The sequence below is a fragment of the Melanerpes formicivorus genome, unplaced genomic scaffold (assembly GCF_026170545.1).
Source record: "Melanerpes formicivorus ecotype bairdi unplaced genomic scaffold, bMelFor1.0.p_v2 SCAF_5, whole genome shotgun sequence".
Taxonomy (NCBI): domain Eukaryota; kingdom Metazoa; phylum Chordata; class Aves; order Piciformes; family Picidae; genus Melanerpes; species Melanerpes formicivorus.
In genome coordinates, this window is record NW_027142357.1 from 26,911,283 (window position 1) to 26,983,371 (window position 72,089).

Consider the following 72,089-nt stretch of genomic DNA (forward strand, 5'->3'; position numbering starts at 1 on the left):
GGACACATACTAGTTCTGCCCTGCTGCAGATGTTTGTGCTTTTATACTCTGTAATCCCTGTGATATAATCAAGCTTGAGCTTTGAAATGTAAATCTCTCTTCTTCTTGTTCTAGAAATCTTCTCCTTCATCTACTAGAAGTACTTGTTTTAGTCTCTAGATTAACTATGTCTAAACTACCTCACATTTAGCTCTTTTGAAAGCTGAGTGTTGTTGGTTGGGTTGTTTTCCCTTATGTCCAATGCTTTCTTGGGACTGCAACAGTGGGCATTTCTATTATGGAGAGAATTCACCTTACCTGTCATAGAGTAGGTACTGGTCACCTTCTGGTCTAAATCTTTGTGATTTTATATGTGATACTCTGAAAAAATGCCATTCTGGTCATCTGTCATAGGATATTCCCCTGTTCATTGTTCATCTTCTAGTACAAAAGCAGGGACAAAATTCTTATTTCAGCTGGTTGGTGTTGAGAAGACAGGGCTTGTAAAAGGAAATGATGTAGATATAGCCTTGAACCGTTACAATAATTTCAGGAACAGCTTTAGCACTTAGGTGCCTGGGTGATCATACAATTTGTATGATTTGGGCCCTTCAGCCTTTCTGAGAGGGCAAAACAATGGATTTGATTTCTCTACACATAGTCCCTGAGGTCTGTAGGACTGCCTGTCAGGCATGTGCTTGTGTGTCTCGTGGCCATAGATCAGTGCAGAGACAGTGTCTGGGTACTGCAACAACCTCTCTGTGCTTTGATGCCCTTTGCACTCCGGGCATCCTTTCAGCCTGGCAATGGATGCTTTTACAAAGGTATTCATCGAATGTCAAAGATTCTCCTGGATAATATTAGCATGTTTCTGGTGCTGGAGTATAGCAACCTGTGATTAATGGTGACTCTTTCCACCTCTCTGCTACACAAAATTAGTCAAAAGTGTTTCCTATTATCTCTCTTTGTTCAGGAAGAATGTTGGACTGGGAAACCAGCAGTAGCAACTTTTGCATAGAAGACAGCTGTTTCCATCTTGCCCCAAAATTTACTCCTAGAAAGTTTTCCATGAGTTTTTTGAATTTCTTTTTTTTTCCTCTGAGAGTCAACCTCATGTCAAGATAATGAACTTCATACCTTGGAATCAGGGCTTGCATGTTAATTAGGCCACCCTTACTAGCATGATTTATTGACCTATATATGGTATTAGCAACCCTAAGTTTTCCTCTGTAGAGAGTCAGTGAAAATCACCTTCATCAATCTTCATGGCATTGATAATCTTATTTTTTTTTTCCTCTATTTTAAGTTTTTAGGGCAGATTAATAAATAATCTCCTCTGAAGGTCTGATTGAGCAGTTCTGCAAAGACATTGAGACACCTCAAAAGAAAAAAAAATACTGATTTTTTAGAATTTCAGAGCAGATTACTAAAGATCAGCTTTTAGAGACTGATTAACTATTTCAAGGTGAACTGACTTTCATTGATACAGCTAATCACTGGATGCTATTTAATACACTGTACCTTGGGATGTCCCAGCCATTTACACAGGAAAAACACCAGAATAAGAGTACACAGTCTCAAGCTGCACCAGGGGAGGTTTAGACTGGATGTTAGGAAGAAATTCTTCATAGAAAGAGTGATTGGGCATTGGAATGAGCTTCCCTGGGAGGTGGTGGAGTCACCATCACTGGAGGTGTTTAGGAGGAGACTTGATGGGATGTTTGGTTGCATGGTTAATTGATTAGAGGAATTCGGATGACGGGTTGGATGCGATGATCTTGAAGGTCTCTTCCAACCTGGTTAATTCTATTCTATTCTATTCTATTCTATTCTATTCTATTCTATTCTATTCTATTCTATTCTATTCTATTCTATTCTATTCTATTCTATTCTACAAAAGTCTCCAAGATCAGAATCAAATATCTGATGTTTCAAAATGTGATGGTTTGTTTGCAAAAAGAAGAAGACTGAGAACTTTTGTTCCCTTAGTTTTGTCTTCTGAGTCTCAGAATCTTTTTCAGAACTCTTGACATGGGGGATGAGTAACCCAACCTCTAGTAACATTTATATCTGTGTATATTTGAATGTCTGATATGCCTAGTGAGGTTCTGATATTGGTCTCTGGAGTGTTCTGCAGGCCAGACACTTTCTTGTACTGACTGGGATGATTAGAGGTGTGGGGTTTTTTTTAAGTCTAGTGGAATACAGCCCCATGCCTTTTTCTAAACAGGGGCACAAAATGCAAGATGCAGCCAGAGAGCAAGCAAAAGGAAGTTAGTGTTGCAAAACATAGCCTTCAGTTGTGAAATTCCTTGCAGCAGATTCTGTAGATGCTAGGATGGGTAGAAGACCTAAGTGAACGAATTAATGGAAAACCAATCCTTTGATGGGTACCTTTTTTGATCTGGTACAACTTTGAACAGGATTTCCTGAAGGCTGGAAAAATACTTGGAAAAGCACCATTCAAAGCTTTCCCGGTTCTAACATGTTTCCAAAGATGGTTGGCACTGGGCAACATTGGAAGAAAGATCCTGGATCAGCTAATCTGCTATCCTGCTGTCCTTGGATTATCACAGAGTCACAGAAGATTAGAGGTTGGAAGGGACCTCCAGAGATCATCTAGTCCAACCCCCTGCTAAAGCAGGATCACCTAGGGTAGTCCACACAGGAATGCATCCAGGTGGGTTTTGAGTGTCTCCACAACCTCTCTGGGCAGCCTGTTCCAGTGCTCTATCATCCTCGCTGTAAAGAAGTTTCTCCTCACGTTGACATGAAACCTTCTATGTTCAAGTTTGTACCTGTTGTTTCTTGTCTTATTAGTGTGCACCACCAAAAAGAGCTTGGCCCCCTCCACTTGACACCCACCCCTCAGTTATCTACAGACATTGATCAGATCTCCTCTCAGTCTTCTCAAGATTAAACAGCCCCAGGTCTCTCAGTCTCTAGGGGAGATGCTCAAGCTCCCTAATCATCCTCCTGTCTCTCCTGAACTGGGGAGCCCAAACTGATCACTTGTTCCATACAAGGAAGCAACTCACTTTCTTAGAATTAGGATGAACCACCATAAAATGAGATTATTGAGCACTGTAGACAACAGTGCTTTCCTTGCTAGTCTCTTCCTGTGAGTGAACAGCAAATAAAAAGCATTAAAACACAAAAGCAGCAGAATCATATGAACATGCTTCTTGAGGATGCTTAATCACTTGTGTCCATCTTTTGTCTGCATGTTTTTTTTTAATGGGCTGAATTATTACCACCTTTGGCAGAGAGGTAGAAATCTCAAATACAGTATTTTGTAAAAAGAAAGGACTTGAAGGATTTTAAGAAGAATTTATCTGTATTGTTAGTGCACGACCACAGCATTTGCTAGAGAGTAGAGGTTCTGCATCAGAGTGTGCTGTTGCTACGGCCCAAGCTTCAGAAAAATGCTGTAGAGCTCATACTCAGACATCAGAAAATCCAGCCAAAGACATTGCCAACCAAACAACTAATTTCAATTGTCTTTCACCACAGTGTTTTCTTTGCAGAATCAAACCTATAGTAATTTTCCTGGGAAAAAGAAAGTGCCATCTTTTTCTTTGGGCCTGAAACTATGTAGCAAAAACAGACTCATGGGACCAAGGCCTTCTCTCCTCCTCATGAATTCAAGGATCAGTAAATGCTCTTAGTAATGATCCAAGATTGGTCTCCACATAGCCTCAATGTGACAATGTTTATATAGTCCAGTTCTTTATTTAGCTTTGTAGGAAAGGCTTGCAAGGAACAACCAAGCCCTGAAGTCCATGCATTAGAATACCTGAATCAACAGGAAAAAAGAAAATCTTGTTGCAGCCTGCAGGTAGGAACAGCAAACACAAACGAGGTCAGATCATGAACCCATTGCTGCTTCTCAGTAGGTTGGTCTGTTCAGGGCCCAGCTGAGTGCAGTAAGAGTAGAGTAGAGTAGAGTAGAGTAGAGTAGAGTAGAGTAGAGTAGAGTAGAGTAGAGTAGAGTAGAGTAGAGTAGAATAGAATAGACCAAACCAGGTTGGAAGAGACCTTTAAGATCATCAAGTCCAACCTATCATCCAACACTTTCTAATCAATTAAACCATGGCACCAAGCACACCATTAAGCCTCTTCCTAAACATCTCCAATGATGGTGACTCCACCACCTTCCTGGACAGCACATTCCAATGGCCAATAACTCTTTCTATGAAGAACTTCTTCCTAACATCCAGCCCAAGAAGGAGGAGTGGAAGCAGTCCTGTAATGAACTTGCCATAAGGAGAAAAACTGGCTGCAGCTCTGGCACTCAGCTTGGTGGTATTCCTGATTCCTGGTGTGTTACAAACCCAGACTGGGAGGATGTTCTTACACTAACAGTCCCTCCTGGAATTGGTTCTGCTGCATTAACACTACACTCTGTGCCAGCAGGGCTTAAATGCTACACAAGATTTCCCAAGCAGGAACAGGAACTTGGCAATATATATGTATTTCCTGGATTAAAAAAAAAACCAAATTAACCCATGCTAGCTCTCCCTTATCTCCCTTCACTTTCTAGTCCCACAGTTCCCTTTCTAATAAGACCAAAAGGGCATCTAAAAGTAATAATAATTTTTTTCCTCCTTTACTGAGCTTTCTTATGCAGCATGTTGATAGTCCTGATAACCAACCATGCCTTCGTCTTTATTCATGAGAATGAGTCTGGCCTACAGATCCTTGCAGCTGATAGCAAGCAGGTCACTCCAGAGACATGACTGGGCAAGCACAGCTGATTGGTAGACAAGGGTGGGAACATTTGCAGTAAAAATTCTTCTCAGGGAAGATCTGAAATGCTGAGAAATATCTTCTGCTCAATACCTCTGTATGGGCACAGGTGGACTGACACCGAGATAAATGAGAAACAGGAAGAGAGTGCTTGGCTCTTTCAGCACCAGTATAGATTAGCACCAGGTAGTTATCATAAATTATCACTGAATTTGAGCTGCATGGACTGCATGAAATTAGTTATTGTGCTCAAGTGACTGTTACTAAACACAAAGAAAATGCTGATGACTGCATGGATGAAAGGCATGCCCCAGGGGCAAGTATTGTATGTTTTCACTTGACCTCCAATGAGCATTGCTTATGTGCTGTGGAAGGATAACTGGCTAAACAGTGTACAAACCCAGACTGATTGTTCTTAGGTTCTCATATAACATAAGAGCCAATAACTTGGACTAGAAAATCTATTTGCTTTTCATTCATTTGTGTAGCAAGGAAGGGGCAGAATGAGATAGGTTGGAAAATGTGCACAAAAGCTGTGCAGTTCTTGAATTAGAGATGGAATTGTTTGATTTTGGTGATACATTTCTAGCTTTCTGGCCTTTAAAAAAAGTTTCTAATAAAAATCAAATCCCAGAAAGTGAGCAGCAATTTCTCAGAGGTGGAAAATAACATTGAAGTAGAAATGATTTTTAGAGCTGGCTTTTCTGGGATGTTTAATGATAAGTCAAACCTGCCAGAGCAGAGAAAAGCTGTGCTAATGCACAACAATCAGGGATTTTTCCCCTGACTACCACATCTAATATTATGAGCAAGCCTGCATATTCCCTACAAAGAGCAGATGGGAAATCATCGGCTAATGACTATGTGTACAAGCTTGGGAATCTCTCCTTTGCAAAAAGGCAGATACTCCAAATAAAAGTTTTTATTCGTATATGTTTGTATGAGTGACTATTAAGCAAAGGTCAAATTCATTGGCAGAATCTTTGCAAAGCCTCTCCTATTTACTGTGTAGGAAATTTTCTTTGCTGTAAGAAGAAACATCCCTTCCTTCCCAATTTGGAACTGCTTAAACATGTGAGGTAAGATGGATAGAAATTCTAGTGGTGCAATGGGTCTTCAGGAAGGAGAAATCTCAATCAAGAGGTGTAGGCTTATCTGGGAAAGCCTCACTGGACAGCAGAGAAGGACTCACTGTTGGACTTGGTAGCGCTCATATTCTGTAAACCAACTGGGAGTGATGCTGAGCACCCAGGTGCCTTGCCAGATTGGGGGAAAATGGTTAAAATCCCATTGATCTCTATCACCGAACTCAGCAGGAGTGAGCAGCTAGTAGAGTTTATTGTTGTGAATGAGTTTGAGTGAGGTGCAGAATGAGAAGAAGCAAAGAAAGAAAGGGAGTTGCAAACATGAACTGGAGAAGGTATAGAAGGACTGCTCTGAACACATTATTTTAATGCAGGGCATGAGCCTGGTCCTCATACCTGGGAGAGGTGTCTATGCAGGCTCAGAGTAATTTCTACAAAGGAAATGTCTTGTGCCCAGAGATCAGAACAGATGTGTAGATCTTTGGTTTTAGTCTAAGAACTAGCAGAGAATTACCTCCTGGACCCCTTTAAGGAAGCCTCTTCCCTGTCCTCACTTGTGTATTTGGCTTGCTAGGAAAACAACATCTTTCTAATGGAAAACCTATCCATCAAAAAGATAATATAGAAGAGCCAGTTCCGTGTGCTAACTTTAAACAAAGATGTGAGGATGGCAACCATTATTTTTGCTCTTACCATTAACAGTGGTTTTAACATTTCCTGTCAATATAGGGATATGGCATATGCTAAATTACTAAGTGCTTCTGGTTTATGTGGAGGACATACTGCTGTGTTAAGAAGCTCATTAGCAGTATTTGCTGAACTCATATTTATTCCCAGAATCAATACTTGTAATACACTAATTAAATCATCTGTTTAGGACAGCCCCACACTGTAGCAGAAGGAGTCCATTTCTATTGTGACACATGCAATACAGCATTTAGCTCCCATTATTATTAATGGATACTGCAGGCTTAATTCCTGATGTGAGTCTCTGAACAGGCATGCACGGCCTCATTGTCTGCTGAATGTTTTAAGTGGTGCCTTTTCTAGCACTCGGGGTGCATTAACCCTTCTAACACTTTTGCTTTGGGGTTGTGAGTGGATTTCAGCAGCAGTTCCAAAACCACCAAAGGGATGTTCATTATCTTGGTGGAATTTGGAAGAAGGTCCAGAGGTCTTCTCAAGGAAACCAAAGGGATAAGTTAGCTATAATGGGCCTATGGAACTACACAGAAGAGTGAGATCATCCAGATGTCCCCATGTTCCTTAGAGGGTGAGCAATTTCAAGAGGAAAATAGTGCTTCTAGCTATTAGTTGTCATTATCTAAAGTTAAAATAATAATGATTTTAATGATTCCCTATTCTCAGGACTGTATTGTAGTGTGAAACATTTTATGACTTTAATCTGTTTTAATTGTACTAGGGTACAATTTCCTGTCCTGGAATTTGGCTGCTGAGATCAGCCTTTCCTCAAAGGACCCTCACTGTTGGAAAAAGATGCTGTGGTCTCTGCAAGTCCCAGGTTCCAGTTTCAGCTTTCTCTCCAAGACATGGTTTTCTGCAGCTCTTCTGCCAAATCCTGACCAGCAGGAACAGGTTTAAGTTTTAGAGATTTCATCAGCTCCAATTGCCCCCTTGCTGAAATACCAGAAATGGAGTTGGGTCATCTGCTGTAACTAGCAGAGGTTGGATGTGCATGGAAATAGCCACTGACCTGATGTTTCCTTTCCCCACTGCAATTCTTTGCTTCTTTTTTGCCTTGTCTAAGTGTTGGAGGGAGAATTTCTCCTTATAGTTTTGCATTTCACAGATACAAATTATTGCAGCAGTAGGGAGTGGCCTCTTGCTCCAGGACATGTGGCAGATCCAGGCTCTTATTTCTTATTACAGCAATACATAAGTTCCTCTGCCATGACTAGATTTTATTCTTTGGTGGAACATTGCTGTTGTAAAAGAAAATATAAATAGTTGGCATTTTACTCATCAGTCCCTCTTCTCCACCTCTCTCCTGTATGCTGAGACAGCCTTCTTGAGGCTTCCCTCGCTCTGGCACTTTCTGGAAATGGCTGCTTTCTTGTGAAGGCTCTGTGTGTCTGGTGGATACATTCCTCTGAACTCAGGAGATGCTATATACTGCTCTAGATGGCTGGCCTAGGCAGCAAGCCTGAGCTGTGCAGATGTGGAAGTGGCTGTCCAGATAGAGAAGAGATGGTCCAGACAGAGAGATCCATAGTCACAAAGAGGTATGAGAAATGCTGACTGGCTACACTTAGCACGTGTGTCCTCAGCAGGAGGGGATGGTTATGGAGAAGAGGAGGCTCAGGGGAGACTTTATTGCTGTCTATAACTACCTGAAGGGAGGTTGTAGCCAGGTGGGGACTGGTCTCTTCTCCCAGGCAACCAGCATCAGAACAAGAAGACACAGTCTCAAGCTGTGTAGGGGGAAGTTTAGACTTGAGCTTAGAAAGAAGTTCTTTACAGAAAGAGTGATTGCCCTTTGGAATGGGCTGCCCAGGGAGGTGGTGGGGTCACCATCCCTGGAGGTGTTTAAGAAGAGATTGGATGAGGCACTCGGTGCCATGGTCTAGTTGATTAGATAGGGTTGGGTAATTGGTTGGTCTTGATGATCTTGGAGGTCTCTTCTAACCTGTTTGGTTCTGTGAAATACATTCTGTGGGTTGCACCGCATGCATCAGAGATTTGTGCATGGTGAAACCAGCTGGGGGAGGAGATATGTGGCTTGCAGGGTTTGTGAAATGGTGACTTTCTGCTTAGACGATGTATGGCAGAGGTGAGATTTCTCCAGTGTTATCAGAGGCATGCAGTTTCTTTTCTCCAGGCAGCCCAATTTAAATAACAAGTAATATTAAGAGACTTAGTAGAGGCTGTTCTATTGCAAAATCCACAACTTTTCAATGATAATCCAACAAGGAAAATTCAGAGTTTCGATTTTCATCCTGTCTTTGGGCATACTGCTAGAAAATCTGGAAATACAGAATCTCAGCTGAAAGGGATACTGAGGATCCTGAGGATTTGTTTGTTTTGACTTGTGCAGCGCCTTTGTACAAGGGTGTTTGTGTGTGTGTATGCACACAGTGCTTACTATGTGTGCAAAGCCAAACATAGTCAGCCATAAACCCCACTCTGTGTTAAACCAAAAGCCTACTCTTCCCTGAGGAGTTTGATCCCTACCTTTGAGCAAACTGTGCAGCTGTCTCTAACAAGCCCAGTGAAGGAGCTGTGGGCACCTGGCCATATTCTCTCCTGAGATTACTGGCATTTTCATGCTGTTTCATCCTGAATATCCCTTTTTGCTGTGATGGAGGCATATGTGGCACTGAGTGTATTTTAGGCATTTTTTTACCTTGTTTTCATTAGTTGCTTTTTATAATTCTATCCTATTCTCCCTTCCTTTCTACTTTCAGGTAATTCTTAATATTACAAAAACCCCAACCACTGACCCCACCTGATACAATTTGAGCCAAGACAGGCACATTTTATTAAGGACTGCAAAACACTTAGCAGCACGAGGATTTTCATGTGTAATCAGATGCAGCAATTGGCTTGATTGCAATTGGGTGAGTCTGTTATGCACAAGCACCTGATTAGATTTTAGAAGTGCTGCCAATTCCAGAGGAGCTTCCATCCTCACCAAGTGAAAGGGCCTGGGGGAAATCATGTGCCTTGTCCTTACTGCTGCCACCTGTAGAATGGAGAGATGTGATGGCTAGGGAAATCAGCAAGGACCTGGCCCCTAAAGACACTCTTGTTGGGTGGGAAAAATAGATGAACTCCCAGCTCCTCTGCTTGCCTAATTTAACAGAGGGAAGTGCTTTCCTATTCTTCCTCCAGTTTCCCAGTGGTACCAGAAAATTCACACCAGACATCCCCTCCTAGACTGTAGAGATCTATGTGCTGTGGTTTAGTGGCTCTGCTATCTCAGGAACATCTTGAGGGCGGGGTGAACATTGCAGGATAGGAAGGGAACCTTTTCCTGGTCCTCTCCCTTCATGTAGATGAGTAGAAGGCAGCAGTGCCCATCTGGATGGTGAAGCAAGCAGAAATAGCAACATGGTGGCACCAGACAGCAGTCAAGGGTGGTAATACTGAGTCCCCAGTAACACCTATAGGTTTTACAGGTATGCATCTTCATTGTGAGGGCTGTGCTGTCTGTTCTTAAAATACAGAGAATGTTGTACATCCTCTGCTTGCTCAAACTGACCCTCTTGTTCACCTCGGCAGTTTTTCAGTTCAGATGAGAGGGGTGAGCACTTGAGAGAGTATTATTTTCTTTCCAGTCATGGTGGAGCTGGGTGCTACTGCAGCTACACTATGCAAGTGACCAGCAACAGGGCTGTGGCAAGTTCACTCTGACCAAGACCATTCTGGGGACTCCTGGGACACATGGCCATTGGTGACTGCAGTAATTTCAGCGAGGGACTGGGAGAACTTTTTGAGAAGTGTGGGGGTTTTGTGTTTTGTATTTTTTTTTCCCTCCAGCTATGAGGAAAAGGAAGTTTTTGTTGAATGCTGTTGCTATGGAATATTCCAGTGCTGAAATAACAGACTGATGAATAGTGACACGTTTGATCTAAATAAGTGCTGATGTTCTTGGCATTTTTGAAATGTCAGCGCAAAGCTAAAATCCTCTTACTTGATTCTTCTCCATGAAAAAAAACACCTCCAAACATGATCATCAACTTGAAACAAAGTTTTCCTGTGAAAAATATCACTTGTAATTAAAAGACAAACTCAAATCCTTCTGTTTCTTGAAGGAAGCTGTTTATCAGAAGTATTCTTCACATCAGCCATCACCCCAAATGATGTTTGAGGCAGCACAACTTCAGCATCAGACTTTTTGTTGCCCTGGCAGAGATACTTTAAGAAAACCAGAGTTTTGCAGGTGAAATGCTTTGAAAATCACACACCTTCTGGCTGTTTCAGGTTTCATGTTCAGAAATGCCTTGTAGCTCTGAAAACTCTTGATGATTTCCAGCCACTCAATCCCACACTGGGAACTCATACAAGCCCCTGCCAGAGAAACTGATGAGAATTTTGCCTGAAGAGAGTCTACAGAATTGGACTCTGCTCCATTTTGGTTTTTATCATGTGTTACAAAGCATTTATAGATATATATATGTGTGTGTGTGTATGTATGTATGCATGTATAATTTTTTTCCCACTTTGCTCAGCCTGGGCAATTAATCCCCTGAGTCATTTTGCTTTTATTTCAAATCAGCTCCATTCCCCTGTTCCCTGACTTGCCCTCAATTTTATAGTGCTCAGATACCAGAAGGGAAAAATAGCATTAAACCTCTTCAAGATGTTAAAAATCATATTGTATGGATTTACAGTGCTGCAGGGGCTATCCACTGATTTGATTAATTCACTGATTTCTCTGTATGTATGTGTGTGTTCATATTAAGACTGAAAGATATGTAAATAGTTCACTTCTAGAGAATAAAGCAGAGGAAAATGTGATCTCAGCCCAGGGGACATTTGTGGAGGCCATACCGCTGAGCAGCATGGACAGCCCTGAACTTGGTACAGCAGATGAGCCTCAGGGCAGCCCTAGGTGAGATGTGTTGGCAGAACTGTTTGTGGGGAAATCACTGCCCATATTTAGCACTGAAAGTCTGTCCCAGACAGATGATACATGCATCTTATTCACAAAGTTCAGCAAAAATTAAAGCCTCTGCTGGCTGCAAGCACTTCTTGGATTTAACACCTGGTGACAAGAAGCATGTCAAAGCTTCATACTTTCCCTGCCGAGCTGGCTGAATCTAAGGAGGGCTTTAGCATTCAATGATGGCACAAGATCCCTTTCTTTCTACATCTGGGAGCACTTTCAGCACAATTTGTGGTTTATTATATTTAACCAGTAAGATCTGTGGACTTTTAACCCGAGAAACGTTTGCCAGAAATGTGCACATGTATGTATGTCAGAATGCAAAGATGAATTAGGTGCTCATAACTTTATAAATCAAAAGCATTTCCAACAATTTGAAATTTGCTGATTCTTAAACATTTCCCATGGAGATGAAGAGGCCCTCTGAAATTCTGCATCTGTGAGTTACTTTACAGCACGCACAATCATCTTTTACGTAGCCTCCTTTCACAGATGCATAAGGAATAAATAAGCTGTGAACCTTGGGTGACTGTGACTAGCTTTCAGCTTTCATAGCTGGAGATAAGACTTAAAAGTATGCCATTCCCAGCAGGAAGCAAAAGACAATAAAATATTTCTCAGTCTTTATATATATGTATGTGTATATATATATATACACAAACATATGTATTTCCTTCTCAAAATCCCCTAGGTTTATTGGTTTTGCTTACTCTGTTTGCAATGCTGTTTGAAGTTTGGCCCTTTCAGCCCTTCCTATAGAAAGCAGGACAGCTGTGATTGGAATGACAGCCAACTTTCCATGTCTGAAGAGGTCAAATGATAACATAAATATTGCTATTAATCTTCAGAGCACCTCTTCCCTGGGGGTGCAGCACTGGTTTTATTTCATTTAGTTACATTAGTTATGTATTTAAATAAACAATGCTGTTTGAGGGGATGTCACACCCTGGGCCCAAATGTACAAGCTTTGAACTTGTGCAGAAAACATGGGGGAAAGCAGCTGTAGATCAGCACAGATGAGCAAGGACACAATGAGCTAGCAGTGACAGTGAAAATAGGCAGTTGTCATGGCATATCAGAAGTTTATTAACTCAGAGGAATAGAATAGAATAATAGAATAGAATAAACCAGGTTGGAAGAGACCTTCAAGATCATCGTGTCCAACGAATTATCCTTCCTCTTCTTCTAGGTGAATTTCAGTGTGTGGTGGTTTTAGGCTATGCCTTTAAAATTCAGTTGCAGGGTTTGAGCAGAAAAGTAGAAAAATATAAATAAATCACTATTGGGTGTAAAAAGGAAAACAAAAGATTATTCTAAACAAATTCATCTACATAAAATGAGATGTATCATAACAATTCTTCCCTTTTTCTCTTCCCTTCTGATCTCTGTCTGGTTTTGCTTCACTTGGGAGAGATAACAAGATTTTGGCTGGCCTTGGCTAAGTCTAACTTCTCTGCTCCTTTCTCTTGTCCCTTTTGTACAGGGGGGTAAGGGGGAGGCAGGCAGCGAGAAGCTAGTAGCTTCCTTTTGCTGTTTATTGATTATAAATATCTGTAAATGTTGCCAATTTGTATATTTTGTACATATTCATTGCATTCCATTGAAGAGTGTAGATTTTGCTTGTAAAAACAGCTCCATTTGCTTCTAACTGAGTTGGTCTGGCAAAGTTAATGTTGGGGGAGCAACTTCAGCCCATCACACAGTGTGACACAGAGTAGGCTAAAGAGAGTCCACAGACAGTTCTGCTTTCTTGTGTCCAAAATCCAAGGCTGCTGTGAGACATCCATGATCACATCCTCCATCACTGCTGGGTTTCAAAGACAGGTTATGAGCAGTTTTACCCTTTTACAAGTTGAAGGCCACTGTTCTGGGGGATTTCAGAGAAGATCCCAAGTCAGTTTGATTCAGGTAGCAATTTTAAGGTTGTTATTTCAGTATAACCTGTTACTGGGAAGGATAGACTTCAAAGCCGAAACAATCCCCTGAGGAAGAAATAACCTTTGCACCTCTAAACCACAGGAATTTGTACTCTAAGGTGGTAACTCATGGCCACAGTCTTTCATGCCATGCCAGGAAGCTTGTTAAGTTTGCTGTGTGTCACAAGTGTGGCTTCTGTCAACAACTTTCAGAAACAAGAGCTAAAAGGCAGGTCCACTCCCCATGTGTCACTTCTCTCATGCCAAAATATTTTGCTCTTCACCAGGAAGCACATTTCTTACACCTTTCAAGAAGAAGTCACACTTTATCCACAGAGTGTTGTTGACCTTTTGACAAATAACAAAGGTGAGTCTTGGATGATGGACTTGCAGTACTGCATCAGGGACAAAGCAAATAAACAGTCCTTGGCTCGAGGGAGATGCTGCATTGAACACCCATGCAATACAGTCATTCCCAGTTACCTGAAGCCTTTTTGCAGCCCACTGCCTGCCCAGATTACAAGAAAGTGGACAACTCTTCATTCCTTTGATTTTTAGAGGGCTTTGGCTCAAATTCCATCCTGTCAGCTCAGCATTACAAATATCTTGGTAAAAGCTAGGCTTACAGCCAATTCCTTGCTCAGTCTTAGACATTTCATTGACTGTAGGGGAAAGACAGAATGGTGCAGTATAGATGAAGGGTAGATCTGTGTTTCAGTGTTGGAATTGTAACTAGCAGCTTTAACTGTCTGTAGGAACAAAACTTGCCAAGTTGGTCTGTTTTCAGGTATTGGTACTAGGAGGGAAAAAAGTAAAAGAAAGAAATGGGAGAAGCCTAGGTCACAAATATAGTAGAAGAGAACATGAAGTCAGCATTTCCAGTCTCATTGTTATACAAGTCTTTTCTGTGTCTAACAGATAGCTGCTCCACAGCAGAAGTGACCCATATTACTTCTTCATTGTTTAAACAAAGAAAGTCACCAATTAAAATGTCTTGAGTTTATCCCAGCACTTTGTGCTCTGGAATCCTTATTGATTGGAAGGGAAGGCACAGGGCTGTCTGCTCTGCTGTGAAGCACTACAGTCCTTTCAACTACATCCTACTCACCCAACCTTTGTCAGAAAATGTATCAAATCACAGATATCAGGCACATAGCAGAGACTCAAGAGATCATTAATCCAGCCCTCCCCCCAAGAGGCTCCAGGGAGATTCTTTTTCCTGTGTGGTTCACAAAACCCTTCTGCAAGAGTCATCACACTTTCCTGAGCTATCTGGTTCCTAATTCTCCTGATATCTAATTTAAACTGCCTTTGTTGCAGTATAAGAGTTTACACCTGCTGGTTTTGCTATATCCCTAACGTACATGACGAGATGTCACAGCACAAAATTGGGCAGCTGTCAAACGAATAGCCTCCTGTTCAAAGCAGGGCTCATTACAAAGTCAAAGCTCCCTTCTTTTCCTTGGTGACAACTATTAATTTATGAATACCATCCCTCGATCTTCACTCCTCTAAGCAGTTTGGCATCAAAACTTCGAATCTTTTTTTCACAGATCACATTTGCGAGACTCTCTTTGGTAGTCATTGCTGATTTTAAACATGGATGTATATCTGGTGGACGCTCTCCTACATACATATATGCACTCATACGCAGGCACACAGGTGTGCAGCTAATTTTGATGACCGGGGCACCAGGGTCAGAAAACTTTCCCTGGCAAAATCATTCAATAAAGGGAACTTTATTCTGCATGCCGGGAGTAAGGGACCGTTCTGTGCAATGTGAAGTGTAGTGCAACATCAAGTGGTAGTACGCTATCTGACCCCTAGAAGCATTTACATCCTGTAGTATGACAGATACAGCCATGCTATGGCATATGGCAGAGCTAACACAACCGTTGATATGGCAGCAGAACAATGTGTTTGGTTTTAATCATCTCAGCAGTCCCTGCTGAAGGTAAGGGTCTCTCAAATCTCCTTTCTGAGTGTATTTACCCACTTCACTGGCTGGCATTGCTGTGGCTTTAACCTGCTATCTTCAACATCCCTCTGTTCACTGATAATGTGATTTTGAGGTGGACGGTGAACAGGTGTGCAGGATCACCAACAAAGTTTCAGCTCAGAGCCTGGCTGTGAGCAACAGACTAGCATGACTGTGCAGATCACAGTATCACTTAGGTTGGAAAGGACCTCGAGGATCATCGAGTCTTGATGGACAGGAGAACTGGTCCATTGTAATCTGGCTGAACTCAGCTCTGAACACCCATAGAGCAAAAGAGCAAGGAAGTCAAACTGCAGTGATACTTTATTTATTGGGGAGCCACCTTATCTGTAAGAGCTTCCTTGCCCTAATTTGGCCCATGAGTTATTCTACAATGCAACTTGTTCTAGGAGGTGATATCTTAATATTTGTATATTTGCAGTGTGGAGGAAATCCATATATATAGGACTCCAATGTGTCAAGTGCTGTAGAAACACAAAGCAGGAAATGTAGTGATCATAGACTAAGCTATAATAAAGGATAGTGGAGTGATAACAGACTTAGTACAACAAGAATAAACATTTTGCAAAACAATGAAAGTTCATGGATTCCCAGATTGCATTGGGTTTGAATAGACCCTCAAAGGTCATCTTGGCCAACCCTCCTGCAGTGAGCAGGGTCACCTCTAAGTAGATCAGGCTGTCCAGAGCCACATCAAGTCAGGTCTTGAAGTTACTTAAACTTTTGCATGGTATTTGGGATCTAGTATGGCACAGAAGTGTTGTAAGAAAGACTCAAGGAAAGCTTTCATAAATTAAATTAGTTCTGGTAGCTGCTCTGCAATGAACATATTTGTCACCACTGAAGTTTGGTTTTTAAACAAGCTTAGTCACAGCTGATTGTACAGTGACTATGTCAATAATGTGTGGGTTGGTCTTGTCATGGGTAGAGGTTTTTAATTTTTATTTGACTTCTTATGTTATTAGAAAATGTTGATCAGGACAGTGGTATTCCACCTGGAGCTAGTCCTCAGTCTCTGGCTACTTCTAGGAGATCCCTTAAAATGGAACTCAGAAAAGAAAGTTTATTAACTTCAATCACTGCCTGGGGTTTCACATGCTGTCAGTGAAATACTCTCAGATCCCTACAAACTCAAAGAGGTTGAAAAATTGCTAGCACAGAATGAATAATCAGAAAAGAGTTGAACTTCTTGTTTTCATTTTCTCCAGCAGATGTTCAGTTGTTGATGCATCAGAGCTACCAAATGCTGGAAGAAGCTTTTATGAATGACCTACTGTTCCATATTGCTGTCTCTGGGGGTGCCACCAAGCTGGGCTGGAGGCAATAGCAGCTGGTACGTCTCAGTGGGGTACTCGGAGTAATGACTGTCATTTGCTGGACGGGTGGAAGTCACGGTGGTCTTCTGCTCAGTCACCACCTGGTCCCTGTCACATGCCACAGAGATTGATATAAATCAAACCTTCTCTGCAGTGGGGACCTTGAGAAAACAAATCGATATTTTAAAGCACAAGAAAGGAAGTATAGAGCTGCATCACTAACAGCCTGCCAGTAAGCTGGGGGGTTGTCACACCGCTTGGGTTGAATGTTGAAGGAAGTCATGAACAAGTAGAAACATCCATAACTGAAAGAGTAAAGTTCAAATCAAAGGCCAGGATAGGACAGAGTACACATCTTCCCTTATTAAATACAGTGGTGATGAGCTCTGGGCTGAAGTAAAAACTAGGGGAAGGGATAGGCTCTGTTTATGAAGACAGGCACACTGGATGCCACCTAAGAAAGGAACATGTAGGAAAGAACCATTTACAGGCTTCCAGGAGACAAGAGACCTTTGAGCTCAGAGACTCCTGTCATGTGTCTCATTTTGAACTGGTAAACTTTGACAAGCAGGTGGATCAAGTGATGTCTTCATCCTTTTCTTCTTGTTTACTAAAACTGGCCTCAAAATGTGCCTGCATTGTTAAGTTTAGTCTCTTGGAGCTGGTCTCAGCAGTGGGAGAGCAGAGAGCCAACAGAATATTGGATGTTTGCGCTCCTCGAAGGAATGAGGGCAGATATGTGTTCTTGTGATGAATATTAAGTAGGACATCCAGAAGCTTTGTCTTCAAATTAAAGGTAAAACTGATAAGGAAGCATACACTATGGAGTGAATTTTCCAGGGCTCTCTTTTTTCTGTGTGGTGTCTGCTACCAGAAAACAAAATGCAAAGACTGTCTCATTCCCTCCCTGAAAGATTAGCCAGAATAATCCATGCATCTGCTATGGATTCCTTTACAAACACTAATGAAAGGGACAGATCTAAATGATTCTTAAAAAACCCCCAACAAAATAAAACAGGATAAAAAAGGAATTTCTGTTTTTATCAATCAAGATTATTAAAGTTTGTCAAGGTAAATCACTCATGGAACATTAATTTTTATGCTAGCCAAGGAAAAAGTGGCCTAATCATATCACACGTCCCCCATGACAGGAACTGAGTTGTTTTTCCTGTATTTGGTTTGAGGCTATTCTCTTTGCCTGGATCCTTTTGGTACTGTGTTGCCTGTGTGTGCAATTAAAAGACTTTTTTTTATTAACCAGTTTTTACATTACACTCAGTGGCCCCGTCACACAACTAAATGACCCGTTTAACAAGCATGATAAAATCCTCATTAGGGCCTATTATAGGATAGTGGAATCTTCCTGCTTCACTACAGCACAAGCCTAATCTAATTAACTCCACCACTTAATTCTCTCCCTCCCTTTTCTTGCTGTTTATTGGGCTTTTTGTGGAAAACAGATCCAAGGAACACAATTAAGTTAATTTATCCTGGAAAATCCCCAAACATTAGCAGCTACAAATGTAATTGGAAAGGGCCTCACAGAGTTCAAGCATAGTAGGCAATTACTCCAAAAATAGAGCACTACATATTATCGTGTTACCTCTTATTACACTTTCCCAAGATGAGCAAGGAAGTAACTCTAACCAAGTACATTTAAAGCCAGAATTAAGGGTCATCTTTGTGTTTGAACAGTGTTCATATTTAAGGAAAAACATGTGCCTTCAAGAACAAAGTGTTTTGCTAGGGCGTGTACTACGGAAAAGAACTGAATATTGTATCCTGGAAGTCATTGGTATAAATGTAGAGCACCCCCCCTTTATAAAGTCTTGTGCAATATTTTGTAGCTAAATTCAAAAGTCACCAGAAAACAGAGTTCAGACACAAGAAGTAGCAAGTCTTTCTATTTTCTTCATGATAGGAAGATGTAGAAACAACATTTGTGAAACACGAGGTATACCTTGCTAAGGTCAGTGAATATGGGAGGGACACTCAGGAAGACATCATGCTATTATGCTCTTTCCACAGACTGATACTTTTAGTTTGAAGTACTATTAGTCCATTTTCTAAGGGTAATGAACTCCTACCAGATCCCCAGACATCCCAGCTTAATTACACTACATTTGAGATGGCCAGCTGGTTCTAGAGGTGCTCTGAGTTAAGGGCTGATCTTTGTATTCAGAGCTGAAAATGAAGCAAATTGTTGGGACTCCCAGTTAGATACCCATAAGGTATTGCTGTCTGGATGAAACATTTCTGATGCATCTGTGTTAGCACTAAATAGGTGTAGAAAATGACTAAATTTCTGTAAGAAGTGAAAGTAACCTCCACCCTGTGATTTTGTATCACCTGGAGCATGGCACAAAATGCTTATGGGAGCGGTCAGGAGGTGGGTGGTGGTGTAGAAAGCTACAGGTCTTGTCTAACTCTTCATTTTAAGCAGTTATGTGTGTGTGCACTTGTGTTTGTATGTGAGAATGAAAAAGAAGCCAAATTAACTCAGCAGAAACAGACAAAAGGAAATAAAAGAAGACAAGATGCAGGTCCAGAATGCAGTGAAGGGAAAGCAAGAAAGGAAAACGGGACCTTAGAGACAGGTGCAAATGTTTTCTCAAGACATCCCTTACTCAGAGAAAGTTGATTTGATGTATATTTGCAAATAAACCATGTACAGACCTCGCCTTCCTCCTCGTGGAATGAGCTAGCCAAACACCTTAGCCAAGCCGGGCAGTAGCCAGGAGTGACAAGCAAATAATTGAAGTGTAGGATGAAACGAAGTTCACATCCCATCTTTCTCTGAACTGACAGAGGAGAATTTTTTAACCTTGTATGGATCTGAACTCTTTTGAAGTTTTCAAATCATGGTAAGCTGCCTTTTGGGCACTGTGCTTTCATACCACACTGAGTGCAAGATGGAATTATCTGATTTGCATTATACAGAGAGTTGGACAAGATGACATGATGTTCCCCTGGGGTCTCCAGTATTTGATGCTATTAATCTTTCTTATTAACTTGGACCTGGGTTTTCAGCAACTTGACTCCAGGGAAGTTCAAATCCGATTTCCTTGAATGTGGCAAGCTTTTGAAAAATTTGACATAGTCTGCTGCTGCTGTTCCTTCTGGGAAGCCCAGCTTTGGTCCATGTTCTAAGCACATATTCCTCTAAGAGCAAGAAAACTGAAGGATGCAACCTGGGAACAATCAGACAGACACTGAAACTCTAGCAGAAAGGACCAGAAGCTAAGGCTGAGCTATATGACAGCTTTCTTACCCATGAGCGAGGAAGTTATTGTTTCTGAGCCTAATTCTTGCATGAATCAATGCATTTGGAATAATAATTATTATTTGTGTGGGGAATGAATCCCTTAATTAGTTTTCAATGATCTGAGAGACATGGTGTGTCCACACACAGCTGCTATGACATGTGTGGTTTTGCTCAACAAGAACATCTCAAGCATTTCATTGATTCCTCAGGGGACCTGGTGTCTAAAAAATGCAGTTAACAGTAGGAAGGCTACACTGCATATTGCCTAGCTTTGTGGAATCTTTGATGAGATGGAAAAGGGTTACCCACAAACCATCTCAGCACAGTGAGAGAGGCTTGACAGTCTGATAGAGAAGAAGTAGATATACTGGGGACAAGTACCAGGCACTTTGTACTGCCTGCAGTTAAGCTCTGTCCTCTCCAATGATTTTCCTCCTGGGCACTGAGTTTTCCCAGGTGTGGTACTGTATCACAGCAGGCTCTTTGGGGTCAAAAAAGGACACAACTTATGTGCTCTAGTGTTTGCATTAGCTTTGCTCCCAGCAGTAGGTAGAACTAGGTGACCCATCTCACTGGCATTTCTATGATCCTGTGTCTGTATTGTTTTGCAAAGCAGGCTCCATAGCAATAGAATTTATGTGTCAATTTACTGTTTTTGAAATGGATTTAAATGAGTTGGATGAAAAAAATACTTTGATGTTCAAAACAGCCAATGCATTCCGTAAGATCAGGGGTTTTTGACTTCCAACTTTTTTTGCTTTTCAGATTAAGTAAAACAATGGTATGATTTAATGTTACAGTGAGGTCATTGGAAACACAGTTGTGGCAAACTAATAGAATATGATACCCTGAGTGTCTTTACAGGGTCATACTTGCCATATTTACCTAATTAATGTTTATGTAAATTAGATTCTGAGAAGATAAAAATTGTAGCTGCCTTGAGTGGTTTCCTATGGTGATGTTGGAGGAGCTACTGTTGATCATTTTTCCACTGTACCAGGGCTGTAAATATGAGAAAGCTCACCTGTCATTAGCACTAGTGCTGGTTTCAGCAATAAAAGAAGTTGGGTCATATTTTTGATTGTTTGTTTTTTCCTGTGGTAACTTAGTGTGAGACTACTAAATAAACAGAATAGAGAGAGGGAAAAAAAAGATAGTTGGAAGTTTCTCTCAACAACAAAACTGATCTGCATTTGCAATCACCATGGGATGGGGCATCAAGAAATAAAACCAGCCCAAACCATGTGTGAAAACTAAACTGATGGCAGTTTCATACTTACAATAGCGTGCTGTTTGTTAACAGGTGTGCTCATAATGTGGCTATACCCTGGTTGATGCCAGACCAAAAATTTCCCAGTAATTCCTGCTGGAGTGTCCTATTTGGAGTGAGAATGGAAAATTTCCTGATTTATTATGGGTATGACTGTAGAGGAAGGTCCCAAACAACACTATCTCCACAGCTGGGCTCAGCAGGACTAGGTTTTGCTGAGCAGTTCACTCTCTCTCTGAAGTGCACTGCCTGCTTGATAATTATAACTCAAGTTTTGAGTTGGAGAGGCATGTCTCCAAGGCATGGTGATCCTGGTGCTTGGGAAGGGAAATTTCTTGGCAAAGAATGAAATTACCACACCAAAACAGTAAGAAACCCACAAAATCTATGAGTAAAATAGCTTAACAAGAAAAAAGTTTCTGGCCACCCTAGGCAAATCCATATGCTGCAAGTATTGAGGCTTGTTATTATCAACAACTTCAAAGAATGGAGGCTGTGGATGTCTCCTCCCTGGAAGTGTTCAAGGCCAGGCTGGATGAGGCTTTGAGGAACCTGGTCTAGAGAAAGGTGTCCCTGCACATGGTGGCAGGGGTGAAGGGGGGAGGTTGGAACTAGATGATATTTCAGGTCCCTTCCAACCCAAACCATTCTATGATTCCAAGACAGGACAGGTTATTTGGGCCCCTCAGTTTAAGAAGGATATTGAGACCCTTGAACGTGTATAGAGAAGGACAATGAGGCTGCGGAGAGGTTTCAAGCACAAGCCCTATGAGGAGAGGCTGAGGGAGCTGAGGTTGTTTAGCCTGGAGAAGGGGAGACTCAGAGGAGACCTTACTGCTCTCTACAACTACCTGAAGGGAAGTTGTAGCCAGTTGGGGGTTGGTCTCTTCTCCCAGGCAACCAGGACCAGAACAAGAGAACAGTCTCAAACTGTACCAGGGGAAGTTTAGGCTCAAGGTGAGGAGAAAGTTCTTCACAGAAAGAGTAATTTTTCATTGGAGTGTGCTGTCCAGGGAGGTGTTGGAGTCACCATCCCTGGAGGTGTTCAGGAGGGGATTGGACATGGCACTTGAAGCCATGGCTTAGTTAGTTATGAGGTGTTGGGTGATACATTGGACTTGATGATCTCTGAGGTCTTTTCCAACCTTATTGGTTCTATGATTCTATGACTCTTTGGAAGGAAGTGGTCTATGGACTTTCTGGCGTTTCCTCTGGAGTCAGTTTCAGACTGACCTAGAGCAATTGGTGCAGGAAGCTCATGAAACAACTGAAAAAAACCCCAACCACCAAACACAACAAACGCAGCAGTGAGCTCACTGGCAGCTCTCCTCAATAACAATCTCCCTCCAGATGAGCACAGTCACAAAGCCCTGCAGAGAACTGATGCTTGTTTCCTTGGTAGGATTTCACGCTTTACTCCAAACTTTCCTGTTTGCAGTGGGAATACAGAGGCATTTGGGTTTCAAATACTGCTGGAGAGTAAGGAATTACTACAAGCCAACCTGACATTTGCAGTGTGACATACCTCTGCTAGAAGCATCACATCAGACAACCATGCTGGAGTGAATGCTCTGTTTCCAGGTGGGACTGTCCTTTGGTTTACAGATCTAGATGTTCATGCAGGAAGTAGCATTGCTTTCAGCTGAACAGAGGGCAACACTTGGCACTAATGTTGTCAGGGTATGTGCTCTTCAGGGGGTTGTTTCCAGATTTGTTAATGCTTTTTAATCTTGTGGTCTAGCTGCTTTTAATGAGGAAGATCACCCCCCCCACACCCCCCACCCCCCCCCGTGACTGCCCTGATATTTTCTGTTTTGTGGACCAGATCACTTCATAGTATCATAGTATCATAGTTTCATTCAGGGTTGGAAGGGACCACAAGGATCACCTAGTTCCAACCCCCCTGCCATGGGCAGGGACACCCCACACTAGATCAGCCTGGCCAGAGCCTCATCCAGCCTTGTCTTAAAACAACCCCAGGGACGGGGCCTCGACCACCTCCCTGGACAACCCATTCCAGGGTTTCACCACTCTCATGGTGAAGAACCTCCTCCTCACATCTAACCTGAATCTCCCCACCTCCAGCTTCATTCCATTCCCCCTAGTCCTATCACTACCTGAGATCCTGAGAAGTCCTTCCCCAGCCTTCCTGTAGGCCCCCTTCAGATACTGGAAGGCCACAATTAGGTCACCTGGGAGCCTTCTCTTCTGCAGACCGAACAGCCCCAACTCCTTCAGTCTGTCCCTGCATTGATTCTTGTTTCATCAACAGCTCATTTGGAAAAGCTGTCTACTCTTGATTCTGGGTTTCTCAGTGACAGAAGATCATCACAAGTACAGGCAGTTGTAGCTCTTAATTACCAGAACTGTTTTGTGTTTCCTTCTCATTAGCTCACTGCAGTGACTGTTTTTGAGATTGCTTTTGTATCAACCTAATGGGTTGAAGAGCATGTTAGCCAGGATAAGCAACAAAAGGCAGACAGCAGCTTTTGTCTTGACTGCTTAGAAGACTGACAACTTGTCTCTCAGGTGGGAAGCCTGAGCGAGGGCAATTTAGCTGCATGGATGAAATTAAAGAGCAGAAAACAAATCTATTGAGAATCATGTCTTCCCTTAAAAGCAGGAGCCGATGGTCAAGTCCTAATTTTTGTAAAAGTACTGACAGCCATCTGATTAAAATGAGTGGTGATTTGTCAGCGGAACTGGAGGCTAAATAAATGTGCTCTTGTTCATGCACACTAATTTTTGCAATGCCAACTTCTCTTGGTCTGCAGTTTTCTGAGGGGTTACCTGGGGCTTAGCAGGCTTTGTAGACCATACTGGTTTGGGGAGCTTAGCTAGCACACTTGAGTGAGGGCAGCTGTCTATGGAGGCATTTGAGGTGAAGTATTTCCTTGTAAGGAAAATCAGGGCTAGTCTCTCATAACATTTGCTAAAAATGCAGGGCTTTCTTGGCTCTGCAGACTGTGCATGGCAAGAAATTCCCCCACTGCGGAATCTCTTTGTTCTTTCTGTATTTCATTTTATGAAAAGAAAACTGAAGTAATAAGGAATTCCATTTTAACTCATCACTCCAACTTTGGGCAGACTAATATTGTTGATTTAAGCCCTGAGAGTGTATCTACTCTCATGATGGCTTTTTGGGTTGCTATTTGCTGGCACAGTACTGGGGAATAACTCACATTCTCAGCGCTGAAGGACAGGAAGGAGGGAGTGAACAAGGTTTTGTTTCCACTGGCAGACAGTGGAATTCACAGAAATATGAAGATCTGTCTCCCAGAGCAAGAGTGGTCTCGCTCACTAGAAAAAATGGCCAGTCAACTTCTCTGCTAAAAAAAAAAATCTAGCTTTTAAAAAAATTAAAGCATCATTTTTCTGAGGAAAAATAGTTTTTGATGAAAATGTGCATATTGTGAAGACCGATTTTTTTCTAAGTCAGCAATACCTCTGTGGAACCTCCAGGCAGTTGTACTTCATACCCTTTTTCCTTCTATGAGAAAAGTTCAACTACATCTCCTCCAATATATCCTGGTGGAATAGCAAGAGTTCTAGAAAATTTGCCAAGAAAGGCTCAATATGAGTTTTTGGATGAGTTTTTAATGTCTATAACTAGTTTCTCTGTGTATTAAAAGAGGTGCAATTGCTATGCCCCTGGGGTACTCCATAAAACATGGTTGGCTAAAATTGCATTATTCTCAGCATGGAGGACAAGAACCATCAACACTGGAAGGTCATTCCTTGCATAGACTGTCTTCTGCAGACTTCTTGCTGGCCTGGGACAGGGTGTGGAGGTGTTGAGTCTGTGGCTGCCTGGGGGAGAATCTGGTCTGGACACTTGGGAGAGTGTCACTGGAGAGACTTCTTCTTTGAGGTAGCCCAAAATTGTGGTTACTTCATCTTTTCATACCTCGAGATAACAGTTTCCTGTCCCTTCCAATTTGCTGCCTTACCTGGTAACTGCTTTACTTTGCTGGTGCTCAGGCTCAATCTTTCCTAGGAGCCAGCCTGGGCTGTAAGAAGCCATCCAGGTGACATGAACACTCAGACTGATCAGGAAAATGCCCCTCATTTCATCCTCTACTGCCCTGCAATACAGATGTATCGTTAGTGATCTTGCAAATCAAATTGGATGTCTTTCTCCTGCTCAAGTAATAAGTAGATTTTGTTGTTAACTGGCAGCTGCCACTTTGAATTTCAGTGCTGAAGCTCAAAATGGTTTATATATAGGTTAAGCACGGATTACTCCACTTGCAAATGTGATTTGGAAGAAACTCTTCTCAGAATGTTTTCCTGCATTTCTAGGTATATGTAGGCATTGCCATGAACTAAGAGGAGCAGAAGTGCTGCCAGAAGCAGTGCAAATGAGACCTCTAGCCAGGCAGAAAGTGACCTGGGGGTACTGGTTGATAGTAGGCTGAAAATGAGCCAGCAATGTGCCCAGGTGGCCAAGGGCATCCTGGCCTGCATCAGAAATAGTGTGGCCAGCAGAATCAGGGTAGTCATTCTGACCCTGTACTCAGCACTGGTTAGGCCACACCTTGAGTCCTGTGTCCAGTTCTGGGCCCCTCAGTTTAGGAAAGATGTTGAGTTGCTGGAATGTGTCCAGAGAAGGGCAACAAACCCGGGGATGGGTTTGAAGCACAAGCTCTGTGAGGAGAGGCTGAGGGAGCTGGGGTTGCTTAGCCTGGAGAAAAGGAGACTAGGAGGAGACCTTATTGCTCTCTACAATTACCTGAAGGGAGATTGTGACCAGGTGGGGGTTGGTCTCTTCTCCCAGGCAACCAGCACCAGAACAAGAGGACACAGTCTCAAGCTGTGCCAGGGGAGGTTTAGGCTGGATGTTAGGAAGAGGTTCTTCATAGAAAGAGTGATTGGCCATTGGAATGGGCTGCCCTGGGAGGTGGTGGAGTCACCATCACTGGAGGTGTTTAGCAGGAGACTTGATGAGGCACTTGGTGCCATGGTTTAGTTGATGGTGTTGGGTGATAGGTTGGACTTGATGATCTCACAGGTCTTTTCCAACCTCATTAATTCTATTCTATTCTATTCTATTCTATTCTATTCTATTCTATTCTATTCTATTCTATTCTATTCTATTCACCTTATTTCATAACTGCAAACAGGTTTTAGGTTAAAAAGATGGAAATGTCTTAAATATCTCCCTGCTCCTTGTATTCTTCTGCAATCTCTGTAAAATGTCTTCAGTACAGTGGACCTCTACCAATTTTAACTTGCCCCCAAAAAATAGAGTTGGTGAGGGGCTTGGAACACAAGCCCTATGAGGAGAGACTGAGGGAGCTGGGGCTGCTTAGCCTGGAGAAGAGGAGACTCAGGTGTGACCTTATTGTTCTCTACAGCTACCTTAAGGGAGGTTGTAGACAGGCAGAGGTTGGTCTCTTCTCCCAGGCAACCAGCACCAGAACAAGAGGACACAGTCTCAAGCTGTACCGGGGAGGCTTAGGCTGGAGGTTAGGAGGAAGTTTTATACAGAGAGAGTGATTGCCCGTTGGAATGGGCTGCCCGAGGAGGTGGTAGAGTCACCATCACTGGACGTGTTCAGGAGGTGACTTGATAGGGTACTTCGTTGCATGGTTTAGTTGATTAGGTGGTGTTGGATGATGGGTTGGACATGATGATCTTGAAGGTCTCTTCCAACCTGGTCTGGTCTATTCTATTCTATTCTAATCCAGCTATCATTTCACTCATATTAGTACTAAACAACTTTCTGATAAGACGTTCTTTATATAACATAGAAGTATGGAGAAAAAAATCAAAACAAAGAGGAAAACAACAAAGAGGAAAACAACAAAGAGGAAAACAAAGAGGAAAACAAAGAGGAAAACAAAGAGGAAAACAAAGAGGAAAACAAAGAGGAAAACAAAGAGGAAAACAAAGAGGAAAACAAAGAGGAAAACAAAGAGGAAAACAAAGAGGAAAACAAAGAGGAAAACAAAGAGGAAAACAAAGAGGAAAACAAAGAGGAAAACAAAGAGGAAAACAAAGAGGAAAACAAAGAGGAAAACAAAGAGGAAAACAAAGAGGAAAACAAAGAGGAAAACAAAGAGGAAAACAAAGAGGAAAACAAAGAGGAAAACAAAGAGGAAAACAAAGAGGAAAACAAAGAGGAAAACAAAGAGGAAAACAAAGAGGAAAACAAAGAGGAAAACAAAGAGGAAAACAAAGAGGAAAACAAAGAGGAAAACAAAGAGGAAAACAAAGAGGAAAACAAAGAGGAAAACAAAGAGGAAAACAAAGAGGAAAACAAAGAGGAAAACAAAGAGGAAAACAAAGAGGAAAACAAAGAGGAAAACAAAGAGGAAAACAAAGAGGAAAACAAAGAGGAAAACAAAGAGGAAAACAAAGAGGAAAACAAAGAGGAAAACAAAGAGGAAAACAAAGAGGAAAACAAAGAGGAAAACAAAGAGGAAAACAAAGAGGAAAACAAAGAGGAAAACAAAGAGGAAAACAAAGAGGAAAAGACTGTATGTATGAAACTTTTTACCCTTCCTTATTTTTATTACTCTTGACAAAAGTGCTTTTTAATTCTTAAATCTATAGCTCATAGTGTCAGAGATTTATTAGGCTAGAGCAAATCACTGTTATCATTCACTCAGACGTCTCACACACCACAAGCAAAGCATTGCAGCTACTTTGCCTGTTTTGAATTCCAGATGTGGAATTTGTGAAGAAACACAACCAATTTGAAAAGCTCTTCTGCCCATGGCAGAGCTTTAATTTCACTCCTGGTTTATCAACTGACAATAAACAAAAATGCCTATGTTCAATTTGATAAACTTGGTTTCATATCATATTAGTCAGAAACTTTGAGTTCTGCTTATTAAGGCAATGAAGGGAAGCTAACCTCAGAGATGCAGATGTGAACCTTTGCAAAACCAGACTGTGTGAACAAGTGGTTGTGTAAATTGCAAGAGGCATCTGACAAAACTTCATTAAGTAAGAAAGGGTTTTTTTTTGTGTCTGTGAGTGGGGAAAGAAACTCAGGAGTTTTGATTCAGCCAAACCACATTAGGCTGCAATCCAATATCATCTTCCAGTATTTGATGGCATTGAGCAGAGCAGAGGAAGGGGTGTAATTAAAGAGGGAATCAGGATAATTAAAATGAAGGGAAAGCTCCCTGTTGTTGTACTATGAGAAAGGTTTTGATAGAAAAAGAATTGGGAATAGATTGAGAAACCAGAGAAAGGTGTTTAATTTTCTACTGTTACCTAAAATGTAACAATAACTGTCCCCCACTACATGTAATTATGGTAATTAGCTGCCCTCCCCAACTACGATGTGATTTACAAAGGAACAGTTTCTTCAGAGCTTGCATGTGAAGATCTGGTGGAAGAAAGGCCCAGATTCTATAACAAGAAACATTTGTTGAAATATCTGTAATCCACATCATCCATGAAAACAACTAGAGGTACTTAAAAATCACTTTCAGTGCTTCTCAGCTGGAAGCAGAGAGTCTACAGACATGGAAGGAGGAGCTGGCCACTCCTTATTTTACCTGTAACAAATGTACTTGTTTCTCTTCTTCCTTTCACAGTAGTAGCAAGGTTGTGGTACCCTCCATAATTGCTACATGCATATTTTATCACATTTCAAAGATTGCTGTCCCACAATATCCACATCTCCACCACAATCTTATATCCAGTCATATTTCCCTAACTGGATTATTTACAATCTTCACATTTACAGGTCACAAGACATTGTTTCAGAACATAGATCTGGTGAAAACCAAGTTATTTTAACACTGGATAGGAAGGTTTTCTCACCAACAAAGAGATGTGGAAATACCCCACACAGTTGTTCATCACTTGAATCAAAAGGAAATAGCATATCTGGAATTAGATGTATCTGTCAATGTCCAGACCTGCAGATGAAAAAAGTTATGTAGAAATCAAAGAAGTTATGAGGTTATCCAGAAGATACCTTCATAAGAAGCAATAGCAGAGAGAATAGATGGACTAGACAGGAATAGCATCAAATAACTCACAGGAGTGTAGCCACTTAGTTTCCACCTAGAAACTTATATTAGGGAAAGAAAGAAATTCAATTAATCAAGTGCCTATAGTCTTGACTTAAGAACATGAAGAGATGGAGGAACTATGACTTTCTTTGATTTGTTAGTGTTTCAACAGCCATAAACATGGTTTGAAATGTTCACTTTGCATCTGTTTGGAATTTGCCTGCCCTCAGGTTCCTGGTGCTGGTCCATTTATCTCCCTGATGTTACTGGTATTATGGTACTAAGGACACTGCCCATCCTTTGAATAACTGAGTGTCACTGTGAAGCATTTCCAGTGTAAACCTTTGGATGATGGGCGAGCACACCTGAGTGTTTCTCAACTATTAGTTCTGAATAGAGTCAAAGAAACAGAATGGCAACAGGGAGAATGCAAGAGCAATGGCTATTTTTTGACCACTGTCATTTTGAGACAGTCATATCCTTTGTTGGCTTTTTAATTTATTTAATTTTTTAAAAAATATTTTTTTGAAGAGGAATCTTTGGCTGTATTTAGTCAAATATAAATTAATACTCAGTAATGGATAGATATGGCTGGTTGTTTGGAGCAAGGTGTGTATGGCAAGCAGTGACTGGCAATGTAACTTTTGTTTGAGCTTCTGATGAAAACCACCCAGACAGAGCTGGCCTAGCTGTAATATCACACTAGAGTATCATAGTATCAGTCAGGGTTGGAAGGGACCACAAGGATCATCTTGTTCCAACCCCCCTGCCATGGGCAGGGACACCCCACACTACATCAGGCTGGCCAGAGCCTCATCCAGCCTGGGCTTAAACACCTCCAGGGATGGGGCCTCAACCACCTCCCTGGACAACCCATTCCAGGGCTTCACCACTCTCATGGTGAAGAACTTCCTCCTTACACCCAGTCTGAATCTCCCCACCTCCAACTCCATTCCATTCCCCCTAGTCCTATTACTACCTGAGAACCTGAGTAGAGTTTTCTTCAGTTTGCATCAGAAGAAGATAATACATACTTGACACCATCTGTAAATCAATGCAGAGCTGGCTGTGGGAATTGAAATATACACAGGTGTGATACTTATTAGCAGTAATTATTTACCTTTGTTGGTACAGTTATTTTAACTAATTTGCTAATTACTTGTGTCATGGTAATTAATTGCCTACTGAACTCCTGGAATATGTATGGAGATGCCTTATGCAAAATTCTGGCTGGACAGAGTTTTCACTGGGATATGTTTCTGATACTGTCATCACAGCTTGCCAGCTACATTTCACAAGTCCATCTAGCACTGCAGTGAGTCTCCAGTAAAGTATCTGGATTCATTAAGGTCTCCCCAATTAAAGAAGAGTAACTGCCCCTGTAGATGCTCACTAGTCATTGCAGAAAGACCCTTTTGAGAAGAATTTCCACGCTTTTTGCACTGCATAGCCCAAGAGGAGGAAAAAATTACTGTGTGAAAATAGAGAAGGTCTCTAGGGGTTTTGATTATGGACTGCTTCAGCCTTTTTCTGCTGCCTGAGGCAGCAGATGGGTCCTATTCTGTGATGGGAGTGGAGAGAATAAAGAGTGAAATAACCCAGACAGTTAAAGTATTCTGATTTTAGATATAATTTGTTTTCCATTACCCAGCATGTTTTACATGTAGAAAATGTTTCACTAAAAGGCCCAGAACTTGAAAGGATAATCTTTAGTTTTGCTTTCTCAAGCTGATGTAAGAATCCTACTCATTCTGGGCCATTCCAGACTTGAGCTAACCAAACTGGGCCATGAGTCAGTGTCAGATAAACCGTGAACAAATGATTGCTCATGCATCTTCTGTCACAGCCTGTAAAACATCAACATCAAGAGAAAGAGAGGGACAGAAGTATACTGAGGGGAGAATTCACATCGGAGGCAATCACTGACATTGAGCCTTTATGTAACGCTGTGCCAGAGTCAGAACAGTGGAAAGAAATCTGTGAGTTACATATGACTCACAAACAACATTTTGGGGAAAAAATATTCTAGTGCAGGAAGAAACATTGCCTTTCAGACAGGGTCGGCTATTTCAGGAAAGCAAAACTTCATAGGGTGCATTATAACCATTGGTTGCTTTGAGAGGGAGCACAGCAACCACTGCTGAGAGTAAAGACAATATCAAGCCATAAAAATTAAACTGGCAGGAAAAGTTGTGGAAGCTGCAAGGAGGTCTCCAATCATGCAAGGCAGAGCAGTGGGGTGGCAAATTTTGGGGGGGCTGGGGCAGGGGGATATGGAGACAGGTAAGATGAGCTGTCTGAAAGGAAAATAGAGGGAAAAACTTGCTGTGTTGATAAGTACAAGCAAGCAAATTTAGAGGATGCTCCACAAGGCACACAGATATGAGAGACACTTTTGAGTTGTGTACCAAAGGGAAAAGTGGAATAATTCACACAGTTGGGTGGAGTTGTCTTCAGCTGCCTTGACAGTAGTTTCAGGTATGTGGTTGAGAACTTGGGAAACTATTTTGCATGTATTGGAGTTTGAAGGCTAGAGATGAGGCCAGTACTTCTGACCTTGCTTTCATTAAGCAGCACCTGCTGAGCAAATTCTTGCCTGGATCTTCAAAGTGCACCAATCATATAATTTCTGTTGCTCCCCATGGAGATATTTTGCTGCCTATTTTGAAGGTAGCTCGCTAATCCTGTCCTGAGCTTTCCAGTGATATTTAGATTAGGTTGGTACAGGGCTCTGAATGTCCCAGAAATTATAGAGGGAGCATACAATTGTGTTTGTGTGCCTTTACTAACTAATCTGTGTACCTTCATTCCATGTCCAAAATCAGGTGAAACTACATCTGAGGCTTGATATACCACCTGGAGAATAATTATTCTTCCTTGGGAAAGAAAGGAACATAACATTAGGATAGGATAGGATAGGACCTCAAGGATCATCTAGTACCAATCCTCCTGCCATGGACACCTCACACTAGATCAGGTTGCTCAGAGCCACATCCAACCTGGCTTTATAATCCTCCAGGGACTGGGCTTCTACCACCTCCCTGGGCAACCTGTTCCAGCATCTCACTACCCTCATGGTGAAGAACTTCTTCCTAACATCCAATCTGAATCTACCCATTTTTTTTTTTGTTCCATTCCCCCTAGCCCTATCATTACCTGACACCCTAAAATGTCCCTCTCTGGCTTTCTTGTAGGCCCCCTTCAGATACTGGAAGGCCACAATAAGGTCTCCTCAGAGTCTTCTCTTCTCCAGACTAAATAGTCCCAACTCCCTCAGTCTGTCACCATAGGAGAGGTGCTCCAGCCCTCTACTCATCCTTGTGGGCCTTGTCTGGACACATTCCAGTATGTCCAGATCCTTGTAATAGGGGCTCCAGAACTGGACACGGTATTCCCGGTAGGTTCTCAACAGAGCAGAGTAGAGGGAGAGAATCATCTACCTCCCTCAGGCTATGCTTCTCTTGATGCAGCCCAGGATATGATTGGCTTTCTGGGCTGCAAGTGCACATTGGTGGCTCACGTTGAGCTTCTCATCCACCAGCACCCCCAAGTCCTTTTCTTCAGGGCTGCTTTCAAGCCAGGTAAGTGACTATCTCCAGCCTCTTTCTTCCCTGTGCATTATCTCAGTAGTTCTGAAGTGTTTGCCAAGGAGTGGCTTGCCTTGAGATATTTTTACCTGCTTGTTTGTTCTTTCTGGACACATGCTATTAAATTAAATCACATATTCATTCACACAGACAGCATCCTGCTAACCAGGTCAATACACACTAGTCATAAATTATTACAGAACAGATCCAAATTCATCACTGAGGAATCCATTGATTATCCATACAGCTACTGTCTGTAAGTGAACACTTTGTATGCAAGGTCACTGTAGAATTCAGCTATTTTTAAAAGGCTGTTAATAGCAACATGGAAGCAGGCGTTGATTGAACTGGAAGTGTAATTTTCAATTAAGAGTCTTCACTCAGTCTTCCTTCCATTAGGGTCTAATTAGATTTCAGGAAGACACCAAGTTTCAGAGGCTTCAGCCTTCCAGCCTTTCCATTAGCTGACACCATATGCTTTGCGGTTTCCATTGTGCAGTCCCGATTAATTTGCTAACGTTAATTTTAACTCTGGCTGAGATGCTTCACCGGGGACCTGATTAATGGACTAGTGGTAACCAGCCCATCCCTGTTTCTTTCTGCCATCAGTTATACAGTAATGAGGTTAGTGAACACCAGACTGAGAAGTTTTTTTCTCTACTACTCTGGGAAATGCATGTATTTCATCTGGAGTATGTAAGCAAGGTAACAGTTACTCCAGTTTGTCACTTGAATTAACTTGCTGGGTTACAGATCCTCTATCGCAACATACTCCCTCCTACATCATCTCCTCTCTTTCCCTCCTTCTCTCCCACAATTTTCCAGTTGCTTTGTTTGATACAAAGAGTGAAGGGTTGGTAGAGCACATACAGTGTGAAGCACCTGAAACTGAAGCTTCTAGGACTGTATTTGTTGCTATAAATTGAGCAAGTTCTTGTGAGTACTCCTGACAAATGCTTTTAATTTAGCTTTAATTTAGGTTGATAGTGGTAAGAAATGAATGCTAGTGGTCCAAGAAGCATCATCTGGAGATCCATCTCATGGCAGTGGTGAGAGATGAAAGAGACTTGTGCTCATTGGAAGAGTTTTTGCAACACAGTGGAAATCAGTTTTGAGTGGGGAATCATCTTCTACTGCAAGTACATGAGATATCACAGACTAGATCTTTGAGTGACAGGGTTTTCACAGCTGTGAAACTGTAGGATTGACACTACTGTTAAGCAACTCGATTCAATAAGTGGTCAGGCATGCTGAGAGATGGATAAATTGTGTGACAGGCAGATAGGTGACGGGATGCCCAGTAAACAAGTAATGTTGCCAGCTTGAGTATATTCTATGGGCAGTTCTGTTCTGTACTCCAACTGTACAGCATGTGTAATACTTTTTTTTCGCAGCTCTGCTTGCTATTTGGATTTCAGCCCAAAGTGAACTAGCTTTTCAGTGTAAATCTGAATGATCTGTAGCAATTAATCAAGTTAGGTAATTTCTGGCTTGAAAAAGCCCAACTATATCACTGAAGAATAATCTAATACAGTGATCTGCAGCCTGTGAGTATCTTGTCTATGACCCAAAGGAAGGAGATAGAGATTTCCAAACCAGCTTGATTTTTTTTCCTGCATTTACTACCATGAAACATAACCATAATGCAGAAGATGCAGTCTTCTCCTGTCTGTCCTTTATGAAATTTGTCTTGTGATTTGTAAGAAGTGATTCTCATTTCCCACCCTGCCCCTCTTCCTGAAGACTTCCTGCTCAAGTTGATTGATAAGTGAATGCATTCTCCAGATATGCTTTATTGCCTTTTTTTTTTTTTTTTTTCCTCCTTTCCTTCCTTATTTCTAAAAAGAAGCAGTGAGGGGAAAGAAATGGTCTGTAAATGAGGCACAAAAGCAGAGATTTATTGAATGATGAGAGCAGACTCAAGGGGCCTCCAGGTAAAATCAGTGTAATTAGCATAATGTCATATGACTAAACAGCTCCTGCTCCACCACCACCATTTTTGCACCCATCACAAAGCCAAGGGCAAGACCCTCACCAGCCAAGATACCACACAGAGGAGCTCAGCCCCAGTAAGAAGGCCCAGCCAGCACCTGTGGATGTTATTGAAGGAGTCATCAGTTCTCTTCCTACCTAACCGGGGGGCCACCAGGCCCCCCGGCCTTTGTTGTCACCACCACCACCATCACCCAGTGTGCACCATGGGGACTCACCAGTGATGAGAGGAGGATCCCTCAGCCCAGATGGGCTCAGCTTAGGGCTTCTGCCTTTCCTGGGGGGGATTAAAAAGGGGACTGGGAGGGGAGGGCCAAGTGGCCACACCTGGGGTGGGAGGAGACTCCAACAGAGCCCAGGTGCTCTGGGATTAGAGAGAAAAAAGGGGAAAATGGGGTGGGTGAGGGATTTTAGGGTGTCAGATAATGATAGGACTAGGGGTAATGGAGAAAAAATAGAAATGGGTAGATTCAGATGGGAAGTTAGGAAGAAATTCTTCACCATGAGGGTGGTGAGACACTGGAATAGGTTGCCCAGGGAGGTGGTAGAAGCCTCATTCCTGGGAGTTTTTAAGGCCAGGCTGGATGTGGCTCTGAGCAACCTGATCTAGTATGAGGTGTTCCTGCCCACTGCAGGGCATTTGGAATTAGATGATCCTTGAGGTCCCCTCTAACCCAAACAATTCTATGATTCTAAAACAATTTTGCCATTTATGCTGGAAGTTAGGAAGAAATTCTTCGCAGAAAGAGTAATTGGCCATTGGAATGGGCTGCCCAGGAAGGTGGTGGAGTCACCGTCCTTGGAAATGTTTAAGATAAGACTGAATGAGATGCTTAGTGCCATGGTTTAGTTGATTAGATGGTGTTGGGTGATAGGTTGAACTTGATGATCTTGAAGGTCTTTTCCAACCTGGTTAATTCTGTGATAACTTCTGTGAGAGCTGCAGCAGAGCTCTAGTGGGAAGGAAATCACAGTATCGCTAAGGTTGGAAGAGATCTCGAGGATCATCGAGTCCAACCTGTCACCACAGACCTCATGACTAGACCATGGCACCAAGTGCCACGTCCAATCTCCTCTTGAACACCTCCAGGGATGGTGACTCAACCACCTCCCTGGGCAGCCCATTCCAATGATGAATGACTCACTCGGTGAAGAACGTTCTCCTCACCTCGAGTCTAAACCTCCCCTGGCACAGCTTGAGACTGTGTCCTCTTGTTCTGGTGCTGGTTGCCTGGGAGAAGAGACCAACCCCTTCCTGGCTACAACCGTCTTTCAGGTAGTTGTAGAGGGCAATGAGTTCACCCCTGAGCCTCCTCTTCTCCAGGCTAAACAATCCCAGCTCCCTCAGCCTCTCCTCATAGGGCTTGTGTTCAAGGCCTCTCACCAGCCTTGTTGCCCTTCTCTGGACACGCTCAAGTGTTTTGATGTCCTTCCTAAACTGAGGGGCCCAGAACTGCACACAGGACTCAAGGTGCTGCCAAACCAAAGCAGAGTACAGGGGCACAATGACTTCCCTGCTCCTGCTGGCCACACTATTCCTAATGCAGGCCAGGATGCCATTGGCCCTCTTGGCCACCTGGGCACACTGCTGGCTCATATTCAGGTGGCTGTCGATCAGCACACCCAGGTCCCTCTCTGTTTGGGAGCTCTCCAGCCACTCTGACTCCAGCCTGTAGCTCTGCATGGGATTGTCATGGCCAAAGTGCAGCACCTGGCACTTGGACTTGTTAAATGCCATCCCATTGGATTCTGCCCATCTGTCCAGTCGGTCAAGGTCCCTCTGCAGAGCCTTTCTACCCTCTAATTGACTAACATCTGCTCCTAACTTGGTGTCATCTGCAAACTTGTTGATGACTGACTCAACCCCCTCATCCAGATCATCAATGAAGTTGTTAAAGAGGATGGCGCCCAGCACTGATCCCTGGGGGACACCACTGGTGACTGGCCACCAGCTGGATGTGGCACCATTCACCACCACTCTCTGGGCTTGGCCCTCCAGCCAGTTCCTAACCCAGCACAGAGTGTTGCGGTCCAAGCCTCGAGCTGACAGCTTAGACAGCAGTTTGCTGTGGGGGACGGTGTCAAAGGCCTTGCTGAAGTCCAGGTAGACTACATCCACAGGCCTCCCCACTTCCACCAGATGGGTCACCTGATCATAGAAGGAGATCCGGTTGGAGAGGCAGGACCTGGCCATCCTAAATCCATGTTGGCTGGACCTGAGCCCTTGGCCATCCTTCAGGTGCACCAGGATAATCTGCTCCATCACTTTCCCTGGCACTGAGGTCAGGCTGACTGGCCTGTAGTTTCCGGGTTCCTCCATCCGACCCTTCTTGTGGATGGGGACCACACTGGCCAGTTTCCAGTCATCTGGGACCTCACCGGTGAGCCAGGACTGGAGGAAAATGATGGAGAGCAGCTTGGCCAGCCCATCTGCCAGCTTTCTCAGCAAATGTGTTTCCCTATCTAGTGTTGTTGAAAAAGACCATAAGAGTGAGAATCTAGGCTGTGCATCAAGCCCATCTTTATGACACTCAGATCCTGAAATGTTGCCTCAGATACACCTGGTGGATAAACAAAGACCTTCTGTATTTAGGGGATTCCTTGAGTCACCTTCCCGTTTCTCTGTGTGACTTTGGCTGCCAGGCTTTCCTTTAAAACAAGCCACTGCAATAATGTCTTATTGACTTGGTTTTATAGGAAAAGAAAGAGCTGTAATAACTTTTTATTGACATTGCTCTTCCAGGGAGACATAGAAATAAATCACCAGCCTGCAGGAGTCACAATGCTCTTGTGCTTTCTGAGACTGCAGTCCCTGGCTTTCCCAGCAGGAGCTGCTAAACATTTCTGTCTGTCTACTGTCAAAAATCTCCTTCACCAAACATAGTTGAAATGAGTCATAACAATGGAAAGTTGCTGGGATTATAACTGATAATAGAATAGATCAATAGTGCTTGAGAGCTGAGGCTCTGTCTATTGCACCCAAGAAGTTAAGAAAGGGTTAAGTCAGCACACGGCTACAATGAGGTATCCCATACAGGGAACCTAAATCCAATGTGAAACCTCATCAAGGAATTTTTGCAATGTGAATCCTCTTGGGAATAAAGGAATTGAGGGAGGGAAGAGTAGTTTATATCTTTTAGGTATAAATCAGATCAAGAGAATGATTAACAAGTGAGAGGTTTTGATGCAGTATTTTAAGATCTCTGTCAATATCTCCCCCTCCCTCTTCTCTTCCCCAGCCTTGATTCAAAGGTCTAAAATTAGATAGCTGATTAAGGAGAGCTGCAGGGTGATCTAAATACATCAATCTTGCTTGTAATGAGGAACACAGCTACATTTCTGCAATGATGATGAACCTTGGGGCCAGGGATGGCTGGATACTAAATGTTCTCTGTATTGAACTTCCCAAGCAGCCGTTACTTCTTAGCGTCTATGAATGGCTGAATTTGATTACAGGAGCTCTCTGCCAAAGGAAGGAATGTACTGGGGATTGAGCTGGGCATATTATTTTTTCCCAGGGTAAAAGAGGCTGAGCACCTTTCTGGACACTTTAACTTGTTTGCCAGCAAAATGGGCTGCCTCATGCCCATTTCTCCTACATCCTATCGAGAAATCTGTAGCAAAATACACACTGAAAATCTCACTTTGCCCTAACAAGCTTTTACTTACAGTCTTGTAGGCTTAAAGCCTCATCTTATGGTTCTTTTTAAAGACTAATGGCCCATTTCTTGTGCTAAAGGAAGAGCTTTTACTAGCCAAAAAGGAAAGTATCTTGCATCAAAGCAGAAATCTTACCAGAGGGAGAAAAAGGCCAACCTCCCTACAACACCAGGAGGAAATAAAATTCTCAAAAAGAATTTGAGTTTGGTTTTTTTTTTTTAATAAATAATATTATTGCACACCATAGACAACTAAACCTCTTTTCTGGTCTCTAGGCCAGCTCTGGAAATGCCTTTTCTTTTGTGAGAAGAAACCCCTCCTGACCAAAGCTCCTTTTATGCCACTCTGACACAGTTCTGTTACATCTACCAATCATTTTAGGAAAGGCTTAAAGACTCTTCTGGGATTTATGTCCCTAAAGGATGATTGAAAGGACAAATAAGTGCCAAAATATGAAGTTGCAATCCTTAGAAATATCCACTTCTGCTGCTGCCTTAACATTGCAGACTTTCTTTGTTTAGAGTTTGTAGTTTCTGAGAGGTTTCACACCCCTCTCTCTTTGGACTGAATAACTCATTCTCATCTAAGCAAGAAAACTAACCTACCTTTGCCCACATTCTTGGGGAGAGGGAGGAAGCTGTTCCAAAACATATATATAGTCCCATGATCACACAGACAATGCTTAAGGAGAGAGCTCAGTATAGACTTGGTCTGCTCTTGGAATTAAACCCAAAGGGTTTCTCTTGCCTGCTATATCTCTTGTTTTGTTTCTTGTAGTAAGAAGCAGTTCCAGCAGGCAAAAGCACAAAAAAGGCTTGAGAAGGAGCATTTCACAGCCTTTTCTGGTAGCTGAAGACCCTGTGAGACCGAAAAACCACGTAATAAGGGTAAGGTGTGCCTATGTAGGCTTGTTGCTGCAAATTATTTGCTTGTTTTTTTCCACTGTGCTTGAGACCCACAGTGGAGTAAAGCCAAAGAAGAGCTGCTCCTGACATATTTGACACAGCCGAACATCACAACTTGCCTGCAGACCACAATTGAGGGGATAGGATAGAATAGAACATCCAGGTTGAGAAACATCCCTTCTTTTCCCCTTCCCATCTCTTGGGGGATACCTACAGGCATTGCAAACTGTAGGTTGAAATCCATTTAAATTTCTGTTTTCTCCTAGAAAAAGGGCACTTTCTGAAGACCAGAGCAGTGCTTTCATATTCCAGGTAGTGAGACAACAATCCTACTGTTGACTTGCTTCCAATCACACTTGACTCTCCTGGTCTCATCAGTGTTTCAGGGAGGAAATGGGAAGCTTAAGGGGCTCTGTAAGGAGTAGCATGGGTGGAGAAAAAAACATACTCCAGAAAGAGTGTTTTGGTTTAGTAGCTAGTGGCTTATGTCCTTTTCACTATTCTGTAACCAAAGGAAAGAGAAGTCATAACACACAAACAAAACAAAACAAAACAGAACCCCACAACACAAAACCACAAACAAAAAACAAAACAAAAAAACCAAACCAAAACCAACCAAATGACCACAAAAAGCCCACAAACCACAACAAAAAAAACCCAAACCCAAACAAACAGGATGAAAAACTGGAAAGAAGAAAGTGCACAGGTCTGTCAGTTCAAAGTTAAAGCTTGAGGGAGGAATTTAGTATTCTGCACAGTTGCTTCTTTCTCATTTCTCCCTACTGCAGTTGCTTCTCAACTTGCTAATTCATCCTAATTATAGAATATTTGGATAGTTCAGAGCAAAGTTCTTTGTTGACAGTACTTGAACAAGAGAGAGTATTCAGACTCATGAATAGGTGCTGTGCTGAGAAAGTCTAATTGGCTGGCTATGACTGACAACAATGCAGATCACACAAGAGGCTGGTAGTGTGCCTGGAATTTTCACAGGTTTCCTTGATCTTTTTTTCCTTCTCTGACTCTCCTATCCACCTGCCCTCCCTGCATCTTGCTTTTTCCCCAAGGGGTGAAAAGGAGCTTCAAGTATGCTGAGGGTTTCGGTGGGATGCCCAAAAAACAGTGGAGTGTCTTGTTTCTGAACAAGCCCATATGAAGTTCTGCTTGATCAAAGCAGCAAAATATTAACACTAATATTAACACAATTAGTGTCTTGATGGCTATAGAGATGTAGTCTTAAGTAAGGTGAATTTAATAACTGGATAATTAACCAGTATTCACCTTGGTGCCACAAAGCCCACTAGAGAGCCAAATGGGGGTGTCATGATCAGGTCACTGTGAATACATAACTGAGAAGCAACACAATCTAGTGTCAAGGGAACATGAGGGCTTCCTCATCTCAGTGCATTTTGTGTCCCTTTGCTGTTAAAGTTGTTCTCTGCACAGCACAGATACGTCCTCTTGTCTGGATTTGCCCATTTTCCTTGGAGTCACATGGTCACCCTAAAGAGGAGTGTGAAATACTCTATTTTATGGAGGTTATTATCTCCACGGACAACCAAAGTGAAATCACCACTCTACTTGGAAATAAGCAGTGATGCTTGAATACCAGGCTGTCCTAATGCATCTCTGTCCTGCTGGGAGTGACCTTCCAGAAACTTTTTTTTCTCTGCAAGACATCTCACCCCCAAAGCCATCCCATTTTCTGCTGCCTGTCTATGCAGAGAAGGCAGGAGGTTTTATTTAGGTATCTCTCTGTTTGCATTTAAAGCCAATTACTTTTTTTTGTGTGGGAAGCACAGGGTGGTCTATTACCACATAAGAGAATGCATTTGGATGGCTTTGAATGGTAGAAAACAAGTGACGCAGTTTACTAAAGAGCAGAGAAACTCAGGGATAAGTGATTTAAACCAGAGCTTACTTCTTTATGTATTATCAGGGGAAGTGTGTATCATAGTTTGCAAACTACTTTCCACCTCTTTCCTAGGATGTCTTTTGTTTGCACAAGGTGATAATGTCGCACATTTTTGGGTCATGAGAATCCCCAGAGTCAATCCCAAAGTGGAGTTTGGTATTTGTAGTGTCCAAGTCTGTTGTTTCCTATTTCTGCAATGAGTTATGCAGCTGGAAACCAATTAATTTGGAAAAATGCGATATATTGTGCAGTATAGTGTGTCACTGTCATTATTTTGGTCACACACAATTTAAAGCCGAAGTCTATCAAGTGTCATAAACCCTTCCTTTGGAGCTAGCTGTTTCTGCTGGGGAGTGACTGAAAGCAAAGTCCATTTGCTTATTCCAGTCTGTTGGAGAAAGTGCCAAATCATCCTCTAGAGTGTCCATCAGTTTTCTGCAAAGTTAAATACAAAGGCCACAAAGGCAATGTCACAGCTGCTAGTGCAAAGATCAGTTTGGGTACAATCCCAAGAATCACAAACTATATTCTCAGGACTCATAGCCATGGTCAGAGCAGACAGAGTAACACTTAGTAACTAATTTGGGACTCACCCGGACTAGATTTTCCTACTGTTTGTACCCAAATGACCACTGCCTTGTAGTCATCAGGACATGCCCTTGATAAAAAGTGAACCAGAACAGACAGTAGCCCACTTACTGCTTTGCTACTCAGATAAGATGCTAATATTAATCTCTTTATCACTGTAATTGCAATTTTATTTTAACAAATATGAAACCAGTAGAGTGTAAAGTTCCAAGTCTCGTAGAAAGTCTAAGGAAATTAAGCAGCTTTAGGATCCCATCGAAATCCCAGACTTTCCCCTTGAAATCCCAGCCTGTGAAAGGGTAAAGAACCACAATTAGATTGTCCAGTCTCTTTTGGCACTGCCAAAGAGTAATTATATTTCCAGTGGCTGGAAAAAACATTTCTAGGACGTAACTTCCTCCAGGGGGTACCATCTTCTGTAGTGAAAAATGCAGGAGGAAGCGACAGTGACACATCACCTCGCCCAGATCCATCCTTAGGGCAGTATCAGTTTTATCCAAACCACTCCTGAGAGATTTTAGTCTACTCAGGACATTGCCAGCTTTTTCCTGATGTCTCACTGAACTATTTCTTGCTTGCTTTTAAGCCAATATCTTCTTCTGTCCACAGTGAACGTGCATTTATTTATTTATGACCCAATTTGCAGCTACCTTCAATGTTTATGAAATCTACTATTCTGATTAATTTCTTTTTTCCAATCATTGGACTTAAAACAGTTTTGTTTTTGTTTTTGTTGTTGTTTTTTTAATTATCTCAAATTAAATCAGGTTTTCTAGATATCTGGTGATCCTTGGTTTTGTGTTAATTATTTTTGTTAGTTAGGTTACATATTTCTGAAAGAACAGTTTCAAAACCTGGGTGCAGCACTGCAGCAGGGCAGGGAATGGACATTTCACACATCTGTCCTGCAGCAATCCTGTTAATGCACCCTTGCCTGATGTCTATATTTTGTGTAAGAACACAGCAGGATCCTAGAGCTCCAGAGAGCTCTTTAAAAGGTTGAGGACCAGGAACAGACATAAGATGCAGTATTGTGTTAATATTTAATTCTGCAAGTGTATTTTCCACTATTTTTTCCTTAAATTCCAGAATGAATAAAAGATGGGCATACTTTTTTAGGTCATAGTGCTTATACTCCTCTGGGTGAATCTTTATGTCTAGGTCAAGCCTATTCTTAACTCTAGACCCAGCAATAGTCAGACAATGATCAGTGAGATTTCCAAATGAAATATTTGTTTGAATGCTTTGCTAAACTATGACATTCATGAAAGGGAATACAAGGTGGGGTCTCTAATGTAATTTAGCTGGTGGCATCTCAACAGAAAATTTTGCAGTAGAATTTTTCACGTGTGCACAAGCACACAGCTGTGTATATAAATACAAAGAAGGTTTAAGAGCTCACTACTACATGAAATAAGAACAGTACAGACTATTAAGTAAAGAAACCAAAACCAACCAGAAACAAACGACCACCCAAAACATGAAAATATTATTGTGAGTTTGAAATGGACACTGTCCCTGGAGGTGTTCAAAAAGGGATTGGATGTGGCACTTGAAGCCATGGTTTAGTAGTCATGAGGTGTTGGGTGACAGGTTGGACTTGATGGTCTCTGAGGTCTTTTCCGACCTTATTGATTCTATGATTACCTTATGAAAGACTTTGAATGTTCTCTTAAGTGCCCCTTTCCATATCCAACCCAAATTGCTACTTATCTGTCTGCAAGCTTGAGGACAGCCAGCAACACCCCTGCTAGGGACTCCTGTACATGGGAAATCTGTGATAAGTTAGTAAAAGACATGGGTATATAGAACTACAAATATATGCAAATACATATGGATATGAAATCTTGTTACATGTAACAAGTTTCTATAGATAGTGTTTTTTCTGCTAATGATTAGGCATGCTATATAGCAGCAGCTAGGCTGATCATGAAAAATTATGAGTAGGAGAGTTATAACATGCAAGGTAATAGCCACTTTTATTCTCCTTTCTATTTTACAGTAACTAAATATTATTGTTTTGCCAGTGTTATCTCAGTAACAACTAAGAGACACTGTTACTTTATATACTACTGTAGGGTATCACAACTGCAGGTCACTATCAGGATAGACCAGCTGGAAGATTTAAAGATGTTTATTAAAGGATTGGCTTCAGCCGTTACTATGATAAGCTTGAGATGAATGAAAGAATAGAAGTAAGGAGGAGAACAAGGAGAGGAAATAGCCACAAAAGGAAAGTATATATAATCAGATGATGAGCCCAGTGAGGAGCTGTGTTATCTGAACCACAGCTGGCCTATAAGAGACTGTAGAAAGAAGAAGGATGAGAGTGACCTCTGGAAAACCCTGTTGAATGCATTGGCTCAGTAGCAGCTCTCTTTCACCATATTGCCTCAAGAACATTTTTCTTTAAAGTGAAGCACTGTCAGGATCACTTGTATTCTTTGTTTTCAGATGTCACCCAGTCCAGTGGCAGTCAGAACTGAATTTATCGGCCTTGTCATGGAGGTGCAGCAGCTGAAATAACTGCAAATAGGAAAGGCTTTGAGTACTGAGGCAAACAGTGACTGGCTGGATAGGCTTTTCTGAAAAACAGCATTCAGTTTCAAACAAAAGGAACTAGGAAGATACTGCATAGGATGAGCCAAACCTCTGTTATCCCAAGAAAATGTATCTGAATTTATTTGGCTTGGTTTATGGCAGGTGGAGTGGGTGAATGGATGGGTTATGTATGTGGTGATCAGAGGCATGCCTTGCTAAAGCTACGTATCTGTCCTCAGTGCAGCCCAAGCTTATCCAGCCTTGTGGTGGTGGGGACTGCCTACTACGACAGGTTACCTTAGATTGTAGATCAAAGGATTCCTGCAGTCCACTCTTAGGTCCACTGGAAAACATACCTCCAAGTCTGGACTGTAAGACTACACCCTGTTTATTCAAGCATCACCCTGGGGAAACACCTACAAAAGGATCTTGCTTAGGTTCAAATGCCACAGGTAATTTATTATGGAGATTTCTGTGTGCTAAAAACTCTCTGGTAGCTGAGGGAATATTTAAACAGAAGTCAAACCTGATGGCCAGGCTTTCAGGGGAGTTGGCCTCAGTAGCTGAAACAGCTTCTCTACCTTGAACATCCTCACTATTTTTTGATCAACTGATTTTATTTATTTATTTATTATATTTGGCATTTCTGGAGGTTGGAAGCTTAGCAGAAACCTTGCAATTACCCTTTTTCATTTGCACCTACCACAGGGCCAAATAGCAGCCTTGACCGTGCTCGGCAGAGGGTAGAGTGCAGTGAGAAGGACACGTACCTCAAGTCTTTCCCGTTAGTCTGAGCTTCTGTGTCAATATTTTACAGTGCTCTATTTATAGGCAGAAAAGCTCAGGCAGGTGTTTATTAAAGCTTTGTTCAGAAGAATGGTAAAGTTTTAAATGTCACTGTTGAAGATGATTAAATGGAAGCAGGCAGGAAAACAACCTCTTCAATGTATTTATAGCTGATTTTGCTAAGAAGAAGCATTCTTGACTTTAAGGCTCTTGGAAGAGCAGTGGCAGCTGCAACTGACCTGCAGATCTTGACCACTCAGAGGGGCCCACTGGCTAGCTGCTCTAAGTTGCTTTTTCTAGGATCTGGCTTGAAACCAAGGCACTGATGGCTCCAGATTGATGGAAGCTTTCTTCTGATGAACACTTCACCAAATCCATCCCAGCAAGGAGTGATCAGAAATTATTCATTCTGCTGTTGTCTCAGACGGATGCGAAATTGAGAGAAATGCTGCCAATGTTAATAGTTACCCAGAATTAACTATGGAGCAGGGGAAGCAAGCAGGGTCTTGTCTGCCAGTCCTCTTTTTCCTCGGGATGAGTAACGTTCCATCAGGTCTGAGGGAAAGAGACTACTCTCCTGTTCCTCCCCATCATTCCTTTAGAGCTCTGCAGCTGAGGTTAAAAAAAAAAAACCCAAAAAAACACCCCTTCTATAATGTACAATTAAGTTCTTGTGAGGAAATGCAAATAATTTCCTTAAATGCTTTGCAACAACAGCTTTTTAGCCTCGAGATTTTTTGGGATGCAACCGTCCTTTGCTGGTGGATAGGGCAGGATACAGAACTGCTTAAAAATTCTGCAGGCACAGGAATTGTTCTGGTTACCTCCCTTTAAAATAATTTAACAAGATTCAAAAATGTTTAATAGGCTGTATGTGTACGAGTGTCTGAAACAGCAAAAAACAGGGAAGTTTTTCTAGAACCCATTTACTATTTTCCTTCTGGGATGAGCCCAGCTCTGTGAACCTCACACTGTGCAGTGTCCCATCATGAACTGTGTGAAACCAGCAAAATAAACCCATCTTCAATTCTCTCTTATTTTTTCTTTACACCTTTCTGAATCTTGTTAGCCATGAAATGCCTCACATTTGCTGCATACTGTGGCAATAACTGCAAAACAAAGTGAAAGAGGATGTGGATTATTAAACTACACTCCTTAATAGATTTGATTGCATCTAATGTCTAAACATGAACAGTATTCCTTGATACAGCAGAGCTCTTTAAATTGAAGACCTGATGAAGGAAAAATTCTCTCTATGGGAATACATATTCAATATATGATAGTATAATACCCTATTATAATGGCAGGACACACATCTTCCTCCCCTCTATGGAACCATGATTACCAGCCTAGACTGAACTGAAGCAATCTTCATAATGTGGACATTACTTGCTCCTGCTGTGTTTCTCTGCTTTTGAATTTGAGCCATTTGTTGCAAACCTCTCCTGTTATTGTTATCAGAATCTTCACATCAGAAGATTGGCTAATTGACAACAGAGTTGATCTAGAAACTAAAGAATTTAAATAGCCATTGAAGAAGCCAGCAAATTTCCTCTTTTTTTTGGGGGGGTGGGTGGGTGTAGACACAAAAATTTAATAATATATATATATAAAGATGTAATTTTTAAATGTTTTTCTGAAATTAATCCGCAGGGCTGTAAGTGGGTAACAAGATAAATAGTTGTCTTTAGAAATAACACAGGTAGCTTTTTAGTGCTCGAGGCTTAAACTCAGATGGGGAAAAACTGACAGGGCTACAGGCTGCTTACCTGAGCTGTTAACTTTGGGGAAGTTTCATGTCATTCAGGGGGCTTTTACACAAGAGATAAAGACCTGATGGGGTGGTCCACTTTCTGTAAACCCTGAAAATCTTCTCCTTGCCACTCCCACTCCATGGCAGAGAAGTTGTTGGTAGCAGTTATCCTAGCACAAGGTGTAGCACCTGATTTGGTGGCCATTCACTCTGCCAACTCAACCTTTTTATCTGTTCCTGATCACTTTCATTTTTCCTGAGCAAAGAGCTGGGTGGTCTCCGACATGAACCTGCTGGAGGCGCTCCTACTCTCACTCCACTACCTCTCCCCCCTTTTTCGACACTCTTGCTTCCTTGCCGTATCTGATCTTCCCTCCCCTTCTTCCCCTACTGCACCTGCTTGTGTCATGTCTACCCTTCTTGTGGCAAGGTATTGCTGAGCTGTTATAATCATGTTGTCTAGCACAGCTTTATGTTAGCATGGGGCTATGGACAGTGTGACCTTCTTGTTGCCGCTAGTTCTGAGGTCTCTCTGGGTTGTACTCCATGTCATGGTGAAAACTGACCTTCAAGATAACAACAGAAGGTCTTGGGGTTCTGGTTATAAACTTCTTGTGATCACTGAATGCTTCATTTTTATTTGCTCGCTTCTCTTTCTTCCACTGACATATTTATGGCTATTTATATACTTTCTGGAGGGGAAAAAAAAAAGGAAACTCAATAATGTATTTTCCCTATACTTTTTTTTATTAGGCCACTATTGAATTGAGATATATTTATTTTTATTAACAGTTATTTTTACTATTCTTTTCCAGACATGAGAAGCAGCAAGTAAGGCTGTACATCAGCCCATGACTGTACGTGCAAGTGTCCCTGCTGCACAGAATTCCTTCTCTTGCTCTCCTCCTTGCTGTGTGTCACCTTCACACCACAGCCAACCAGCTCTCAATTACTCCCTGTGACAAAGGTCAAAGAGCACTTGTAAAGTCTTAAGTCTTCCTGGTGACAGCCCAAGGGGCTGCTGGAGCACTTGAGACAAGCTTCCTCTCCCTTTCTGAGCCTTTACAATGAAAGCTGTTTTTCCCCTGACCTTGAGGCTCTTAATATTTCTTTAGTCCTCTACCAGCAATGGTGTTAGCTGGCAAATTGTTGTGACTCAGTTAGCCTGAATTTGTCTGAGCTTATTTCTTTATAAACTTTAATTACAGCAAACTGTAAACATAATTTTCTATGTGATTCCCTTGTCTTTACCGAATCTTTGGTGGGGGGGTGGAATTTCAACCCACCACAACTAGATTAACAGTTAAAATGCTTTGTGACATACTTCTTGAAAAACCTTGGCTAACTCATGTAGTCTTTCTATGCTTCCACTTGCTATTCATAAAATGGACACCATGCTCTTCCTTCTTCTTGAGTAATCCACAAAACTTTTTTGAGTGTTCTTGACACTATTTACATGCTGTTCATTCTCCATGTAATCTGCAATTTGTGTAATTACACCAGCAAACTGTCTCCCTTAATTTTTGTGCAGCACCCATGATCTATCTTGATTAAAGAAAAAGTAATATTAACATTTAGATAAGACTGTTTTCTAACAAATGGGGTATAGTTGGCATCAAGACAGTCTCATTCTGCAGCCATAAAGTCCCAACAGGAATGGAAAGTTTAGAGAGAACTATGAGCATGAGGCATCTCATCCCATTTCTGTGCCAGGCAGCCACTGGTCCACTTAAGCATCCTCTCTAGACCATACATATGGTCTAGAAGCTTTACTTGTATTGCTTTTGAAAAGTAACCTCTGGCATTATGAAAGACAGCAAATGTGAGACATCCTTGCCAATATCACAACTGTCTGTGTCATACATAGCCTGCCCCAGGCAGTGTACTTCAGCCATACCCAAGACCTAGCTTTCCACTTAGAGGCTATGTGGCAGGCTAAATTGATCATGAAGTTTGTTCCAGGGCTACCTTTATCATGCAATGCAGATGACCTGACAGCCACTCAACACACCACCTCAGAACACCCTGAGCATGCCTGCATAACAGTTATCTGCAACTAGCTCTATTTGTATGAACCCTATCCACAACCCTTCTGAGAGGTGCACTGTCCCACCAGCAACGGTTATTTCTCAATAATTTGGGTGGTGCTTGCCTTAGCACGAAGAGAGAATTTCACATTTCATCTGGGCAGGAAATCTATATTCTGTATTATTTTGTGTTAATAATACAGAGGGCTAAATCAAAGGTGAATTGATTTCCTGAAGCTGAACAGACTTTTGGCGTTAGCACTGATACAGCCACAGTCAAAGAGCAGACCTTTCAATTTAGTTCTTCTGCTGTCGATGTAAATAAAATTGCTCATGAAGCAAATTGCAGCCAGTTATTGTCTGCACTCAGAACCATTATGTTCTTTGGGAACGATCATTTATGTTAGACAGTGGATTATGTTTCCATGAAAGTGTGTAAGGCAAATGCAAAACACAATTTACCTTGAAGGTCAGCTGAATATTACATTTGGCACTTACAGGTCATTATTATGCAGCTAAAATGATCCCAGGGAAAAGAGTGATATTTATGAAATGATAGAAAACCAGAGCTTCTTGATTAGTGAATAGGAACCAAGAGAAAAAACCCACATGGGCTCTTAATCCATATGGCCATGGAGAGCTGGAGGTGCAGTTTCAGCATAATTATCTGGTTTATGTGGGCAACATATAGGTGTGGGAAAGCACCTCTGTAAGGACATGGCAAGGAGAGGGAGAGATCTTCCTTGCAGTGCCTCATGTCAAGAGAGGGCTTAGTTCCAATTAGTATGCTCTTACAGGTGGGGTTTTGGTAGACAAAGCAAGAAAGTAAACCTGAGCAGAGAGATGGTCTTGCTGGCAGAGCAGAGAAACTATCCAAATATATCTGTGCATGTTTTTGTGAGCAAAGTTACTGTTACCTATGGAAAATGATTAGCCATCCACTCTGAAGCATGGTCTGTTCCTCTGCCTCCTAGGGAGTAGAATGAATTACAGTCAACTACAGTTGAAAGGCTGGTTGATGGTTACAGTGCTGTGAAATACTGTCATTTTTCTTAGGTACAGTATTTTTACTGATTCTCATGGCTGCATAAAAATGTCCAGTTACCAAGGTAATCTTTAGCTTGGTGAGAACAGAGCCTCCAAATTTCTCTCGGAGACAGACTGAGCTCAGACAGGGTTCAGGTTGCCTGCCCATACTGTGTGTCCTGGAAATAGGGTGTCCTTGCAGCATGAGTGTCCTTGCAGGAAAGAACCTGAGCTGCATGGTCTGCAGGGTCTCAATTACACAGCATTGCTGCAGAAACAAAGGGAGACTTGGAGATTGCCAAGAAAGTATCCCATAGACCAACAGTCTCCATCCATATGTCAGTGCAGTTGTCCTTGGAGCACAACTTGAAGCGCCAGGTTCCTTTAGGTTCACCAGCTGAGTCACTGAAAGCTAAGGCTTAGCATTCCTTTCAAGTGGCTGGGTAGCAAGGAAGATAGAGGTGAGCTTCACATGCTTGGGGTGAGTTCCCAGACAGCTCTCAAAAGAGAAGATGTCATAGGGATCCCTGAATGATCATAGGGAAGTATGTGCACAGAGAGCCCTACTGGAAGCTGCCTCTTGATGTGGGAACAGAGACCAATCTCCCTGTACAACTGGCTCCTGTATCTGGCACTCACTGCATTTGTATCCTCTGCCATGACAGCCTAAATTCCATCAGTTTCAAGGATGATTCTCAGCATTTAATGGAGATCCACAGCAGTATTCCATTCAGCAAAAATGTCTCTTTTAAGAGTGCTTTGCTACTTTGAAGAGAAAGCAAAACTCCAAAAGTGATGTCTCTGCTGTCACTGACTAATTCCAAATGGCCTTTGACAGCCATTTCCAAACCCTATAGGTAGCTGCTTTGTGTCTTTACAAAGAGCAAAGAGAATCCTGGAAGCTCTGAAATGGTGACTACTAATCCTGGTGTAGGCATCTCTAGAGAATGGGAGATGGTGGACCTGCCAGAAGAATCATCTAGAAGACATGTCCTAGTGCCTTTTCTAGACTAATTGGATGAGATACTGCAATAATTTCCAGCACAGGTCTGATGTTTGATGGAAATAGCACAGTCATGACCTGGCAGTATCGGTGGTCTCATGCCAATTGTTCACGGGAGAGAAAGAGGACTATTAGTACTGCTTTGATATATAAAAGTAGCTCCTTTTACTTCCAAGCATACAGCAGGAGGCAGGATGGGAATTACTTTAAAACACTGCTGGATACAGAAATAATAAAAAAAACTGAGTAGATTGTAAGTGAATATCCTTTTTAATGCTGCTGTCCCTAATGAACTGTAGCTCTCCCACCTCTGTCAAAAGTTACCTTTTTCTTCCTTTTAGCATCAGACAATCAATGTCATTCCATCAGCTTCAGCGTTATGCAACTCTCTCAGCTCTCCAGGGAAAGAATTCTTTCTTTATTTCCTCTTTAATTAAGCTCTGCGTCATGCTGCTTTACCTGCAAGGCTCAGAGACGTATGGACACTGCTTCAAACAAACCATAGGAGAGAAGAACACTAAAGATAGCCCTCTCTAATGCTAAGTGGTCCAAAGCCACAGGTAAACTAATGGGCAGGCAACAACATCCACAACAAAAGAAGGTAATGATATGCAGTTAGTGGATTTGCAAATACTCTGCTGGGAATTGGGGCATCTAAACACACTGTGCCAGACTGCCTAAATGTACAAACCATTTCTTTACACTTGCGAAGCAAGAGGGCACTTAGTAGCATCACACATGGTATGGCAGGTTTTTTGATTAGTATGAATGGCTCTCGCATGCTAATAAGAGACAGGAACAGAGAAATGCCTTCCATCCAGTTTTATTACTGCCTGCAACATTGCTCCTATCATGTATTCAGTGGAGATTTTAATAGGTAGAGTTTGGATTGTTCAAGTACATATTAATCAGGTACCTGCCTGAAGATAATCCAGGTCTCTTTAGTTGTGAGTTGGTCCCTAACCATTGCTTTGCTTGCCATCCGTGCATAGCCTATTATCTTGCTCTTGTTGGTCAAAAGAATCTGTGCCCCACTACTGCCTGCTTAGGCCTGTCTGTTCGATAGAGGTTGCTGCTTACCCTCTGTCAAACACTTCAGGTTATCTTTGAAATGCTTCCACTTTCCAAGCTTTATTGTGCTGTCCAGGCACCACCTGAGTATTCATCTGTTAACTATACATGCCATACATTTTCCCCTGCATCTGGACCATCATTAGAAAAAAACTTTTAGACGTAACTATCCACCAAGACTTCATATTATCTATATATAGACCTTGAGAGACTGCTGATGGGGCAGATAAGTCTACATGATTAGAAATTGAAGCAGAGCTTGAATATGGAATACAATGATTTTGGCCTTCCTGACCCGATGCCCTGGGTCACCCATTGTTTCTCCCCTGGCAGTGCCTAGAGACTTCTGTGACACATAAGATGTCATATATCAACACATAAAGACAGGTGCTATTACAGAGAATTTGCCATCTAAACAGGCAAGCAAACAATCTTTTAAGTGTCAGAGTTCAGGACCTGGGTCCCTGGCTGTTTCCCACTGAGATTCTTTTCATAATATATCAGAGCTGTAGACATTGCAGTTTCCTCGCAAGGACATGTGTAGTCTTCTGCTTAAATGCCTATTTTCATTCCACTAGGAACCTGGTATCCCCGAGATGTTTATACTTCATCAAATTTGGTTGAAACTGGTGGAAAATTTTTTACAATGTGCTGTGGAAGGGCAGAGTCAGATGGTGTGACCACACTGACTTGCTTGAATTAGAAGACCAGGAAACAACATGGAAGAAATTTCCACTTTAATCCTTGCAACACAGTAAAGTACTTTGAAAGGGTCTGAAATATAAAAAGCAGCTTGCCTGGTGAATTCTTGTGTTACTGGGCAGTTTATAAAAACCTTTTTTTTTGCACAAGAAAGTATCTGGTGGCTTCAGATTAGGTTATACATACCTGTTAGGAATAAAGCAGAAGGGGACTCTGATAAAAAGACCGAAGCTGTAAGTCATAAATCAAAATGCAAAACAAAAATGGAACCTGCTGCTGATGGAATTTCCATTGATTTATTTGAACAGCCCTAGTATGAATAATAACTTAATCTGTCCCAAGACTCTTTCCCCACAGCACACTGATTTACAGCAGCCATCCATCTCTTTTCATAATTAGCAGGTTCTGACAGTATTTATTCTTCTCTGCCCACCTTCATTACCATTACAATTTAGACTTCCTCTGCTCTGGAGCAGTCAGCATTCATGCTGCTAGGTGAACTGGGATTACTCAACGGCTTGATTTGTGGAGGTGTTTTCTTATATCCTACTTCCTTTGCACTGGCAGGTAATCCTACTTGCAGGAAATCAGGACAGTTTTGTTACTGGTCGACAGAAAGAGAAATGTGGCTATAATGCTGAAAGTCGAGCCATGGAGCAACAAAATTTCATCTTCCCCTTCAAATGTTCAACAGAAACAAAAATGACCAAGCTGGTCAAGCGATCAGCTAATAGAGCAAGTCAGTTTCCTTTCTTTCTTATAGGTGATTTTCTTCAATCTCAGGTTCTTTTCCAGGCTAAACTTGAGGGAACCCATGTTGTCTAATACACTACAGAAGAAAATGGCAAATTGATTTGAAACATAAAAAAGCATAAATGAAGGAATGTTTGAAAATATTTCTTAACTAGCTGGTGATGGTCAGGAGGTGACTTTCTGTGTCAGAACAATTATACTGAGTTGATTCATCAAAGAGAAAGAAACTTCTGCTTCTTAGACAGATCGCCTTTCAAGAATGCTAGATGGGCTTGAAGTTTCATGACCAGCCTAATTGCACAGATATCACTTACTAATAAAGTAAATCAAGAGATAGTGTTAGGTGTTTAATCAGCACATAATACTGATGTGAGATTAATTAAATAATTATTGGCAGATGTATTTACATGACCATTTTGGGGTTATTAATTGAAATTCATTTGGCTTGTTTATTGCATCGTGTGTAATATCCTCCAGACTGGTTCATTTCAGATACAAATAGAGCCTCAATTTTCAACCAGTTATTTTTAGGTTTAGAGCTACCTCTTTCTCTCTATGGGGTGTCACTGGTTGAGTATGGGCCTTACAGTAGGTAGACCAAGCTGACTTCGGTTACTCAGGTCATTCTCACAGTATCACAGTATCACAGTATCACTTAGGTTGGAAAGGACCTCGAGGATCATCGAGTCCAACCTATCAACACAGACCCCATGACTAGACCATGGCACCAAGTGCCACGTCCAATCTCCCCTTGAACGCCTCCAGGGTCGATGACTCAACCACCTCCCTGGGCAACCGGTTCCAATGCCAAATGACTCGCTCGGTGAAGAATTTCCTCCTCACCTCGAGTCTGAACCTCCCCTGGCGCAGCTTGAGACTGTGTCCCCTAGGTGAAACATTTCCTTAATTTTTCTCCCCATTTGTAGAAACTCTTAGAAGGTGATAGAGCAACTAAGGGAGATGTCCCAGAGGATGCACACTAACTATGTGCAAACTGTGCCTTTTTTTTTGTTTTTTTTCAAACTCAGAAGGACCAAAGTCAAACACATCATTTATTGCAAATTCTTCTTTCTGCTTGAGTGGCCATGTCCATTTTCGGGATATGAAGACAGACTAGAGAGGTGAAAATGAGGTGTCTGACTTGCCCTGTGAGCACGCAGCTGACATGATGATGAAATTTCACTTTTTGTTCCCTGATTGTCCACCTTAATCACAGGCCCATACATTCCAGCTTCATTGAGAAGCTGATTGTTCATGAATGTCACCCAGTCCCTGAGTCTCCTACAGAGTATCTCATCACATGTGCTTGTTTAGATAAACAAATATTGCTGAGAGCAGCACAATGAATGAAGCTTTATTTACCCAGCTTTATGACTTGTGACTGAGCTTGCTCGTGTCTGAGAAAGGACATGTTCATTCTGTTGAATTTTTGTCAGCGAGGATACACGTAGGCTTTTCTCCTTTAATGGTGCAGGTTTTCATGGTACTTCTAGATATGCATTTGAGAGCTCTGTTCCTCTGCTAAAATTGGCTGAAGTCAAATGATCCTTTCAGAATTTATTACTGGGAGGAAACCCAAAGCCTGGGGTTTCAGACTTGTAGTAGGCATCCATGAACCCTGTTTTTGTAGACAAAAGCAGTTATAATGATCCCTTGCAGGCAAACTGAGCAGTATCAAAATGGCAAGCCTCATTTTGTTCAGCATCTCTCAGGTAATAAAACCACAATCTTTCTGGTTACCTTTGTTATAACAAACTCCATCATATTTCTGTAAGAGGGGCCACCTCCACAGCACAGTTTGCCAACAAGCTATTTATAGGTACAAATGTGTCTTCTGGTTTGGTTAGTCCTTCAGCATAAGAATGATTTTCAGTATCAGCTCTTTAGTTTTGTATCTGAGCTAGTTTAACACCATAGGTCCTGTCTTAAATATCACTTAGATTCCTTACCTCATAATTCTACCATACTTTGTTCTTTAGTTGTGTTTACCAGAAGATTTGAACTAGAAGATAAAAGTCTTACTGATTTTTGGTTGTAGTATGAGACCTTTGCTATTTGGCACATAGTCCTGATAAGGGAACCCAGAAAGGGCTATTTAGGAGCAGTTTGTACCAGTGGTCATTCTCCTTTAAAGTATCACCTCTGGAAAACCTCCTAATTCAATTGCCCTGTCAGGCAGCAATAACTGCCTCTACTGATTTGTAGTAAAGCCAATGGAAAGAATAAATACTTCCTCACCTTTGGTGTGTGTGAAGAGAATTTCTAAATGGCTGCAGGGAACACCTTTTCTTGTGGATGTGCTATTTCACCGAGCAGAAACTGCAGAAAAGGTGCATGTGTAAAGAAAGTCTCCTCCTTGAAGACTGCTCTTTGCAAACATGGTCCTTAAAACAACAGACAGTGAGTAGGGAAGAACGGATCTTTGCAGTTGAACAAAGACCAGCTGAAAGGAGAAGTGATAAACGCAGGATGCAGGAGTGTACAATATGACAACATACTGAATTAGCCCTTGTAACCCAGTGTTCAGAAAGTGTCAGCAATATCTAGGATCAAATGCACAGTGCATTTTCCTAACCTGTGAATACTCTGGCTTTTTTTTTTCCATTCTTTTTATTTGCAACATCACTGTTTCTTCGGTAATAAAGGAACAAGTGATTTTTTTCAGAACGCTTCAAAAAGTGAGCCAGAGTCTGTGGAAGCAGACTCAAAGTGTAGTGAAGATTTCAAGGCACAAGATAAAACTGTGTGCTCCTTTTTATTAGTCTGTTCCCCTGGGAATATTTATTTTTGTGTTCCGTTTTTGGTCTGATCACCAACAGGAGAGAGAAAAAGTGTTTCAGATGCATAATTATGAATTCAGACATCTCGGTTGTGAGGGAGCCTTTAAATATTCTCTGTCCAGACCTTTGTGTGAGTTCACAACCTCCACTTGTCACTTGTGTTGCAATTACAACACATTTCTTGTAGTTGGTCCTGAACACAACCAAACATTTTGTGTCTAGTTGAGTTCTTACAGGGCAGGCATGGAAGTCATTAAAGGGAGCTGCCTGAGATAAAAATCACTCCCCAAAACATCACCCTCTCTGCACTTATATATATGAACACGTTTGGGGTCATACCTGTTTTCTCAAATCTTTCCAGGGTAAAGAGCCAAAAGGCCTTATTTTAGAGCTGCACAAATTCCTGAATTGGTGGTCAGACAGGAAGAACAACACTTCCCCCAAAAGGTACACCAGACATTTCAATTCTGAAATGATTTAAAGCAAAAAGAAATCCGTCAGAAACAGACATTTAATAAAAAAGTTCACAGTATTCTGGAATATATTTCACTGTTTGATCTTCTTTTCTTTAGGCATACATCTAACATTTTTTGTGAAGAGAAATCTGGGGAAGTTAGTTTGCTCTGAAGTGGGAGATAGAAGCTCATTGTGCAAAAAAGTCACTGAAATGTTTTGGCTTTTTGTAAATCATATACAGCTGAAAACTATGAACCCACTAACGCTTTCAGTCAAGCCAGTGTGCATTTTTTCATACAAATCCATGCTGCAGTGCAAAAGCTGCATCAATAACCCTTCCTGATCTCATCAGAAAAACTGCTTAATTAGTGGAAACAGAAGAATAGAATAGAATAGAGTAGAGTAGAGTAGAATAGAATAGAATAGAATAGAATAGAATAGAATAGAATAGAATAGAATAGAATAGAATAGAATAGAATTAACCAGGTTGGAAGAGACCTTCAAGATCATAGCGTCCAACCCATCATCCAACACCATCTAATCAATTAAACCATGGCACCCAGCATCCCATAAAGTCTCCTCCTAAACAGCTCCTATGACAGTGACTCCACCACCTCCCCAGGCAGCCCATTCCAGTGGGCAATCACTCTCTCTATGAAGAATTTATTCCTAAGATCCAGTCTAAACTTCCCCTGGCACAGCTTGAGACTGTGTCCTCTTGTTCTGGTGCTGGTTGCCTGGGAGAAGAGACCCGCCCCTGCCTGTCTACAGCCTCCCTTCAGGTAATTGTAGAGAGCAATAAGGTCTCCCCTGAGCCTCCTCTTCTCCAGGCTAAGCAACCTCAGCTCCCTCAGCCTCTCCTCATAGGGCTTGTGCTCCAAAACCCACCCCAGCTTTGTTGCCCTTCCCTGGAAACATTCCAGCAAGTCAACATCTTTCCTAAACTGAGGAGCCCAGGACTGGAAGATGCAAAGATCTTCCCTACAGATAGCAGTCTTTCTGACAGTGACAGTGTCCCTCCTTTTCTTCAGACACAGAAACCTTTTGCACTTTGGGGGAGAAAAAGAAATGGATTATTTTCAGAGAGCTGCATTCAGGCTCATTTAGAGTTTAACAGGTATTGGTGTATTAATGGCTGTCACTTTCTCCTTGTGCTCACACCTACTGACATCGGCTTACCAAATCCTCATGTTTGTCAAATTTGTTAATCCATTCTAGTCTGCTCTAAAATACATCCTGGAGTCTAGAGTGAAAATAAGTGATTCTTTTAACTGCTGTTTGTCCCTGTGCAGTCAGGGATTTGTCATAGATGCAGTCTTATAAATCTGAAATTTAGAAAGCCAGGTAGTAAAGCAGATTTTTGCTAGGAGCAGGCTTGTTTCCATCTGAGAACAAGCTGATGAGAGCTCGGAGCATCCTGTGCTTTTCAGAAGGCTCTGCAGTTCTTAATTATTTGAGGTTTAAGTTTTGCTGCTACATTAATGAATATAGTTTTCCCAAATCACCAGCACTGTCACCTGGTTAGCCATATCTTGCCAGTGAGCAATTTCTTAAGCACTGTGAAATGAGAGGCTTAGAAAAATGTGGGCTGATAGAAATAATGACTATGAAGAGTCAGGAGAGCAGATTTCTTGAAAGGATTAACATCTAAGACAGAAACTGCAAATTAGAAGTCAAAAGCAAAGGTGCTTCTAGCTTTCTTGCTCAGTCTGAAGTACCAAGAGTACTGAAAGACATTGGAGAATGTGTGTGACAGAGCCTCAAAATCTGTGCATGAAGAATATATTCATCAGATCTCTGAAATATCATTTGATAATTTCTAAGTGTTTAGCTAACTCTGCACAAACTATTCTTTAGAATCATAGAATCAGCAAGGTTGGAAAAGACCTCAAAGATCATCAAATCCAACCTGTCACCCAAGACCTCATGACAACTAACCATGGCACCAAATGCCATGTCCAATCCCCTCTTGAATACCTCCAGAGATGGTGACTCCAACCCCCCTCCCCCACCTCGGGCAGCCCATTCCAATGGCTAACAACTCTCTCTGTGAAGAACTTTCTCCTCACCTTGAGCCTAAACCTCCCCTGGCACAGGTTGAGACTGTGTCCTCTTGTTCTGGTGCTGATTGCCTGGGAGGAGACCAACCCCCTCCTGGCTACAACTTCCCTTCAGGTAATTGTAGACAGCAATAAGGCTTCCCCTGAGCCTCCTCTTCTCCAGGCTAAACAATCCCAGCTCCTCAGCGTCTCCTCATAGGGCTTGCGCGTTTATTCAAGTTTATATTCCTCTTCAAGTGAGGATCACAGGAAAGAATGAATGAAATGTGGTTTGTATGGCAGATAGAAAACACTTCCAATGAGCAATATCAGGAAAAAGTAGAAAATTACATCCTTCATAGCAAATGATTCAGTACAAAGCATCCAAAAACCTTCACATTGCTGAAGGATGAAAGAGTGCTTGAAGGAAGTAGTATTACATATCCTCTTAGAGATTTGCTTTTGATCTGAGGTAAGAAAGCAGGATATGGGGCTAGGTAGACTAAGAGTGCTTGAAGGAAGTATTACATATCTTCTTAGAGATCTGCTTTTGATCTGAGGTAAGGAAGCATGTTATGGGGCTAGGTAGGCTTGAATCAATTGCACAATTTTCTCTGTTGATTGTTCTTCAGCAAGTAGGGTTATTTGGAAACAGTGAGAATGGGAATAAAACAGCTTAACACCACACAGTAACAGTATATGTATTCTAGGGAAGGGAAGGGAAGGGAAGGGAAGGGAAGGGAAGGGAAGGGAAGGGAAGGGAAGGGAAGGGAAGGGAAGGGAAGGGAAGGGAAGGGAAGGGAAGGGAAGGGAAGGGAAGGGAAGGGAAGGGAAGGGAAGGGAAGGGAAGGGAAGGGAAGGGAAGGGAAGGGAAGGGAAGGGAAGGGAAGGGAAGGGAAGGGAAGGGAAGGGAAGGGAAGAGAAGGGAAGGGAAGGGAAGGGGAAAAGGGAAAAAAAAAAGAAAAGAAAAAACCCCACTTGGTATATTTACCTTTAAAATAACAAATTAGGGAATGGACTTGAGAGACAGATATTAGTTTAAGGATAAAGACAGATGATTTGGTTTGGCCCACTTAGTTACTAAAGCTAAATATCCACATTCTACATTACACTGAAAAGAAATTTTATAGTTGCACATACTTCTAACCCTAATGCTGAGCCATGCAGTTCTGAAATTGTTCCACATACTTCTCCCATTTTTGTTCATCACAAATTTGGATCCAGGTTCTGTAATTATTTGAAAGCTGAGGCCATCTTTTCTTGCTGCATCTGCACCAAGGCTTTCTCCATGGAGTAATCTGATTCCCTTGATTTATAAGTGTTGTGGATGGGAGCATAACAGGCTATTGCAGCATTAGTACACATAACTTTCCAATGCCCTTGCAAGGGGTGCCATGGGGAAGTGAGCCTACTAAGAATGATTATGTGACTTATTGATACAGCATTGAAGAAGAGTAGAGTGGTTGCAAGTTCATTTACAGGCGGCAGGCTGGCCTTTCTGTATTCTCCTTTAAGGGGTGACACGTTTGCACTATGTGGACAGCAGGGAACATGTCACATGAAGCTCATCAGGTGGAAGTGCAACTGGACAATTGCCTTGCACTGGCTCTAGCCATGATGCGTTAAGTACTGGAGTACTGGGTGTCAGCTCAGGCATGTAAAGAAGGGCGAGTGCCTGTGGCTTGGACATCTATTTCTGAAGCTAACAGCATATCCACCCCTTGCTGCTTCATAACAATGACAGGTGGAAAATACAGATGCCATGGTCTTCCAGTTTTCTTCTTGTATTTCCCACTATGTAAAGGAAGTCAATTCATGATGCACAAAAATTTCCTCAGTATGTTTTGAGCCCTCTGCACTTACTCATGCCAGAAACAAGAAAACTTGCTACAGATTCTTGCTACCCAAATTTTTCTGCAATGGCTTTTTAGTTTTGATTTCAGACTTGAAAAGTTTTAGAAAGTGCTGAGTTTCCATTAAACAGGAAAGTGGGTTGAGACTAGTGAAAAAGGAGAGAAAAGGAGGGGAAACCACTCATTGTGTAAAACCTATTCTGATATTTTACTCTGCGTTATTTTACTTGTTTTATCTCATGATGAGAATCGTAAAACTGCAAGACAGAAGTCTGAAATCCCATTTGCCTCCCAAATAAATCCTGCCCTGCTACAGTGGCTGATCTAGCAGCTAATTAAGTGGTTATGATAGTCTTTCCAATGCTTCTTTTTTTTGGTACTGCCATCTTCAGCCTACATTATTGCAAAACTCAGAGCTTCTCTGTCTTTAAATTGAAGCATGGAAACTCTAGTTTTGATTGAAACATTAAATAGACAGAAGCTGCCTTTTTGGTCTCAGATGTTACCTCAGCCAACCTAGGCACTTTTCCTTTCAGTATTTCATGCCAGGATTACTAAATAATATCTTAGAAACAAAGGTGCTGGAAGGTTTTATGCAGCAAGTGGGCAGTGAAGAAACAGAGGAAAAACTGAGTCACCTTTCTCCACAGATAGGCATACTGTGACTGTTTGGATCCTGAGGAAAGGGGGAAAGGGCCCTTTTGTTGAGTATTTTGTGAACTTTCCCCTTGGGAAATGTTTACTGCTTCTGCAAAAGATGAAATTTAAGCTTTCCTCTTTACAGGGGCCAACACAAGGCTTATTGTTGCCCACAGGCAGCCTCTGAGAGGATGCAGTGCATTGACTTTCAGCCCCTTGATTTCCTTCAGGGACCAGACTCCTGATTTCTGTCCACATGAGACTGAAAGCACTCCCTAGAACAAGACTCAGCAAGTAGAGCTGTTACAAGATGCCAAGTCTGCCCCCAGGAACAGTGCACACCACAAGACTCCTGGAACTGGGAAGGAAATGACATAAACAGTATGGTTTTGTTTTCAGAGGAAATATGCTGCTGTCTGTGCTGAGAAGCTTAGTGAAGTAGGGTGGAGGTGGGATTCAATTTTTTAAAGCCATCAACAACTATTGTCTAAAACCATATGTTGAACAGCCACTGCACATGGCATTTCTTTACCTCTCTGACATTTCCTGGTGAGGCTGGCGCACTTGCCAAGCAGCCGTCACGCATCCCAGCCATTGCTGCTACCCAGAAACTTAGCATGTGTTATTACAACTTGTAGCTTGAGAGCTTCACAAATCACAAAACCCTGTGTTAATCCAGAGGTGTTGGCACGGCTTGAGGTTGAAATCAGTCACCAACTTTTTGGCCTGAATTCTGAGAAGGCAGAGAAGAAAATGTAGTCCCATTACAGCAAAAGAAATGTGAATAGCTTGAAATAAGGCCCTTTAGGATAGAGACTTTCTTCCTCCACATGCAGAATGAATTTTCATTTTTTTTCCAGCCTAAGGCAAATGTTCTTTAAAAATTCTACTCAAATTATCTTGTTCCACTTGTAGGGCAGAGTGGAGCAGGCAGAAAGGAAGAGATGATGGAACAGGAAAAGTAAATTTTAAGGTGGGTTGTAGTGCTTTGTTCATGTTTCTGCTCCCTGTATGCAGAAACTATTCTTTACTATCTAATTCAGTTCTCTTCCTCTATACATTTAATTATCACCTCTAATTGCAGCCCTCTGCAGCCATCCAAATGAGTAAGAATCATTTGTAGTGCCCCTCTCATACCAGTTCACATGGTACTGTGCAACCCTTCCTCACAAACCTTGCTTATTCACACTGGATCAACACATCAGCTGTGGGAAAAATTTGCAAAGCCACATCTTGCACACTGCAGCCATGCTAATGCCTTGTAGCAAATAATGGTGATCATCTAGTTTAACTTCCCTGCCAGAGCAAGTTCACCTACAGCAGGTTGTCCAGAGATGAATACTCCAGCATCTTTCTGGGCAGCCTGTTCCAGTGCTCTGCCACTTGCAGCAAAGCCTGACCCAGTGCTGCATGGGTGGCTGCTGCCATGATGTCAAAGCCAGCTCAGCCTCACTTTCCTCACTGTCTGCTGCAAATCCAAGGACTACAGTTGCAAATCCATACCTTGGGGTCATCATTTACTCCCCAGCACAACCACATGTGTGTGGCTCATGCACAGTTGTGATCCCGTTGTGACTGCTCCTATAGAACCTCAGATTTTTTTCATCATCTTTAAATTGTTTTTTCTGCTTCTATTTCTCCATTAATTTCAAGATAACGGTGACAGTGATCCATTCCTCCAGAGTGCTGGCAGTATTGATAACACTCTGCAAATTCTGTAAGCTGAACAGCTTCTCCTTCAGCCAAGTCATTACTGTAGAATCGAATGGGGCTGGAGGAATGTTGGACACAAACAGCTACTTTCCAAAAAGTTCTGGACCTTTAATAATTTTACCTAGAACACCCCTCAATGGCTTGCTTATGCAAGTATTGTAATTCATGATATTGGTGGCAGCTAAAATGCATCCTAGCCCATGCACTACACATACTGGTTGGAAGTGCTGAAATCAGACACTTGCATAGAATGCCATATAGGGAAAGCCAAGAAAGGACAGGCCATCAAGAGATAGATGTACAACTGATGCTGAGGGCTCAGGAGGACCATCTTCTTGCTCTGTTTTCTACTGGAGAAATTTTATTGGTTTCTGAAGGCAATTGAAGAAGCAGCAGCTTCTTCTTACCATCAAGGCCTCTACCTGTGGGACTCATAGTGTTTACCAGGTTCATTTCAAATGAACCTCAAGTGCTGAGGTTCTGGAAATAGTGGAAAGTTACATCAGGCAGAGGTACTTGGAATTTCAGTATTGGCTTGTTCAATGCCCTAATTCACAGAGTCCTAATTTGATGCTTTTAGCGGCAAACCTCCTGTATCCTCACTATTTTACAGACAGCACAAAATGTCCTTCAGAGTTTCTACAGGGGGAGTTTATTTTTTATAATAACAGAGACAACAAAAAATAATTTAAGTTGACATTATTATTTAGCTGGAGAAAGAAGAGAAGCAAGAAGAGAAGTCTGAAATGCAAAGCTTTCTGAGGTTGAATTCCAGAGAAACTCCCAAAGTTCTGCATCCAGGCAAGAAAATCCAAGCAAAACCAAGATAAATACAAACCACACCTGGAAGATAGACTATCCCTGCTAACTTACAAGATAGATGGTAATATTTTGCACACCTCAGAGGGGATACCACGCCACTCTCCAAGGTTTACTATGAGGAAAAGAAGTGGCTTTTTCCTTGCTGCTTTCCTTAGACTGCAGGTCTCTTCTGCTTCCTTTCCCCCCTTCCTGTCCAAACACTTCACAAGAGAAATCTCCTAATACAAAATACTAACAATCTGCAATAACAGCGTTCTTAACATCAGTCGATTTGCATTCATTTGGGGGAAAAAAAAAGGGAAAAAAATCTGTTTGTTTTGCCCCATGGAATTTTCAGGGCAGGAACTGCATTGCGAGCCTAGCAAGGTTCTTTCTTCTGGCTGTTGTAGCAATCACACAAATTGAATTGAATCTGACCTTTGTTTACTTGCGTGGCGGGATTCCCGCATCTCTGCTGTATTTCACACAGTGGGAAGCAAGTGTGGACTTTCCAAGGTCAATCTAGCTGCTGAAGACCAATGGCTCTCCTGCTGAGGAGGTGTCACAAGGCATCTAGTCAAGTCTGTAGAAATGCAAACTTGTCAACTGTTGAGGAAGCTCCAGCAGCTTCAGTGCATTTGACCGGTGAAGACCTGCCCTGCCTAGAATTAATTTGCTTCTCTGCAGGGGGTAACGAGGAGAAAGAGGCTGAGACAGATGGAAGTGAAAGAATCTGTGAAATTGCCAATCATCCTGTGAAGAAGGCAACAGGAGTGTAAACTGTCTCCTGAAAGTACGTATCAGTGGGCTTAACTTGCAGGCTTGGATCTCGGTTTAACAGGCCACTAGGGAAATTGGGATCTGACCTGAATTAATATTCTGTGCAGAGAAAAAGGCTGTACGAGGCACATGGGGCTTGCCTTAGCATTATCTGCTGTTTACTGCTGATGAATTTAATGAGAGGACAAAAACAATTAAAAGTTTTTTAGAGGTAGTTTCAAAATAGATGCAAAAATATTGATGGCGCTGATATACTGAGAAAGGAGTCTGAGGAGTGAGGGCCAGTGGAAATGGACCACTGGAAAGGATAATCACTAGAGGATGTGCATGATTGTGGGACTCCATGTAAGGATCTGGCTGCCATGGAGCTGATTGAAAGCAGTAGATCGGCGTAGGAGTGGCATTGTGCTAGAATCAGGAAGCCTGAGCCTGTGACTTTTAGGTGATAATTAGATTCACCCAGCCAGCCTCTTAATACAGCTATATTCTGTTCATGGTGCAAGCTTAAACGTCTCTGAGTTGACCTCCACTGCACAGCACACAAATGGAGAGGTGATCACTACTGAATTTATACATATCAAAAGAGCTTTAGAAAGGTGACTGGCATTTTACAGATGCTCAAGGTGACACAGAATGCAGCAAGGAACTGTCCAAATTTTCCATTGGAGAAGCACCAAAGCCAAGGCTAGAAGAGAGGTTCCTACATCCTGGCTCAGCTTTGCAAGAATGACTCTCTTATCTGAAATAAACACAACAGTTTCTTCCAGGGACTCCCCTGGGTTCTGTGTTAAGGCTACCACAATATGCTTCAGTTCAGCATGGTAATAACAAGAAGATTTTTTTCTCTTATCACTATTATTTGCTCCACTGCACTTACATTTTCTGCATGTGTTCGTTTTAGGTTGTTTTATGACTTTAGCAAAACATTTTATCACATATTTAATTTTAAGCACATGCTCAGGATGCCCAGCCACCTTAAAAGCATTTAAACCTTGTGTTCAAAGTTCAGTGAACTGAACACTGAACTGAACAGAGATAGAGTCACTAAACACTCAGTAAGAGTATGACTGTTTGGCCAAAACAAGACATAGGAAAATGAGAATGAATCTTTAGGTATTGATTCAATAAATATGATTTTAGTGACCGCAGAGGAATATACTAAGAGGTGGATTTAATCATAAGCCTCTTTTGGACATGTGCAGTCTTGGGCACCAAGCAGGAGGTTCATCTCCTCTCTGCCCAGATGTGGATCATCTGAATCAATCCATGCATGGTGCTTGAGATTAGACATCTGATACATGGAGTCTGGCTCATGTGCTCTTGAAGTAGGGAAGATCATGATGTTGCCCTGGCATTGATGGCATAGGGACCCATTTTACTCTTTTCAACTCTTAGTCTTTTAAAGAAAGATTGTTAGAAAGTGATCCCCAGACATGTTAGGCTTACTATTGTCATGTGAGATGACTTAGAAGGGTCCATGTTTAGGCAAAAACATGGGAAGTTTATTTAAGGACTAAGACTGCCTCTGTGAGAAAGGAAAGAGCTGAGTGACTCCAATCAGGCAGAGCATCCTGCATTGCAAATCTGGAAGGGACTAAGCAACTCCAGTTATTACATATTTGTTTCAGGGCCCCAGGCCAAGTTGCAGTCAAGATGGGTGAATCAGCTTGCAGGGGGAGCACACCTCTGGCTCTGGAGAAGCATTTCTCTAAACTAAAGGTCTTATTTTAGGCCATATTCAATAAGTGGTTGAAGTATTCTGTTTAATGACGGTGAATATTGAAGGTGTCCAGCAAAGCAGTTGTAATTGATTTAGTGCTAAGACAATGAACCTAGTAAAGATGGTTTGCTCTTCCCCTTTGTTCTTCCCTTCGAGTAATAAATGGTTAGTTACTGGTATCAAAGGCTCAGTGAAATTCATCAGCTTGCAGGAATCACACTGATCACTGTATTGCCAGAAAGAATTGTGACCCCATTGTTCTTCCAGAGAAAAGTATTTATTCTTTTGCAGAAAATGTGAAGCAATCTCCTGACTTGAATTGTCAAGCCACAGCCTTATGGCAGAGGTGGGAGCTGTGAGGATTGTGCCCATCTGCTGAGTGCCATGAAGACAAGCTTACCACAGTGCAGCCTCATCCTCCACGTGACCCCTGCGAGACCCCTTCTCTTCTGTCACTAGGAGGTACCTGGCAGGGCAGAAGTTTAACACCAGGCCTGCCCTATTACTACAAGTGAGTGGAGCATCTCAGCAATATCCCACATTTGAACCCTCATTTGAGCTGACTTGTAGCACAATTTGCTCTCTAAATATTGCCATTGCCAAAAGCCCCAAGCTCTACAAATCCAAAGCCACTCAAGCCCAGCCCAATAGGTATTTGCTTGTCTTATAGGAATGACCAACACTTCCATGGGTGACTGGGTTGAGATGTTCCCTTTGCTCCAAGAATTGATTCCTGCATTATGGAAGTGGGGTATTTTAACAAGTTATTGTGAAATCACTTTTCACTTGTTTTTGCCTGTGTTTAAAGTGTTCAGTGAGGTAACCTCTGCCTTGACATTTCCACAGCTTGGGCAAGAAGCTGTCAAGTATTCTAGCTGCCTATATAGTTGCTGACTAAAGTATACATTTTAGTCCCAATTAATGTGTGCATCACAGTTAGGATTTCTTTGTTCCTTTATTTATTAGGGATGCTAACACAGCCTGGATTGGTACAATGAGATACAGGATATCAGTGTTGTACTCTTATTGCCACTATGTTACTCATCAAGACTTCCTACAAACAGCAGTAACTGCTGATTCTCAGAGCCAAAGACACTGTAAGCACAAAACTCACAGCATCTTGCTATGTAAATGAAGAGTGCATTTTTAATAGGGCATAGTATTCGTCTATGCTGTTTTACTATATGTCACTCTGAAACTCCAGGGGCTTTAAAACTACAGATGAAAAGCATAATGATTTTATTTAAAAAATAGAAGTCTGAGGAGACAGAGTAGAGCATCGAAAAAACACAGCACAATTTCCATTTTGTGGCCTGCTTTTCTTGAATTCAAGCTTTATGTTTCCTCAAGGAAGTAATCTGCTGACTGGGATTTGTACCCAAAATAACTTCCTCACTTTTTACAACCTTCTCCCTGCAAGGACAAAGAAAGGGAAGGATGTGTCCCTGTAACTGGGGAATCTGTGTGAGTTAGAGTCAAGGTAGATACTAATCTGCTGAGGCTGGAACTTTATTGCACAAAAATTACATATGCAAAAAACTTTTGCATCTTTTCTCTGCCCCTGAGAGGCCATGCTAACAAAACAATTAAATTGCACTTTCTTCCTTGCAACTGAAAAAGAAACAAATCCAGAACAATCCCTTTCCCTTTCCAAACACCCCCCCCCCATCCCCCCCCCCACTTCCAGAAATGCTGACAAGCACCTTTCAGGTCTAATAACTTTGGGAAGATTCATAATTAGGATGTGGTATCACTGAGCTATATACTCAGAACTTAACAGGACAGACCATAACGAACATCATTCTGGTGAGTTGCTGGTAACAGTGAGCACTGAAGTTACTCAGGTTCTCTCAGTCTTTTTGTCATTCCATTAGTTTCCTGATGTATCATTTTGCTTATTCCCTCTTTGTCCCTGTTTGGCAGGAGATTTAAAGTGGGCATAACAGAATTCTCTACTTGGCCTGTATACAGGAATCAAGGGCTGTTTCTCTCAGGAAATACATTTGATTTGTAATTTTTTTTTCATAATTAAAACTCCTAAAGAGCCCCTGAGTGCACACCAAGTGTGTTTGGGCTTTAACCACACTGCCCAGGTTACAGAATATGAAAGCAGGAACTGGGAAAATGGAAAACCACCCACTGTAAGTGAAAATCAGGTCTGAGATCACCTAAGGAATCTGAAGGTGCACAAGGCCATAAGACCTGATGAGATCCATCCATGGGTCCTGAGGGAACTGGTGGATTAAGTTGCTAAGCCACTTTCCATTGTATTTGAAAAGTTATGGCAATCTGTTGAAGTTCCCACTAACTGGAAAAGGGAAAGCAGAACCCCCATTTTCATAAAGGGAAAAAAAACCCATAAGACCTGGGGAACTATAGGCCTGTCAGTTTTTCCTTTGTGCAAGCCAAGATCATGGAGCAGAGCATCCTGAAAAGTCTGCTCAGGCACATGAAAAATGTCAGCAGCCAACATGGTTTCAGCAAAGAAAAATTGTGCCTGACAAATTGCTGGTCTTCTTTCAGTTTGGAGAGACAGAGAAAGCTTTTGAAGATGTGAAGAAAGTGACTAACAAATCAGTCTTTCCCTCTGGGCTGCTGTCACTGAAGTCCAGATGGAACTTGGGCATCTCAGATGCTGGAACCAAAGACCCTTAGAACAGACAGACGGTTCATCATGGTGCAGAGTGGGGACTGGCTGCACAGAGGAGGGTGTCTATTATTATGTTGCTACAGCTGTTTCCTGCTGAAGTCTGTTAACATGCCCATTGCTTTGCTAAAGGTTAACTCATGCTGAGAAGTTTTAATTGTCTATTATCTACCCAGAAGGAACTGTCTTAAATAGACCAAGGCAAAGTCTTCCTTTTATGGCTTTCCTTTGAGTGTTTTTGAAAGAAATTTGTACATTAGTCAAAGAACTACAATGACAGTGGTATGATCTTTAAAGAAGAACCTGGGTTACTCAGATTCACCAGCAATGAATCTAAATTAAGTCAGGGAGAGTATCACTGGCTACTACACTTCAATTATTACTGCAGTGATTGATAATGTGGTTGCTCAGCTAACGTGACGATGTGCATGGTCTAAAGGTCAGCAGCACAGCTGGTGAGGTGGAAAATCATGCTGTTGTGATGGGATGAGCTGATGCCTCATGGCCTCATTCACAGGTCTTGTAAATCAAGATTGATTTGGACTGCAGTGTCCCACTCCTGGGCTGTCCTGCATACAGTATCTCTGCAGGATTAGTCTTCAACTTGTCCAGCTTCTCAGTTTGGGTTGCTAACTTTCACTGACATGGCCATTTCAATTTGATGGTGTGGCTAATTCCACTCATACCTGAACTCTTTCCTTAGTTTTTTTCCTAGAGAAATAATAATGTGAGAAATCCTTTCATAGGGATATGACTAACTTTACTCACTTCTGAGAAATACAATGTGATTTAGCAAGTGATCTGCAGAGAGGTGAGATCTAGTGAGATTTCTGTTAGTTCACTCACTGAGCTGTCATGGGCATGACAAAAAGAGGTGGAAGACCTGAGGTGATCATTAGATAACCTGTAATATTGAAGGAAATAGTACAGTATATGAAAACCTAAATGTTGCTAAGGACAAGTTTCAGTGCAGATTTATATCTCTGTTTTATCCCAGCTCTCCAAAACACTTAGGATCACAGATTTAGTGAGTGACTAAGGAGCTGGCAGTTGGAGTACTGAGCATATGACATAATGGAAGAAAAGGAAGCAGGTATACACCTATGAGGAACTTTTCAATTTCCCATGCTCTGCCAGGGAGCAGGCATACAAGGAGCTAGGATGGATCATGGCCAGGACAGCTGACCTGTCACTAGCCAAAGGGATGTTTCATACCAAGGAATGTCACCCACAGTATATAAACTGGGGGTTCTGTCTGGAAAGTGCAGATTGCTGTCATCAATCAGCCGGTGGTGAGCAATTGCACTGTGCATCATTTGTCTCTCCTGGGTTTTACCTATCTCTTTCCCCTCCTCTTTTATTTTTATTGCCATTTTTTCCTAAATATTATAATTATAAAAATATATTTACCTGTTTTGCCTTTTTTCCCAATTTTTCTCACAATCCCACTGGGAGGGTGGAGGAGGAAGTGAGTGGCTGCATAGGGCTTAGTTGTTGGACAGTGATAACAAGTAGTCCAAACTGAATGCAGGACAGACCAAGACACTCAGGAAGAATGAAGGACTGGAAACTTTTGTCGCAGTAATAACTTTCATAAGCACCTTTTTATCAGGACATCTACTCCAACCTCTGCATTAAGCAAGGACATCTTTAACTAGATCTGGTTGCTCAGAGGCCCATCAAGCCTGACTTTGAATGTTTTCTGGTATGGGGCCTCCGCCACCTCCCTGGACAACCTGTTCCAGTATTCCACTACCCTTATTGTAAAGAACTTCTTCCTTATGTCCCATTTAAATCTACCTTTCTTTAGTTTAAAACAAATCATTGCCCCTCATCCTATTGCTATATACCCTTGTAAAGGCCCCTTCAGGTACTGGAAGGCTGATCTAAGGTCTCTGTGGAGCCTTTTCTTCAGGCTGAAGAACTCCAACTCTAACAGCCTGTCTTTGTCGGAGAGGCACTCCAGCCCTCTGATCAATTTTGTTGCCCTCCTTTGGACCTGCTCTATCAGGTCCATGTCCTCCTTGCTTTGAGGGCCCCAGAGCTGGACATAATATTCCAGGTGAAGTCTCACCAGAGCAGAGGGGCAGAATCTCACTCTGCTGGCCATGCTTCTTTTGATGCAGTCCAGGATGAGATTGGCTTTTTGGGCTGCAAGTATACATTGCTGGCTCATGCCCAGCTTTTTGTCCACCAGTAACCCCAAGTCCTTTTCTGCAGGGCTGCTCTCCATCACATCATATATCCACCTGTATTGAGAAGGAGGATTATCCTGACCCAGGTTCAGGACTTTGCACTTGGCCTTGTTGAAACTCATGAGTTTCACCTGGACCCACTTCTCCAGCTTGTCCAGTTCTATCATTCCATAATGAACAACAGGGACAGCAAAAAGGATTTATCCCTGAGGTTGGATTTGTCTTAGTAATGTGTCTGGATGTGCCATGCATAATCACATTGCACAGATGAGCCTTTTCTTTTGCTGTTCAAACTTCCTATCTGGATGTTTCTGAGACCTCATACGTTTCAGGTAAACTTTCTTCTGGTACTAAATAATTCATCCTGAAATCACATAAAAATAGAAGATTAGACAGTTTTAAAGGCAACTAGAAATCTGAATATCATCCTTATTTATTATCAAATAGGGAACAAATTTAAAGCTGCTTTACTGCATTGTTCTATAAATATTGACTAAAGTATTGCTGTACAAGGAAGTGTGTAAGCTATTATTCAGTCCTCTAAAGACAGAAAGGGAAGATCTTTCATTCATTTCATTGTGATACCAGTTCATTGTATTTCCAGTATCTTAGAAGTCATTCATTCTAGGAAGAGGAGACATCTTGCAGGTAATTTACTGTATTTGTACCTTCTGTCCCATGGGCTATAATGCAAGACTAAATGTCAGCTACTGCTTTCAGTCTTCATTTCTGTTAGATTACTCCATCCTGTTTCTCTGAGGTGCTCTTCAAAGTGATCATTATACTCCAGTTTGACTCCCTGCAGAAAGCTTGAATGGTATCACTTGCAATAAATGCTTTGATTGGCTCCTTCACCTAAGGGTCTGTTCTGTTCCTGGAAGTAAATGGAGAAACCAAGAGAAAATTTACCTCTACTATGGAGACACTGAACTTAGATTCATTTGTATTTTCAGGCAGGAGAGGGGCACTGTGGTGG